Here is a 72,089-nt window from a genome sequence, read left to right on the forward strand (position 1 = left end):
TGGTCATGGAAGGCTTACTAGAGGAGGTTGTGTTTGAGCAAGGCCTTTATGAAGTATCCAAGGAAAAACGGGACATTATATACAGGCAGTCACTAATGAGGATAGTATCTTAAAAAAGGGTCTGACTGAAACACGTTGGAAAGTTCTTTATCAAGTTGAGATAATTTCCTTCTATTCTTAATTTTTTGAGAGTTTTTATCCTGAATGGGAGAACATGCTTTTTGTGTGTCAATTGATAAGATGATATGACTTTCCTTCTTTAGCTTGTTGATATGGTTAATCACATTAATTGATGGTCAAATGTTGAAGACTTGTACACTTGAAAAAGAAATTCCACTTGGTCATGAGTTTTTTTTTTTTTTTTTTTAATATATTGGTGAATTCATTTGCTAAATTTTGTTAAGGATTTCTGTGACTAAGTTCATGAGAGATAGTGGCTGACAGTTTCCTTTCACGTAATGTCATTTTAGGCTTTTGGTGTCAGGATAATACTGGCTTTATGAAATGAACTGGGAACTGTTTAGTTTTATATTTTCTGGAAGTTACCATGTGTAATTTGCCTTTAAATGTTTGGTAAAATTTTCTAGTAAATTTTTGCGTGTTTGGAGATTATTTTCTAGGGCTTTTAATTTATAAATATTTATTTCTTTGTTGGCTATAGGCCTCTTCAGATTACATATTTTATCTTAGTTAAGTTTCTCAAGGAATTCATTCATTTATCCTAAGTTGTAAAATTTATGAGCATAAATTTGTGTCTACCATTCTCTCATTGTCAGTACTGCTAGAGGATTTGTAGCGCTGTCCTCTGTTTCTTTCCTGATATTGGTGACCCATGCCTTCTCATTTTGTTTTTGTCAGCCTTTTTAGTGGTTTGTTAATTTTCTTAATTTTTTTTGAGAGAATCAGTTTTTTGATTCATTTATTTTCTCAGTTGTTTTCCATATTTCTATTTCACTGATCTGTGCTCTTATCTTCAAATAAGTTGTCTTATTTCACATAAAAAGATATCTTTCAAAAATTAAGAAACATCTTCTTTTTGATTGATCAGCTTTACTATTCTTCTCCTAATTTTCTTTCAGGTAAGAACTGAGATAATTGATTTGTGACCACACTGGCTCACTTTAAAAATATTGGACCAACCTTGCATGCCTTTGATAAATCTCATTTGCTCACATTGCATTATCCTTATACTTTTTGTTGCTGAATTCTATTTGCTAAGGATTTTTATGTATATAATAATAATTGTATTGGTCTGTATATTTTATTTATTTTACTGTCTTTGTCTGATATTGTCACTAGTATGATGCTGGCTTCATAAATGAAATTAAGATGACTTTCTTCTAATTCTACTTTCTTCAAAATAATTTTTATAATTGTATATAATTTTCTGCTTAAACATTGGTAGATTTCAACATTTGGTAGATTTTTCTGCTCAAACGTTTGGTAGATTTGTTCTTATATATTCCTGGATTTTTTTCTTTGTGAAAAGACTGTTGAAAAAATTCAGTATCTTGTATAGATATAGGACTGTTCATTATATGTACTTCTTGAGTTTTGATAGTTTGCTGATTTCAAGTAATTTGTCCATTTCACCTATGCTATCAAATCAAATTCACTGATATAAAATTACTATTGATATTACCTTATTATCTTTCTTATAGTCCATAAGGTTTCTTATATTTCTTGGTAAATTGTGTCAGTTCTGGTTTTTCATCATCCATTTGGCTAGAAGGACGTCAATTTTATATATCTTTTAATGAACTAGCAATTTATTTTGTTTACTTTCTCTATATTTTCTTCTATTCTTGTTTCATTGATTTTCATCTTTAATTTTAATTATTTCCCTCTTTTCACTTCACATTTAATTTGCTCTTCCTTTCATAGTTCATTAAGGTTGAAGATTAAATTATTAATTTGAGACTTGTCATTTTGAATATAACAATTTTACACTATACATTTTCTTCTAAGCCCTGCTTTAGTTGTGCCCCACATGGTTTGATATGTTGCATTTTCATTTTAATCAATATAAAAATTATGTAATACCCATTGTGATTTCCACTTTCGTCCTTGGAGTTTTTGAGAAGTATGGTGTTTAACTTCTAAATATTTGACTGTTTTCTGAATAACATTTTGTTATCAATTTTTAGTTTTAATTTCATTTTGATTCAAGATCACACTTTGTATGATATGAATCCTTTTAAGTTTAGTACATTTTGTTTTATGATTAGGAATGTGGTCTGTCATAGCGAATGTTCCATGTGTACTTAGAATGTGTATTCTGATGTTTTTGGTTGAAGTGTTCACACATGTCAATTAAAACATGTTGATTGATAGTGTTATTCAGGTATTAAATATTCTTAACGATTTTCAGTCTAGTTGTTTTCAATTGCTTAGAGAAGGTTGTAGTGTTTCTAAATGTCATTGTGAATTTTCTGTTTCTCCTTTTAGTTTGATATGTCTGATAGGTTTCTACCTTATGTATTTTGAAACGTCTTCTTGAATAATTTACCACTTTATCATTATGCAACATCTCTGGTCATTCCTTATATTATTTCTTGTCCTGCTTTCTACTTTGTCTGATACTAATATAGTCACTCCAGATTTCCTTTTATTATAATTAATTTGGTATATCCTTTTCCATCCTTTCATCTATTTTGAACTTTGTGTGTGATATTTCGGATTACATTCATTAATTTTAAAATGTTGAGCTAGCCTTGCATACTTAGAATAAATACCACTTGGACATTGAGTATAATTGATTACTTGTATACATTCATACATTTGTTTGCTAATAATTTTTAAAAATTTTTTCTTTGCTGCTTGAATCAGCAAGTCTGCTAATACTTTAATGAGAAATTGTGTGTCTATGTTCACGAGACAGGATACTTTGTAGTTTTGTTTTTGTACTGTCTTTTTGGGGCTTTGGTATATGAATAATACTGGCCTCATAAAGTAAACTGGGAAACGTGCTGGCCCACCTACCCTGGAGGTGGAAGCCGTCTTAGGCCCGTGGAATAAGAAGCTTTCTGGACAGGCTGATTGCTGTGGCTGAATCTCTCTTACCATTTCCACCTGCCTACCTTTGTACTTTTGGAGGGTAACGGAAGTCTCAAGCTTGGCAGGAAAAGGGAGTCACTTCCTCCTCTGACTTCTTAGTAAGAAACAGCAGGGAGAAATGGGTTTACATCATCTTGTCCTGCCACTCTCTTTTGCACATTTTTATTGACACACGTCTTCCCCATTTCACTGTGCTCTCCTTAAGGACTGCAGGGATTTTGTTTATCTGTATATCTCCAGGGCTTAGTGCTATACCTGGCATGTAGTAGGCTCTCATTTAATGTTAAATTATAAAATTGACAATTTAATATTTGGAGAGGTAAAAGGGAAAAGAGAATATTTCGTTCATTAGATAATGCTAGTAGGTCACTCTTTGGACTTTTTTTTTTTTTTTTAAGATCTGTTTGGAATAAGATAAGGGGACTATTGATTGCATATCTTTCCATGACTGAGTTCAAATAGCTTGTAATATTGACATTCTAGACCTCACCAAAGCTAACAGTCACAAATGAAAAACCTGACATTAACTCACCAGGCAATATGCCCAAACCTTTTTCAGGCAACCTTGGTGGGCCCAGGCTTCATGAATGACCTCATGTGTCTTTCTTTATCTATAAAATTTACACTCATTCCATCAAGCAACTATCAGAGATGGAAAAATCTAAGTCTGGAGGAAGACATGGAAGACAGGTAACTTCCAGAGAGAGGAAACACAGTGTTGCACATTTAACCAGACAGTAAAGTCAACAATGGTGCATGATGAAACCAAGATCTGGAGGAGATGGCATGTGCCTCATAGAAATGATTAAGATGGAGAGCTATTGAAAACCAGAATGTTGACTGGGCACGGTGGCTCACACCTATAATCCCAGCACTTTGGGAGGCCAAGGCGGGTGGATCACGAGGTCAGGAGATCGAGACCATCCTGGCTAACACGGTGAAACCTCGTCTCTACTAAAAATACAAAACAGTAGCCGGGCGTGGTGGCGGGCGCCTGTAGTCCCAGCTACTCGGGAGGCTGAGGCAGGAGAATGGCGTGAACCCGGGAGGTGGAGCTTGCTGTGAGCTGAGATCGCCCCACTGCACCCCAGCCTGGGCGACAGAGCAAGGCTCTGTCTCAGAAAAAAAAAAGAAAACCAGAATGTCATGCTTCAGCTCCAGCATAATGCTTAGAGTGGTATTTATTTCGTGTCTCTTTTTCTACATATCCCTGATTATCCCGAATGAAAAGGTAAGTGCTAATGTTCACATAAACATTATGTGGATCAGTGTTTCACCTAGAGAAAACACCCACAGATTGTATGTCCATGTTTTCCTGGGACTATGTTGATGCTGAAGTTCTAACCATGACTGTAGCAAAAGGGAAATCACACTTCTGGGGGGTGTGGCCAAGAACTCACATTTTTCCGATGTGATTTGCAGGGTACCACCTGTCTCACCCCATCACACAGCTCTACTCCAAAAATGTCTCAACAGCCTGTGACTGGTTTAAGATTCCACGGCTGAGGCATTCATTTTGGGTTAAATTACTGTTCTCTTAAGTATAATTTTTCTAAATAACCCTGGAAGCAACTGACCTTAGATAAATTATCAATTAGATGCTAATTTTTTATGAGCTGGGGATGCATCTCAAACTCTACTGCGCCCTTTTGCCTCCACAGTGTCCTTGTCTATGAAGCACCTCTCTGAGCTCTGAGGATACAGCACTGTGAGAGGTCACATATTTTTTATAGTGGTGGTAGGTGGAAGAGTTAGGGGTGTGAGACGGTGCCAAAGGAAGGCAAACCTGAGTGTGAGGGTCTGCATGGCCTGGACTGAAGGATCTGTGAAGCCAGACGATAGATGCAATGAGGGTGATAGGAGCCCATACGTGCTGGGAGTGGATACCATAGTAGGATGAGAGGAAGAAATTGGTGGGCAAGATCAAGGAAGGATGACACAATTATTTCTCAGCTTGCCCAGTATACTGGACTCACGGACAGTTAACGCTGAATATGTGCATGCTTGCTGGTTTGGTTCTTTAGCCCATCCCTCCCCATGGCTTGTCCAAGGCAGCACACTTCATTTAAAAAAGCCATTATTGACTGGGCTCGGTGGTTCATGCTTGTAATCCCAGCACTTTGGGAAGGTGAGGCAGGCAGATCATTTGAGGTCAGAAGTTCAAAACCAGCCTGGCCAACACGGTGAAATACCGTCTCTATTAAAATAAAAAATATTCTCTGGGCGTGGTGGCACACATCTGTAATCCCAGCTACTGGGGGAGGCTGAGGCAAGAGAATCCTTTGAACCCAGGAGACGGAGGTTGCAGTGAGCCAAGATTGCAACACTACGCTCAAGCCTGTGCAACAGAGTGAGGCTCCATCTCAAAAAAAAAAAAAAAAAAAAGCCATTCTTGGTTCAAATGTGGCTTAATTGCCTCTCATTTTGTGCCTAAAATGTCTTCCTCTCTGCCATGTGTTTTATTCCTTTATTCATTCAATATTCTTGGACATTTCCTCTGTTCATATACTCTTTTAAGAACATAGAATAAATAATGTAAATAATATCTCTGCCAAAGAGGGTAAATATAAAGTAAACAAATAACTAGACTTGATAATATGTTAGTATGTTTTATATGAAGAAGCCCCTTTCTGCTCTAACTTGGGTTCTGTGCTGCGCGCTGGTAACCTGCTTCCCTCCTTATTTGCATGGGACTCCAGGACAGGTTCTGCTACACCAGGCACCGTGGCCCCCAGAAAAAAGACACCCACCATTCCTCACATGCCAACTTCTCACCCAAACTTTTAGGTCTGTGTACCGACTAGAGACCCCGTTTATCTGGCAAAGCAAATTCGATATGCAGTGCTTTTGCTACGCTGCGTATGTGGTGGTGGTGAGGGGGGATGAGTCCAACCAGGGTAGCAGTGAAGATGGTCCCAGTGCAGGCACTGAGAGCCAATGAAAGAGGAATTGCGGCTGTAGGAAGAGGTTTCTCTTGTTTGTTTACCTTTTAATGAGGAAAAATGTATTAATAACAGACTTCCAAGGAGAAAGATGATGGGCTGCATTCCATACTCGTGAGTCTCAAACTCTGTTAACTTGCCCAGAATTCCTGTTCTTATTCCGTGTCGTTTCCCAGTCTCCAACCCCAAAGTCTCAGCCTTTCATTCCCAGATCCATGTCCCCAAATACCTTGCTTAAACCTGACTCTATGCTGAATGCAGGAGCTTTGCCATCCTACTCTGCTTTCTCTCTTTCTGTGTTTCTTGTTCAATATGCTCCGATACCAATTTGTGCGCTAGGCACTTTCTAGGTGGTGAGTACGAGACTGAATAAGAGACAAAACGTCTCTATGGAATTTGTAAACTAGTTGGACAGGCCAATCATTGTGGTTGGACCTCTCTTACTTTATACACTAGTGGAGTTCTTCTCAGACATTAGAATGCATAAGAACTCCTGAAAGACATGTTCAAATGCAGAATCTCAGGTCCTACCCAGAGGTCTTGAGCTGAGTGGATCTATGGATGGGCCTGGGAATTGGATGTCTAGCAAATTCTCAGGCAAGGCCGATGCTGCTATCCTGCCGAGCAATGCTGAGAGACACACAGATGAGTAATCGGGTATATTCGTCAGAACTCTCTATTATGCGTGATAAAGAGCCATTCCTTAACACAAGCAAAAGCAGAAATTCCTATGTATAGGACTTGGGAAGGATCAAAGGAAGAATTGCCTGAAGTAGAAGCCCAGAGATTGGAACCAAGTACTCACAGACTTCTGGAAACCTCCTTACTTCTTCCACTTCCGTGTGGTTCTGCTCAGCCGTGTTCTGCAGAGAGGCCCTTTTTCTTGACCAGTGAATGTGGCTAACGATAACCCGGATTTTTATCTTCTCATTTAAAGATGCCAACAGGAAGATACCCTTGTACATCAGTCCCAGGGAAAGGCTCCGATTGATGCCACTGAGACCCAGGCCTTAGTCTCTACTGTTCCCAGGGACGTGGGCCATGCCTAGGATCAGAGAGGAGGGGTCTGATATTAGAAGTGGAAAGAGAAATGCTGCCAGGCAAATGTAAAGCAATGGGCCCCTGTCCCCTGGAATACTTACATATCATTGATGAATGCTCTCATGGGGCAAGCACAGGGAGTTTATTGAGCACTTACTTAGGATTGCCACAGACCAGACAAAGGAAATCTTAAAGCTGAGACCATGTATGAATGTGTTAGATATGTGAAGACAGGTACAGTAATCCTGACAGACAAAGGGATAGTATGTCTGGAGTCCATCTACCAGAGGAGGGAGGAGGAGAGGAAGGAGAAAAAGGGAGAGAAACAGGGAGAAAGAGAGAGAAGTCACCTGTGTGGTTCAGGCTGGAATTTAGTGACTCATCTGGCTGGCCACTACTGTACTGAATGGGACATTTCGATTGCAGCTATACTGGAACTAATAGGAATCATCTGGGTTTATGGAGGGAACAGATTCATTGAAGATATAAAAATGATAATGGAACAGAGGTGGATATTCCTGCTGTGATGGAAAACTTGTTGGTTTGTCATTATGTCTCTATGACATTATGCCTATTATTTTTATTGCAATTTTTATCTGGACACTAGTGAAATAGCATAGACTTGATTATGCCAAAATCTTGTACCCTGACTGAGAAGTTGCTCAAGGCTGGTGTATGATTATTTTCTGTATTATTGCATTTCAATTATGGCTATCATAAAAATAATTCAGGCTGAAGGAAACATCTTTCTATGTGTTGTAAGTTGCTGTAGAACAGTTTTCAACTAGAGCCCAAAGCTGAAAGGACATCACGGGGAGAAATATAAAGGCACAGCAGATCCTTAAAAAAGAGACTTGACTAGGAAGTTCCTACTGTTGGTGGCAGAGGAAAACCCGAATAAGATCTCACTTGATACCACATACAAAGTTGTACACCAGGTGGATTAGAGACTTAATTATAAAAAATACATATGAGTTTGCATTGGTATAGGGGTGTGTGTGTGTGGTGTGTGTGCGCGTGTGCGTATGTGTGTATGTTTAATAGAATAAAATACAGGAGAATATCATTTTGAACGAAAATTTACGAAGGACTTTTTAGAGAACTTGAGAAACACAAAGTGTAAGTCATAAAATAATAAACTCAAGTACATTGAAATGAAAGATTTTGGTTAAGAAATGTACAAACTGAAGGGGTACACATATATACCTATACATACATACACTTTGGACCTCAGATATAAAGGTTTAAGTAAGTAATACTTCTCACCTAAGTGTATGTTTTCATATTGGTCAATACAAAGCCCCTCTATTAATTTGTTTATTTTTTGTTTGCTTTATTTGGTGTGAGTCTGCCCTTTATCTTTATTCCATACTCCTATTCCCCTTTCTACTAACATCAGAGGTAACTATTCTTAAGTGTTGGTTTTGTACATCTTTACTTGCAACTATTCATGATTTTATATTGTTTTGGGTGGTAAATTCTTACATATTTTAGGATTTTTTTTCTTAACTTGTTTTTCAATTTTCATTTATGTTGCTCTGTATATAATGAAATCTCTTTCATTTTGCAATGTTCTATTGTGCCCTATATCTCATTTTATTTATTCCACTAAACTCAACTTCAGGTAGCCCAATAAATTCCAAACAGAAAAAGGAAAATTAAAAAAATCTACTCCTAGCCACATCATAGTATCATAGTTATCTACTCATAGCCACATCATCAACCACAAGAGAACATTATTTAGAGTGATCCGATATCTCAGAAACACCTATTAATGCCAGAGAAGAAGGAAATATTATCTCGAATGTGCTGGAATTAAATAAGTTCTATCCCAGAATTCCATGTATTGCATGATTTTTTAGAATAAAAATGAAAATAATACTTTTGGGGAAGAAAAAACTTTACTATCAACAGATTTTTATAAGAAAAATTAAAAAGACATATATTTGGCAGAAATAAAATAATCTCAAAAGGTTTAAAATAGAATTTGAAAGACATTATGGGTATAGACATCAATATATTATATAAGGCATTAATATATTATATGTAGTTAAATATATTAACATATACAGAATATAATCTAAGCATTCATTAATGTATTAAAAACGGTAATTCCTAATGTGTATGTATGTGACAGAATAAACATTAAAAATAAAAAAACATGGAAAATAATGTAATTTGAAGTAAAAAAAGTAATGAAAATGAAAATATTTTAAGGCTCTATTGAAAAGAAAATATTTTGATTAATTTAATACTGTATTATATATCTTTTTAAAAATTAGGCTATGAACATGTAACTTCCAAAGAAGCAGAGAAAATAAAATATAATGATAATAAGGATAAAGAAAAAGAAGGTTGTAACAATCCAAAAATGAAAATCAAAGGTAAAGAAAACTTTAGAGCTAGGTTGACAAGAAGCACTTAATGTTAGAGATAGATACAAATATACTAATAATAATTTTAAAAAGTAAAACCAAATTTTCAGTTAAAATACAACTACATTTCAGGATGTACAAAAATCAAAGCAACACAAGGTATTTATTGTTCTCAAGACAAAACAAAAACAATGATGTAAAGAGTTAAAAGATAGGAAAGCATACCAGGAAAATATCAATCAGAAGAAAAGTTGTATCGCTAGATAAGATAGATATTTTAAAAATATATAATTAAAGTAAATAAGTCTATAAATATATACATTCAATTTAGCAGGAAGATATAACAATTCAGACCTTGATATGTCTAAAAGCAAGGCTTGGGATATATAACATATTAATTATATGTTAGGCTACAAAAAATAATTGAAAATTTTACATAATGATTTTTAAACAAATATCCGTCAGTAAGTTATTCCTCAGGGTGACTAAAAGAAAAAAAAAGCAGGAAAGAAAAAGAAAAGACAAAAAAAAGAAGGAAGTTTAAGGTTTTGAGTAGGAAAATAACCTTTAGCAAACGTATATAAAATGTTTTACACAATAACTTGAAAATGTATTTTTATAAACATTATTTTTCCAAAGTTTCCATGTGTTTTCTCAATACATTTTGAAGATTTGCATTATAAAAACCACATTTTCTCACTACAATGTAATTAAGTTAAAACTACATAATTAAAAGAGAATACAAATAAAAAATACATATATTTAAAATTGAAATTAAAAAGTAAGCTTCTAAAAAGCTCATGAATCAAAGGCAAATTAGAAACTATCTTGCACTACTTGAAAATGAAAATACCACAAAGAAAATTTGTGAAACATGAGCAGCTCTCTTTAGACGGCAATAACTTTAGCTTTGCATAGCAACCAAAAATACCCAAAACAAAAAAAGCCCACAGAATATCAGGAGACAGCTAGGCCAAGCTGCATTTAATCAGAGAAGCAGGAATTATTGATACGGAGTGCTGGCAAGGGAAGAGCGTGGTGCCTTCAAATGATGCCTAAGTGTGGAAGGGAAGTGCTGGGGAGAGGAGGGCGTGGTCCCCGGCTAGGGCTCCACCCCCACGGACCTGGGTGAGGAGAGGCATTTCCTGTCCAAATACTGCATTTCCCAAGATCGCCCTGGCCTGCCACGCCCCCATCCTGTGCCTATAAACCGCCCCCAGACTCTAGCAGGCGAGCACACAAGCTGCTGGACCTCTAGAGGAGCAGATCTACCACAGAAGAAACACAGACGTCTGGACGTGGAGAGGAGCACATCAGTGGAGGAACACACAGGTGGCTGGATGTCAAGAGGAGCACATCAGCAGGGCCTGGGATGCGGACAGGCCACGGACCAGCAGAAGGAGACCAGCAGAAGGAGTCTGGCTGGGGCAGTCAGAGGACAGCCCGGGCCAAGGAGCAGCCTGACTCCAGGGAAAAAACCGTCTCCCTTCGGGCTCCCCCATATGCTGAGAGCTACGTCCACTCAATAAAACTTTGCACTCCTTCTCCAAGACCACGTGTGATCCGATTCTTCCAGTACCCCAAGGTAAGAACCCCGGGATACAGAAAGCCCTCTGTCCTTGCCATAAGGCGGGGGTCTACTGAAGCTGACAGAGGCTAAGCTAAAAGAGCACACTGTAACACATGCCCACTGGGGCTTCGGCTGTGAACATTTACCCCTAGACACTGCCATGGGGTCGGAGCCCCACAGCCTGCCCGTCTGTAAGCTCCCCTAGAGATGTGAGCAGCAGAGCACTGAAGAAGTGGGCCACACCCCCATCTCATGTCCTGCGAGGGGGATAAGAGAACTTTTCCTGCTTCATTATTATTAACAAAATGATTATAATTTACTGTATTAACCGATTAAAGGAGAAAACTGTATGTTTATTTCAACATATTTTAAAAAGTGCTTCATAAAATATAATACCGGTTTATGATTTTCCAAAAACGATTCTTTTAATGAACCAGGAATTTAAAAAATAACCCTTCTTAATAATTAGATAAATACTACTAATTAATTAGATAAATAATAATTACTCAGATTAATATCTAAACAAACAAAAACTTATAGCAAGTAGTGTACTTAATGGCAAAAACTTATAGCAGGTAGTGTACTTAATAGTTGGAACCATTTTCCTAATGATCAAGGACAAGTTAAAGACCCTCACTATTATTTTTCTTTTGAAAATACAATTCTTACACAATACAGTGAGTCAAGGAACAGCAAAGTTTCGAAACTTGAAAAAGAGGGAAAAAATTATTATTTGTAGGTGATAGCATGTTTTATTTAGCATCTATTAATCATTAGAATTTGAAGGGAATTGAGCAAGTTTCCTGCATTTGAAATCGATATGCAGAAGTCACTTGCATTTCTGAATACCACAAAAAATGTAATTTTAAACAATGCTGCTGGTGTGGGTTGAATTGTGCTCTTCAGAATGACCTATTGAAGTCCTATTCCCTGTTATGAATGAATGTGACCATGTTTGGCAACAGGGTCTTTACAGATGATAATCCAGTTAAGATGCTGTCTTTAGGGTGGGCTTTCTTCCAATATTTCTGGTGTCCTTATGGGAAGAGGAGATGAGACAGAGACATATGCGGAGGGAAAACACGTGATGACCAGTGTGGCTGCAGTCTTGGAATAATGAAGGTGCAGGCCAGAAAGAAATACAAAGTTTCTATAGCTACTACCACATGCTAAGAATAGGCAAGGAAGGATTCTCCTCAAAGTTATAGAGGAAGCATGGTTCTGCTGACAGCTTGAAATTTGACTTCTGTTCTCCAGAACTATGAGAAAATACCTTGTACACTGTTGATGAGAATATACATGACGTCACCATTATGGAAAACAGTACTGAGGTTCCTCAAACGATTAAAAATAAAATCACCATATGTAATTATGGAACTTGTGGCATTATATATAAATTATTTTATATATAAAATAATTTAAAGCAGGATCTGGAAGCAATGTTTGCACACCTGTGTTCTTCAAAACATTAGTCATAACAGACAAGAAATGGAAGCCACCTAAATGTTCATCGAGAGATGAATGGATAAAGGAAATGTACATACACACGAAAGAGTTTCCTGCAACCTTAAAAGGAAGGAGACTCTGTCGCATGCTAGAACATGCATCAGCCTCGAGGACGTTAAGCTAAGCAAAACAAGCCAGTCACAAAAGGACAGACATTGTACGATTCTACACATACGAAGTATCTTAAGTAGTCAAAAATCATAGAGACAGAAAATAGGTGGTTACCAAGGGCTGAGTTGGGGAGGGTAGAGGGGATTAGGGCTTAGGCCATATAGAGATTCAGCATTGCTAGAGGAAATATTTCTAGAGATCAGTTGCACAATAATGTGAGTATAGGTAACACTCCTGAATTGCATCCTTAATGGTTAAGATGATAAATTTAATGTAATTTTTTAAAAATCACCACTAACAAGGCAAACAAAACTTTAGGACTGATATTTAAGTCTTGGCCTCGTTACTAAACTTGAAATCACATTACCCTTGAATAACCAAAAAAATAACTAAAAAAAAAAAAAAAAAAAAGCCAGCACGGTGGTTCACACCTGTAATCCTAGCAGATTTGGGAGGCCAAGGCGGGCAGATCACGAGGTCAGGAGTTTGAGACCAGCCTGACCAACATGGCGAAACCGTGTCTCTACTAAAAGCACAAAAGTTAGCTGGGTGTGGTGGCGCATGCCTGTAATCCCAGCTACTCGGGAGGCTGAGGCAGGAGAATCGCTTGTAGCCAGGAGGCAGAGGTTGCAGTGAGCTGAGATCGCACCACTGCATTCCAGCCTGGGCGACAGGGTGAGACTCCATCTCAAAAAAAAAAAAAAAAAAAAAAAAATTCTGTGTTTGTTAAAAAGGTACCATGCATGAAAAGTGAAAAGACAAGCTACAAAGGGTATTTGCAATATATATAACTGACACAGTATTACTGACAAAGTTTTAGTATCCAAAATATATTTACAGATTTCTAGAAATCAATGAGAAATAGACAACCTAGTATAAACATGGGGGAAAGATGTAAACAGATACTGTGTAGACGAAAAAAATACAAACGGCCCATAAATGAACGAAAAGATGCTCAATCTCTTCAGTTTTCTCAGATTCTAATTAAAACCAACTAAAGCCAAAATTAGATATAATTTTACATCCACCAAATTTATCCAAATGTTTTTAAATCCATAAAATACTAAGCATTTTGGATATCAGGGTGCAGTGGAATCTCTTGTTCATAAGAGTGAAAATGGGTATAAACCAGCTTGGTATAAACCAGCATTATGCAGTAAAGCTCAGTGTATCCTGAGAATCAGAAACTCTGCTCTTGGATGTATTCGTTCACACTCTTGCCTGTGCAATCTAAGAGATGTGCAGAAAGAGGCTTATGGTAGCTTTTAAACAATAATAGAAAGAACTAACACAAAACCTGAAAAGGTCTCTCAGCAGTGGAAAGAAAACATGAATTGTGGTTTATTCAAATAATGGACTATTACAAAACAGTTACTGTGAATGAGCCAGTGACTTGCATAATGTTAATGAGTAGCAGGTGCTAAGTAACAGGTTCAAACCATTTTCTTAATAAGGTTTATTTCCAGCGGCATCCGAGTGAATACCAGTAATTTGGTTCCTCATGGAAGTGGGTCGTATCCAGCTCCAAAAGTATGTGATACATAAAAAGGACCATACAGAGTATACACATACATTTTGCAGATAATAAGACTGAACATCCACTTACCCTCCACCAACTTAAGAAATAGAATATTCTTGTGTCTCAAAGAATCCACACCCCTCACTCTTGGATGTAACCACAACTCTGATATTTGTGATAATATTGTCTTTTATATTTCAAATAAAAGTAGAAAGTCACAAAAGACTAATATTGATATCACTTATGAACTCAAATTACATTTTTATTTAAATTTAAAAACCCCAACATAAAGCAATATATTATTCATGAATATATCTACAAGTGATAAAATATAATGAAAAGACAATATTATCACAAAAATCAGAGTTGTGGTTACATCCAAGAGTGGGGGGTGTGGATTCTTTGAGACACAAGAATATTCTGTTTCTTAAGTTGGTGGAGGGTAAGTGGATGTTCAGTCTTATTATCTGCAAAATGTATGTGTACACTCTGTATGGTCCTTTTTATGTATCACATACTTTTGGAGCTGGATACGACCCACTTCCATGAGGAACCAAATTACTGGTATTCACTTGGATGCCGCTGGAAATAAACCTTATTAAGAAAATGGTTTGAACCTGTTACTTAGCAGCTGCTACTCATTGTCTATGAAGCTCCAGGTAAAGTTTTAAGTTTCCAAGGCTGCTTCTTGATCAATAACTCCCCAAACCCCACTGGCTCTGAGGCTGCCAATTTGTCATTTACTTTAAAGCCTGGCCCCAATGTAATGATTGCTGATTAAAGGAGGCCGCCTCACTCATAACTTCATTATCACCCGGTTTGCAGGGGGAGCGTTTGGTCCTGCAATGAACTGAAAGCCAGCCAAAGCAAATTTATGACCTTGCATACTGTATCGATTTTGATGGGAACAAAAGCAGAGAAGGTCAATAGGATGGCATCCAAAGTCATTACTGGGCAGGAGAGAAGACTAAATCAAAATGAGCGATTAATTTTTTTAGCCATTTTTTTAGCCATAAAATGGCCTCATAAATGATCCCATATCTTGGTGTCAGAACTTTATAATAAAATGGCAATGGGACTCTGATGGAAACTTCAGATCTGGAGACAAGAGCAAAGGAATAAATTCTTTAAAAAGTTTTCTGTGTGAGAATGAGAAGAAGAGTTTTTCGATGTTGGTGAATAGTTGGTTTGGAATGTGTTTTGTTTTCTGGTCTAAATCTGGCTTTTCTTGCTTTGATGCCCTGACTTGTCTACCTTACCCCCAGTTTTCTCACCATTGAAAGGAGAGAGGGAGAGAAAGGAGAGAGAAAGACGTGGAGACTCCTAGTATAATAGAATGAAATCTGCTATATGGCAATCTTGAATTCTGGTGTTTCATACTCTTGTTCCAAACAACAAATAGATGACTATTTTAAGAAACACTTCCTAAATACATAGAAGACAAAGACAAATGTGGACAACAGAAAAGCAATGCTAGTTTTAATTCTAATGATATTATAAGTGACCATTATGCTAAAACTACTCACAGGTTGTCATTCATTGAACATTCAGTAGTTGGATGACATTCTGCCCTTGTTACACCCATCTTCTTTAATCCTTTTAACAACCCTGAGATGTAGGTGTTATTATCTCCATTTAAAAAAGAAGAAAATTGGGGCTCAGGAAGGAAGTAACAGTTAGCTCATATAGCTACTATGTAACAGGTTTTCAAATAGCGGTGCTGGACTTAAAACTGTGTGTCTTAAAACTCTTATAGTGAGTCGCTAAGATGTTGATGCCTCCAAACTATAGCTTAAGGACATTTTTTCCAGGCTGATTTTGAGTTAATAAAAGCCCTGCTGTTCCCTAGAGGAGACTCCCGAGCTGCTGTCTCAGTCACATGGCTGAGTCCCTTAATACGAAGTGCCTATGATTTTTCTTTCTGGTCATGAAGTTACCCCTGGATTCCCCCATCCCTATTCTTTGCCCCTTGGAGTTTTATCTTTCTCTCAACATCCTCCATCTCTAATTAATCTCCTTTCTAGCTGATCTCTTCCTCTTTGCTTTCTTTTTCTTCACATTTAGAGATGTGTGACTTTCTTAAAACAGCTTCCCCAAATTATTGTCCCTTGGGCCCTGCCCCTTGAAACATGGCTTCATAGCACAGGTCTCTTCTTTCTTCATCAGGGGATGCTGAGCAGGTCAACATTCTTTCCTGCATTCCTTTCTCAGCTGTTACCCTGTGGGAGTGATGGAGAGATACTAGCAAGACACACTTCTGAGCAGGAAGTCTGGGTCATCTCTTGGTTTTTAAGACCCCAGCTTTTTTCTGCTCCTACAGCCTGAGCCACTGCCTTTCCTTCCGTTATGCCCCTGAAAGCACTCAAACATGGGCCACCTTTCTTAGGCCTTACCTCCAATTTTGCCTCCTCTGAGAAGCCCTCCTGCTCACCCCAATTTCCAGCATCCCCTTTCTCTCGGAATATTTAAAGATCATTTTTTCCTCCTTTCTGATTAAAAAATTAACATTGAACAAACTTTTTGCTTGATGGGTACCAAAACTATTGCACCGGAACAGGTGCAGACCAGAGCAGAGCTTTCAATGAAAATTTTAAGCAAGATCAAGATCCTGAAGCATTTCTTCAAAAAGAAATGCTTTGTAGGAGCCAGATGCCACACAAGGCAGCTTACACACCTGGCACTATTCCTTTAAATACTTCTCTAAGGAATTTCCTTCATCTCTCATTCTACAGACAAAGAAACTAAAGATTCAAAGACCCCACGGATCCTAATGGTGAGTTGAACAGGAATGATGACTTCAAAGGCAGGGAAGCAGGGATCTGTCTCCTCTCAGGGGGTTTATAAACCGAGAAGTCCTTCAGAAGAATCATGGCATATTCAAAGAGCACTGATTTCTGGGCATTAGTCAGCAGAGTGACCACGTCAGCATTCTTCAGGGCAGGGCCAGCCTCTTCAGGAGACCAGAATCCAGATGTTTTCCGTGTCCCCACCCTGTACTCAGGACCATTTCTGGCTCCATGATAGCCTGTTCCTCACTCACCTACTCACTGTATCATTTAAAAAAATTTATTGTTTGACACTTCAGAGTGGCAGAGCAGAGTAAGACAGCCTGAATTTAATTTACACACACACATATACAGAAACAGGAACTTTGACAACTTACACTGTGTGTGTGTGTGTGTGTGTGTGTGTGTATATAAGTTTATACATATTTATATAAAGGGATTTCAAAAAGTTTGGGAAAAATAAAATATAAAATTACAAACTTTATTTCTCCACATAAGATCTATCAAGTTCAAGATACTTGTGTAAGCCATGGTATCAGCCATTTAGTTCATCCTTAAGAGCTGAGAGTCCTAGGAATTTAACCATGTCAGTGCAGTCACTTTTATATTAAAATAACTGAAAAATAAAACGGGTGTCCTTATAGCTTTTTCAGATTAGGAAACAAAAGTAAGTCAGAAGCAGCCAAATCAGGACAGTAGGATGGATGCCTCATGATTTTCTATTAAGACTTCGACAAATGTGCCCTTGCTTCATGAGAAGGAGGAGCAGACGTGTTTTCGTGGTGAAGGACTCTCTGGTGAAGCTTTCTTGGGAGTTTTCCTGCTAAAGGTTTGGTTAACTTTCTTACAACATGCATAATAAGCAGATGTTATCATTCTTTGGCCCTCCAGAAAGTCAACAAGCAAAATGCCTTGAGCATCTTGAGGAATTACTGCCAATGTCTTTGCTTTTGACGAATCCACTTCCACCACTTGGTAGCCATTGCTTTAATTGTGCCTTGTCTTAAGATCACACTGGCACCATCCTGGCTAACACGGTGAAACCCCGTCTCTACTGAAAATACAAAAAAAACTAACCGGGCGTGGTGGCGGGCGCCTATTGTCCCAGCTACTCGGGAGGCTGAGGCAGGAGAATGGCGTGAACCTGGGGGCTGAGTTTGCAGTGAGCGGAGACTGCACTCCAGCATGGGCAACAGAGCGAGATTCTGTCTCAAAAAAAAAAAAAAAGATAATACTGGCAAAGCCAAGTTTCATCTCCTGTTAAAATTTTTTGAAGAAATGCTTCAGTGTCTTGATCTTACTTGTTTAAAATTTTCATTGAAAGTTCTGCTCTGGTCTGCACCTGATCCGGTGCAATAGTTTTGGTACCCATCAAGTGAAAAGTTTGTTCAATGATGATTTTTTAATCAGAATTGTGTAATACCAAACCAATTAACATATGTATAGTGTTGTCTGTTTATGCTGTTTATTGTCAGCCTTCCTCAGTTAGGGCATTTTGATGGTTAATATTAAGTGTCAACTTGATTGGATTGAAGGATACGAACTATTATTCCTGGGTGTGTCTGGAGGTTGTTGCCAAAGGAAATTAACATTCGAGTCAGTGGACTGGGAAAGGCAGGCAGACCCTCAGTCTGGGTGGGCACCATCTAATCAGTGGCCAGTGCAGCCAGAATAAAAGCAGGCACAAGAATGTGCAAAGACTAGACTGGCTTAGTCTTCCAGCCTGTATCTTTCTCCCATGCTGGATGCTTCCTGCCCTCAAACATTGGACTCCCAGTTCTTCAGCTTTGGGACTCTTGGACCTTTGACCACAGACTGAAGGGTACACTGTACCTTCCCTACTTTCGAGGTTTTGGGGCTCAGACTGGCTTCCTTCTCAGCTTGCAGACGGTCTATTGTGAGACCGCACCTTGTGATTGTGTGGGTCAATACTCCTTAATAAACTCCCCTTTATATACACATCTATCCTATTAGTTCTGTTCCTCTAGAGAATCCTAATACAGGCATGAACAAAATTAATTTTTTCTTGCATACTGATGTGGATGATGTGTTGCTGTGCGTCTCATCTTCAACATTCTTTTGTCCCTTCTTAAAATGAATTACTCATTTGTAAAATGCGTTATTGTTCCTACAAACTTTTCATAAAGCATCAGTGATTTCATCATTCTTCCACTCAGGCTTCATCATAAATTTGATATCTGCCCTTGCTTCAATTTTAGCAGGATTTTTATTGCTCTGACAGGGACGCTTTTCAATCTGATATCTTATCCTTCTTAGTACCTCAAATTAGATTCTGCTCAGACATGTTATTACAAGTTGGCATGAATTTATTTTTGTTTATTTCAAAAACAAAATCATGTACCATTTTCCCATAGTAGGCATTTTTCATGAACTTTTTGAACTTTCTTAGCATATAATCTTATTTAGCCATATACGTGTGTATGTATTTTATACATATATATAATAGGCATTCTTATGTATGTGTAATATATAATGACATATATACATACACAGATTCACATGCATGTATGGTTATATAACCTTATTTAATTGGTTGAGGTTCCATAACCTCTCAAAGTCACAGTTTTATTATCTGAAAATTGGGAAAAAGAATGTCATGGTAGTTTATTTAATTTAAATACTTCAACTACATATAGTACAAGGGTTACTAAAAAGTTTGCATTTAAATAAACATTTGGTTTATCTTCACAAGTCAATGGCTTTATTCACAATAGCATCAGTTCTTTTTAATATTGAGGGGGAAATCTGGTTTGTCAGATGCTTCGAGAAAGAGTGAACAGAAAACCATATATACTCTGCATTGTTGGTGAAATCTACCTCATTTTGACTCTATGATCTGACTTTAGAAATAACTCACTAGGTGATATGTAATATGACTTGATTCTGGAAATTACCTCATGGTAATATAATGAGAAATGATGATGACAATGATGGTGATAGTGATGATGAAGCAGTGAATTTTCTCTCTCTAAGATCAAATTCTTAAAAGGTCATACCCAGATATTTGATGTGCAATGCTAAATATAGATGGGTAACATGTACATTTAAGAAATGCCTAATGATTTATGTCCAAGTGCTATGGTTTGAATATATGTCCCATCCAAACCATGTTGAAATTTGATCCCCCAGGTTGGAGGTGAAGTATGATTGGGGGTCCTTGGCTTATGAAGGTAGAGCCCTTATGAACAGATTAATGCCCTCCCTATGAAGAGGGGCAAGTGAGTTCTCACTGTGTTGGTTCCTGGGAGAGCTGGTTGCTTAAGAAAAAGCATGGCACCTCTCATCTCACTTCCTCTGTCACTGTGTGATCTCTGCACATATGGGCTCGCCTTTGCCTTTCACCATGAGTGGAAGTAGCTTTCATCAGATTCTTGGTCTTCCAGCCAGCACAATGATAAGTAAAACAAACATTTTTTATTTATAAATTACCAAGTCTCAGATGTTCCTTTATATTAATAGCAGCACAAAGAGATTAAGACATCAAGGTAATTTAATGCTTCAGAAAAAGAATGTTTCCATACATGGACATACATGGACATGCATATACATGTACCTCTTAGGTACATTTAGAGAAACACACAAACAAACAAAACATTAACTAAACATTATTGCAGTATACTGGTGCAATGAAACTCCTTGACTCCTATTTTGCTTTTTTCTTCCCTGTCAAGAAGAATAAGCTTTGGACTATAAAGAGTACAATGAACATTACTGAAGGCAAAGTAAATACACTCATGATGGGTAAAAAGATTGTAAGAGTACCCATATTTGCTTTGCATGAGTTCAGACCTTCTGACCAATATCAAGTACACACCAGGGTCTCAAGAGAATGTCTAAATTAGATAACTGCTGTTGATCTTTCATTCATGTAAAGACAAAGAGGTTCTGAGAGACTAGAAAAGGGAACATTCCATAAATAATTGAAAGGAGGAGTAAGGTTTATTCCACAAACCACTCACTGGTAAACTTATATCGTGTCTGCTAAAAACATTAAAATCCCTTTAGACTAAATTTTCACGGTCTAAGATGTAAGTCTTTTGCCATGGTAAGATTGCTCTTCCCCCTTCCTCCTTCCATCCCTCCCTTTCGTCTTTCCTTTCTTCCATCTTTTTTCTTTTTCCTTCCCTTCCTTCCCTTCCTTCCACTGCTTTCTTTCCTTTTCCCTTTCTCCCTTCCTCTCTTCTCTCTCTTTCCTTCGAATAAATATTTTATTTTTAAATATTTCTTATGAAGATAGTACAAAAATTGCAAAAAAAGTACAGATAGTTTTCATATACCTCGCAACTGGTTTCCCCTTTTACTAACATCTTACATTAATATGGTGTATTTATTATAGCTAATGAACCTATATTGGCACATTTATAAGGAATGTAGCCAATTATTATTAACTGAAGTCCATGCTATATTCAGAATTCCTTATTTTACCTAATGTCCCATTTCTGTTCTAGGATCCTCTAAAAAATACCACCACATCGCGTTTAGTAGTTTTGGCTTTGACTTTTTAGGCTCCATAGGCTGTGACAGTTTCTCAGACTTTTCTTGTATTTGATGACCTTGACAATTTTGAGGAATTATAATAAGATTAGATAGTTGATAGAATCTTGCCCAACTAAGATTTGTCTGATTAGATTGGGCTTACAGGGTTTTAGGATGGAGACCAGAAAGGTAAAGCGCTGTTTTCATGACATCATATCAGGAGTTCATACTATCTATATGACTTATCAGTGTTAATTTTGACCTTGATTATTTGGCTGAGGTAGTGTTCACTACATTTCTTCAATGTAAAGTTATTCTTTTCTTCTTTTTCAAAACTGTACTTTTAGAAAGAAGTCATTGTGTTCAGTCCACAGTTAAGGAGTGGGGAGTTATGCTCCTCCTCCTTGAAGATAAAGTACTACAGAAGTTATCTGAAATTTCTCTTCACTTGAAAATTTTCTCTTCTTTCCTGTTTATGCTTTATCCCACATTTATTTCTATCCGCATGAACTCATAGATATTTATTTTATACTTCAGGTTATCATTCAACAATATTTTGTTGCTCAAATTATTTCAGATTGGCTGAGTGCTTTTTCAGTTAGCTTCTCTGTCCCTTTGACGTGTTTTCTGTGTCTGCTGTTTCTTTACTTTCTGGCACATTAAGATGCTGAAGGCTCATCTTGCATATTTCCTGCCTGCTATAGTTTAAATATTTTTGTTCTCTCCAAAATTCTTGCATTGGAAACTTAATGCCTAATTTCAACAGTATTGGGAGGTGGGGCCTAATGAGAGGTGCTTAGGTTATGAGGCTTCTCCCTCATGAATGGATTAATTGTGCTATTAAAAAGAGTGGGAGTGGGTGCTCCCTCTTTCTCTCTCTTCCATTCTTCTCCCAGGTGAGGACACAGGTAGAAGGCCTATGCGAGATGCTGGTGCCTTGGTCTTGAACATCACAGCCTCTAAAACCCTGAGCATATTTTCTCTTTTTGTAAATTACCCAGTCTCAGATGTTCTATCACACATCTGACTAAAACAGATATCACCACAAAACAGACGAAGACACTGCCCCAGTCCTAGTATCAGCCGTTTTTCTAAGGAAACTGGTTCCCTTTACGGGTAGTGGGATTAGAAACCGAGATCTTGACACTATCTATACTCCTTAATATTGCATGTCTTTTTATTTCTAGGTCCTTTCAGTCAACAGAGCAAGGAAATATGTGCACGTATACTAACACATGTGTGGGTTGTATATTTATAGACATTTATATACAGATTATATAGATCCATATATACACAATGGGTTGCATATAGGAATATGGAAGATCCATACCGATGTATATACTATGGATATATTAAGCTAAAAATAAAGTTATACTGATATCTCCAACTATAATCCATCACACATATATCATTCTAGCTTTATTACCTTGCTTATTTGTAACCTCCCACTTCAACAGTGAGAAACCCAGCTTCTGCCATCCACCATTCAGTCATTTAATTGTTCGATTTCAACACACATGTGTATATTGGTATGAAAACTATTATCCCTTATCTCCATAATAAACAACTTTTCCAACTAGAGTATAGAATTTTTTGTACAATTTCTTTTACTTTTCGACTTCTAGACTCCACTCATTTCAGAAATTACTTATGTCAGCGCCTTTCCCTCTCACTTGCTTTAGTGAGTTTGTTTTATACATTAGTAATATTTTGTTAGATTCTTTTGTCATATTCTACATTCCTTTCTGGAATCCTCTGAACTACTCAATGAATTTTTAAAAATTCAAGTGTACTGTTTCTGCTATAATCTTCTATTGGTTTTGACAAATGCAATATGCCATTTATCCGCCTTTATAGTAGTATACAGAATAGGTTAATCATCTTAAAATTCCTATGCTTCACCTATTCAGCCCTCCCTCCCTAAACCCAATCCCTTAGTAACCACTGACCATTTTACCCTCTTTATATCTGTATAATTTACCTTTCCCAGAATATCATGTAACTGGAATCATATAAATACTTTTACTGGTTTCCCTCCTTTGCTCAGCAATATACATTTAATATAAATTTAAAACTCATCCACATATTTTGTGAGTTAATCATTCACTTAATGTTATGACCAAAAATATTCCATTCCATGGATGTGCCACCTACTGAAGCTGCTTCCAGGTTTGGTGATTATAAATACTGGTGCTATAAATATTCGTGTTAAGGTTTTTGTGTGGACGTGACTTTACTCATTAGATAGGTAAATACCTAGGAACCTGATTGCTGGACTAAATGGTAAGACGATGTTTAGTTTTGTAAACTAACAAACTCCATTCCACAATGGTTGTGTCATTTTGCATTCCCAAGAGCAATAAATTAACATTCCAGTTGCTTTGATTCCTCACCAGTGTTTAATCCTGTCGGCTTTTGGGTTTTAGCCAAATAGGTATGGAGTGGTACTGTATGGTTATTTTAATTTTCATTTTTAATACAAGTAATATTGAACATGTTTTCAGACACTATTTGCATCTGCCTGTCTTCTTTGTTGAGATGTATTTTGAAATATTTGGCCATTTTAAAAGTGAGTTGTTTGCTTTCTTCCACTTGACTTGTAAGAGTTATTTGTATATTTTGGAATGAGTTTTTAATTAGGCGTGTATTTTGCAAATATTTTCTCCTAGTCTGTGGCTTGTCATTTCCGTCTCTTAACAGTGACTCTTGAGAAGAAGTTTTTAGTTTTAAGTGTGTAATTGTTTTTTCTTTCATAAATTGTAATTTTGTTGCTGCATGAAAATCTCATTACCAAATGCAGGGCTACATAGATTTTCCTCTATTTTTTTCCTACATATTTTTAGTTTTACATTTTGCATTTAATCCTGTTATTCATTTTTAGTTAATTTTTATTAAAGTTGTAATTTGTAAGGTCTGTGTCTAGGTTCGTTTGTTTTCTTTTTCTTTTCCTTTTTTTTTTTTTAAATTGGATGTCCAACTGTTCTAGTACTATTTGTTTAAAAGGCTATCTATTGAATTGCTTTTGGTCATTTGTCAAAGATGAATTGACTACATTTGTGTGTATCTACTTCTGGGTTCTCAGTCTCTTTCCATTGATCTACGTGTCTAATACTTTTACCAATACCATGCTGGCTGAACACTGTAGCTTTATAGAAAGTCTTAAATTTGGATAGTGAGTCCTATAACCTGGTTCTCCTTCTTCAGCGATATATTGGCTACTGTAGGTTCTTTGAGTTCTATTACAATTCCAGAGTAATTTCATCAATATCTACAACATGGCCAGCTGGAATTTTTATTGATATTTCATTGACTCTATAGATCAATTTGGGAAGATTAAAATTGAAATAGTATTGAGTATTCTGATCCATGAACATAAAAGTATCTTTATTTCAGCTGGGCACGGTGGCTCACGCCTGTAATCCCAGCACTTCAGGAAGCCAAGGTGAGTGGATAACCTAAGGTCAGGAGTTCAAGCCTGGACAACACGGTGAAACCCTGTCTCTGTTAAAAATACAAAAAAATTAGACAGGCGTGGTGGTGGGCACCTGTAATCCCAGCTACTTGGTTGGCTGAGGCAGAATTGCTTGAACCCAGGAGGTGGAGATTGCAGTGAGCCAAGATGGCACCATTGCACTCCAACTTGGGTGACAAAGTGATTCCTCAAGGATCTAGAACCAGAAATACCATTTGACCCAGCAAACCAATTACTGGGCATATACCCAAAGGATTATAAATCATTCTACTGTAAAGACACATGCACACATATGTTTATTGTGCACTGCTCACAATAGCAAAGACTTAGAACCAACCCAAATGCCCAAAAATGATAGACTGGATAAAGAAAATGTGGCACATATACACTATGGAATACTATGCAGCCATAAAAAGGATAAGTTCATGTCCTTTGCAGGGACATGGATGAAGCTGGAAACCATCATTCTCAGCAAACTAACACAAGAACAGAAAACCAAACTCCGCTATGTTCTCACTCATAAGTGGAAGTTGAGCAATGAGAACACATGGACACAGGGAGGGGAACATCATACACTGGGGCCTGTTGGGGGATCAGGGGAGGGAGAGCATTAGGAGAAATATCTAATATAGATGACGGGTTGATGGGTGCGGCAAAGCACCATGGCACATGTATACCTATGTAACAAACCTGCACATTCTGCACGTGTCCCAGAACTTAAAGTATAATAAAAAAATTTTTTAAAAAAGATATCTCCATTTCTTCAGATCTTTGATTTCTGTCATCAGAGTTTTGTAATTTGCTACTAATAGATCCTATTCATATATTGTTATATTTACATCTATTTTATTATTATAATGTTATTGTGACTAATTTTATTATTATTATTATTATTATTATTATTATTGAGATGGAGTCTCACTGTGTCACCCAGGCTGGAGTGCAGTGGCACAATCTCAGCTCACTGCAACCTCTGCCTCCTGGGTTCAAGCGATTCTTCTGCCTCAGCCTCCCAAATAGCTGGGGCTACAGGCGTGCGCTACCACGCCTGGCTAATTTTTGTATTTTTAGTAGAGATGATGTTTCACCATATTGGCCAGGCTGGTCTCAAACTTTACACTTCGTGATCCACCCGCCTTGGCCTCCCAAAGTGTTGGGATTACAGGCATGAACCAACACACCTGGCCAGTAATATTTTTTAAATGTCAAATTTTAACTTTTCAGCAGTGAAATATAAAAAAATTGAATATGTATATTAATCTTGTATCTTGTGACCTTGTTATACATATTATTACTTCCAAAGTTTTTATATATACAATTATGTAATCTAAGAATAAAGATGGTTGTATTTCTTCCTGTTCAATCTGCATAATTTTTATTTTATTTTCTTGTATTCTTGCCCTATCAAAGATTCGAGTGCAACTTTGAATAGGAATAGTGAGCAAAGAGATTCTTGCTTTATTCCAGTATTATAGGAAAAGCCTTTTATTTCATTAGGTATGATGTTATCTGAAGGCTCTTTGCAGATGTCCTTCATCAAGTTGAAGAAGTTCTCCTCTATTTTTACCTTACTGAGAGATTTTTATTATGAATGGGTGTTAGATTTTTTGAAATGCTTTTTCTCTCGCATGTATGGATGCAATTATATGATATTTCCTCTTTAGCTTATTGATGTGAGGGATTATATTGATTTTTAAAAGTTTAACCAGCCTTGCATACCCAGAATAAATCCTGCTTGGTCATGGTGTATAATACCATTTATTTATTCATTGTTAGATTAAACTTGTTACTCTTTTGTTGTGGATTTTGACATGAATGTTTATGAGAGCTATATCTCTGCAGTTTTATTTGTCTTTATCTAGTTTTGACATGATTATAATGATGGACTCATAGAGTTCATATTCTGTAATACACTGTAGTAAATTGGTATCATTACTTCCTGAAATATAAGTAATAAAAATAAGATTTGCACTGGTTTTAAATTAGGTTCTGAATATTTTTGATGCTGTTGTCAATGAAATTATTCTGTTAATTTTATTTTCATATTCCTCATCACTAATGCATAGAAATAGTTGATTTTTATTTATTATTTTTTCATATCTTACAACCTTTTAACTCTTTATAATCACTTTTTAGTAGACTCTTTAAGACTGTTATATACAATATCACATCATCTGCAAGTAGAAATAATTTTCTTTCTTTCTAATTTGAACGCCCATTGTTTTCTTATCTAATTACCCTGGCTAGAATCTCTATTACAGTATTGAATGGACACAATGAAATTGTACATCTTGTTTCTCATCTTACGGAGAAAGCATCCAGTCATTTAGCATTAAGTATCATGTGAGCAATGGTTTTTTTTTTTGGTGGGGGGGGGTTTATATTTTTTAATCCAGTTGTGAAAGTTCACATCTATTTCTAATTTGTTGAGGGATTTTATTATAAAAGGATGTTGGATTTTGTGAATGCTTTTTCTGTGTTCTCTGGGATGATTATGTGACTTTCAATTTTTATTCCATTGATATGTTGTATAAAATTAATTGATGTTTGGTTATTAAAGCCACTTTGAATTTCTGAGATAAATTCCACAAGGTTTGTCTAACTTGCAAAATTATATTTGCTAATATTTTGTTTAGGATTTTTATGTCTATATGCAAAAGGAATATCATTTGCAGTCTTTTATGTTGTGATACATTGGTTTGGTTTTGGTATCAAGGTACTATTAGCTTCGTAGAATAAACTGAATAGTGGTCACACCCTTTCTATTTTTAAATGATTATTTTGAAAAAACTATGTATATTAATTTTTTTAAAAATGTTTTGTAGAATTCACCAGTGAGGCTTTCTGGCCCTGGGCTTTTCTCTCTGGATCATCATTATTATTATTAGATATTTGTGTTTTTCTAGGAAATTGTCCATTTTATCAAATTAGTCATTAACATACAAATTTTCAAGCATTTCTTGAAATGCTTTTCATTTCTGTAAGGTTATATTAATGTTCTCTCATTTCCGATTCTATTTATTTGAGTCTTTTTTACGGTCAGTCTAGCTAAAATATTTTTTGATATTCTGTCCATTTTGTTGAGATTTTCAACGAAACATGTTTGCTTGCATTAACTTTCTCTACTGCTTTTCTATTCTGCTTCATAGTTCTGTTCCCTAACCTTTATTCTTTCTTTATTTCCACTTGCTTTGGGTTCAGTTATGTTTTGTTTGTTTGTTTGTTTTTTTCTCAGTTCCTTGAAGTAGAAGGTTAAGTTATTGATTTGATTTTTCTTTTATTTTTTACTGTCAGCATTTATAGCTATAAATTTTTCTCAAAGCACTGCTTCAGCTGCCTTTCATAAATATTCTGAGGTGTGTCTTTATTTTAAGTAATTTCAAAGTATTTTCTAACTTTCTTTTGGATGTCTTCTTTGATCCATTTGTTACTTAGCAGTGTACTGTTCAATTCCACATATTTGTGAGTGTCCCAGATGTCTTTCTGTTACTGATTTTTCATTTTGTTCCATTATTGTCAGAGAACATACTTTATATTGTTTCCATTTTAAATTATTGATATTTGTGCTATGTGCTAGCATATGGCATTTCCTAGAGAATGTTCCATGTGTACTTGAGAAGATTGTATATTCTGTAGTTGTTAGATGAGGGTTTATTGATGTTTGTCAAGCCTACTTGGCTAATATTATTAAAATCTTTTATTTTCATGTTGATTTTCTGCCTACCTGTGTTTTCATATCTAAGAAAATGTGATTTGTCATTATTAAAAACAGATTATTGACTCCAACTTTCATTGTTAAACTGTTTTTTATTCTGTCAGTTACATTACATACATTTTGGTGCTCTGTTTTTAGGTGCGTATATACTCATAATTAATATGTTTTTCTAACTCATTTAGCCTTTTATCATTATAAAATGCCCTGCTTATTTCTATTGATACTTCTTTTTTACTTTAACATTTATTTCTTACTGTCATTATTACAGTATATATACTATAGCCATTTCTGCCTTCTTGTGGTTGCTATTTATGTGACATATATTTCTTTACCCTCTTACTTTTTGTCTATTTATCTTCGAGTCCAAAGTATGTTTCTTGTATACAATATATAGTTGTATCTTGATTTTTATTTGGCCTAACGATTACTGACTTTCAGTTAGGTTGCTTAATCTATTTACTTTCAATGTTAATATTAATATAGTTGGATTTACTTTTGCCATCTTACATTTCGTTCTATGTGTGTCTTGTGTCTTTCCATCTCTCTGTTTACATTGCCCATATGCTCTTGCATATTGTCTACTTTATTCATTAGACCCTTTAGCATATTAATCACAGTGTTTTACAATTCTGGTCTGTTAATTCCAATGCTGCTGTCATATCTGGGTCTGGTTTTGATGCATTGCTTTGTCTCTTCAAACTGTGTGTTTCTTGCCTTTTAGTGTGACTCTTTTCTCTTGATATCCAGACATGATGTGCTGGGTGAGAGGAAGTGCTGTAAATAAGCTAGTACTAGTGTGAGTACTAGTGTGGGGGGCAGGGAAACATTCTATAGTCCTGTGATCTCAGTCTTTTAGTAGCCTGTACCACTAAAATGTGAACTTCATATGTGCTCCTTAGTCACCATCCCTCCCTCATTAGGTGGGATAGGGTGGTTAGAGTGGGCTGGAGTGGGTATTTCCCTTTTTCCATGTAAAAGGCTTAGAGGGGGTTGAAGTTGGTCTTCTTTTCCCAGGTCAGTTAGGCCCTGGTAAAGTCCAGAAATTTAGGCTCTGGTGAAATAGTTCTTTTCTGAGGGGATACTTTAAGAAAACAGAATGCTCTGGTATATTTCAGAATCATTCCTTTTCCCCTCCTCTCTTCCAGAGGGATGAGAAGAGTTTTCTCTGATATTCCCTGTGCAGACCTGGTAGAGCTCCTGGAGGTAAAACTCACAAAAGTGTAGGGGCCTCCCTATGACTGGGGACCTCTGGAGGTTTTAACTCTCTAAGTTGCCCTCACTGAGCCTCCAGAAATTCATAAATCCTAGCATGCTGGTTGTATTCCTGCCAAACTTTAAAATAGTTTACTCTATTTTATTCCCACCTTCATGAATTCTGATGAGTTCACATCAATACTTGTCCCTTTTCCTCTCTAGGTAACGTGTTTAATTCCCCGCCCCCCCTTCTCTTAAGGTTTTGTGTTGACTCTGTAGTTTGAATATGGCATTTCTAGGTATAACTTTTTTGTGTTCTTTCTCCTGCTTCTTGTTCATTGAGTTTCCTGGATCTATGATTTAGTGTCTGCCATTAATTTTGGACAATTATCAGCCTAGATTACCACAAACATTTTCTCTACTCCGTTTATTTCTTCTTTTCCTTCTGATAGTCTCATAACATTTATGTTAAGCCTTTTGAAATTAGTGCCCCACTTTTGGATGTATTATATTTTTTTAAAATTATATTTTTCTGTTTGTATTTCAAGTTGGGAAGATTCTACTGACTTATCTTCAAGTTCATTGACTTTTTCATTTGTTTGTCCTCAGCTGTGTCCAGTCTATTGATGAGCTCATTCTTCAAAGCTATACTTCACTTTTTACAGTGCTTTTAATTTCTAGTATTTCCTTTCTTAAAATTTCCGTGTCTCTCCTTACATTATTCATCTGTTGTTGATTGTTGCTGCTTTTTTCACTGGAGCCCTTACTATATTGACTACAGTTGTTTTACATTTATTTTCTGATAATTTCATTGTCTGTGGCATCTCTGAGCCTGGCTCTGCTGCTTACTTCAGTTCATCACAATTTTTTTTTCTTATATTTTGACATTCTTATTAATTTTTTTTGTTGAAGACCAGGTATGGTTCATCAGGTAATAGCAACTGGAGAAAAATGTGAGAATTTATTTTAATCCGATTAGGAGTTGTGCTGGGTTTGATGTTTGTTGTAGCTATGAGTGTCGAAGGCTTCAAGTTTCTCTAGAGTCTTTTTTTTCTCCAGTTTTGACTGTGGGCTTCCCTGAGCACTCACCTGCATCAGAGAGAGTGTGTCTCTTGCAGCTCTTTTGCTTGTGATTCACTGCTATTATACTGAATCCCTGTTGGTGTGGTAGTAAGGTGTGGGGAGGGAAGTTGTGGTACATGGCCTAAAATTAACACCATGTACTACCTAACACCTGAAACTGGATATGTTGTGAATGTTTTAATCACAGTCCCCTTACCATTTGTGCTCCTATGGGTAAAGTCCACTAGTCAAATAACCCTCCTCACCAGAGTGACACAGCATGACACTTGCAGTATGACGAGTCCCCCACCAGGTTACTTAAGGGTGTATTTTGGCTACTTTAAGTCTGAAGGCTGGGTAATGAGCCAAGGCTATGGTGCTCAGCCAAAAAGCAGGTGTCCCTGAGAACCCAAACATCCCAGAGAGTTTCTGAGAACCTACCAAGAAAAACAACGTCATCACTTAAACACAGTAGGCAAAGAGCTAGTAAATTAGCTTAAAAGCAGTTTCTAGTCAGAAGATGGTGTGGACCTCTTGACTGTCCTACTGCTGTCCAGGAATGCCCTGTATATAAGTTCTAATAAGTTCCTCTACTCTTCATTGGGGAGTTCTCTGGGTCATTCTTTGGTCTCTCAGTTTCTTCCCAATTTTGGGGAGGATGTAACAGTTTGACGTTTTTCTTGTAACAATGCTTGCCTATCCCTGCCTGGGCTTCAGTTCCCTGCCAGCCTGCAGAATAATTTGAACAAGCCAATCACATTTTCCACGGGAACGAGAGGGCACCTAACCGCCTTGATAGTACAAAACCTGGTACCCACAGACCCTGCTTATTCAATATATTACTGAGTACAAACTCCACATGACCTTGCATGTCTTACAATGTCCTGCTCCTTAGGCTGAGGGTATATGTGACTAGTAAATTGCTTTTGATTTCATTTGTCCCATGTTGGATATTGCATGTTCCAACATTCTCCTAACTCTAAGGTGTAAACTTTCTTTTACCAAGAGGGTGAAAGGAAATAATCAAAGCAGAAATGTTCTACAATATTAAAAAGTAAATCTCCATCTTTTAGTAAGCCTGTGTCTCTGGGTTGTGAACCTCGCAAGTTTGTTTCCTCCCACCAGTGGTACCTTATCTCCATCATGGATGAGGCAAGAAGGCTAGAGGAGGGTGGAGTGGGAGAAATGACCTTTTCCCAGATGGGATAAAGCTCTGGTAAAAGTATTTTCCTCTGGCATGCAGGCTTTGGTTATGTACACCACTCTGAGCATTTCACAGTGGTTTCTCTTTCCCTTCCCCTGAGAAAGCTATAAGGAAATATTTTTCTGATCCTCATTGTGAGAACCTGGTAGGATTCCTAGAGGTAAAAACCCAAAAGTTTAGGGGATACTCTAGGGCAGAGGCCCTCAGTATTTCCTGTCTCTCACATTAGTTTACAGTTGTGATAATTTTGATATAAGAAGAACATATTTGATCTTCACCCCTAGTGTCTAGCACAGAGCTCCTAAAACCCTTGGAATTTCCTAAATAATAGAGTGAGAGGAATGTCTTTCATTATTTATTATAATCCCTTTTCAACAATACCTGAATTTATGCTAATATGTGACTCTTGGTGGATGGTGGATGGTGACCAGAGGAATCAATTAGGCCCACCTCCAGAATTCCATGGAAGGGAGAGGGGCAGGAGATTAGGTCCAATCACCAATGACCAATGATGTAATCAACCATGTTTAAATAATGAGGTCTTCATTAAAACGATGTAATGTGATTCAGAGGGTGTCTGTGTTGGCAAATACACCCATTCAGATGCTAGGTGTCATGCTTAGAGACAGCACGGAAGCTCCATGCCCCTCCCACCTACGGTGTCCCATGCATCTCTTCAGTTTGCCTATTCCCGAGTAGTGGTTTCTCTTATAATAAATTGGTAATAGTGAGTAGAGTGCCATGCTCAGATATTTGAGCTATTCTAGTAAATTACCAAAACTGGGAAGAGTAACTCCCAGTTTATAGCTGGTTGGTCAGAAGCACAGGTCACAACCTAGGACTTGCACCTGGCATCTGAAGCAGGGGCAATATTGTGGGATTAAACCCTTAAACTGTGGAGTCTGTGCTAACTCTGGGTGTTTAGTGTCATAATTGAATTATAAGACACCCGTTGGTTCCCTGAAAGTTGGGGAATTGCTTAATGTGAGGGAAACTCTCACCAATTTCCTGTCAGATGTGTTTTGTGCAAATAAAGAAAATAGCTGTTTTCCCTTTTGACACTCCACCTCCAGAAATTTGTAAAAGTTAGCATTTAAGTGTTCTTCCCAGATAATGTATTCAGCGGCTTCTGCTCTAGGTAAAAAGAACTCAGCTGTGGCTCTCTAGAGTCACCTGTTTCTCAAGATTTCAGGGCAACACTTTGTATTAAAATTTCAGTTCTCTAATCAGTCCAAGAAGTTATTGACATTCAGTTTATTCTGCTTTTTCTTGTTGTAAGAATGAGTATGATTTTTTTTTTTTTTTTTTTTGAGATGGAGTCTCACTCTGTCGCACAGGCTGGAGTACAGTGTCACGATCTCAGCTCACTATAATCTCTGTCTCCCGGATTCAAGCGATTCTCCTGCCTCAGCCTCCTGAGTAAGTGGGATTGCAGGGGTGTGCCACCAGGCCTTGCTAAGTTTTGTATTTTTAGTAGAGATGGAATTTCACCGTGTTGGTCAGGCTGGTCTTGAACTCCTGGCCTCGTGATCTGCCTGCCTCGGCCTCCCAAAGTGCTGGGATTGAGTATGATGATTTTTAAGCATTTTGTGTGTCAGAGCTGAAACCAGAAGTAGTGTTTTTTTTTTTTTTTTAAGTTGCTGACTTAAAATACTATTTAATTACTGAAGTAAAATGTGCATGTTATCAGCATTATTTAAGTAAGAGCAGATATGTTTGTATCTTTATGAAACTCTATGTTTTTTATTTTCTTTGAGCAAGCTGTGGAGTCTTCATTTCAGTTACTATTACCTTCATGCATAATTCAGCCATTGCTGATATAGAGATGGCAACTAATTGAAAGGATTCATCTAGCTTCTAAAACATTCTCTATGAGACTCACTTACGTGGTAGTAGCGTGAGTTGTATCTCCTGTTTGTTTTATATAAATGAAAATCCTAACGTTCAAGCCCACTTATTTGTTATATTACTAACTCTTCAACTATCCCGATAATTTTGCTGTCCTGCTAGTCTTTCCAGGAAAGCATATATGATAGTTTTTAACAAATGTTCTCAACATTATTTCCCCATGGAATCTGTGACTTGAGATGTTCCAAACTTCTCCATTCTCAAATTTTCACTTTTGATGTATCAGATATATAGACAAGTGCACAAAACATCGATGTTCCACTCAGTGAATCAACAGGAAGCTAAACATTTTTGAATTTTTAGTTTATTTATTTTTAAATTAAATTTAATTATTTTTGAGACCAGGTCTCACTATGTTGCCCAGGCTGGCTTTTAACTCCTGGACTCAGGTGATCCTCCCGCTCCAGCCTCCAGAATCCCTAGGACTGCAGATATTTGCCACTGTGCCTAGCTAAACACTTTTTAATTATCACCAAGGTTAAGAAATCTAATTACATCACCACTCATATTCCAAATTGGTATTATACCTGAACTATTTTGTGTTGCTGTAAAAGAATATATGAAGCTAGTGATTTACTGAAAAAAAAGATTTGGCTCACAATTCTGATGGATAAAAGTTTAAGATTGGGCATCTGCATCTGGTGAGGGTCTCAGGCTGCATCTGTTCATGGTGGAAGGTGAAGGGAGCAGGTGTGTGTAGAGATCACATGGGGAGAGAGGAAGCAGGAGGAGTGGGAGGGGGAGGTGCTTGGCTATGTTTAACAACCATCTCTTGAGGGAACTAAGAGTGACAGCTAACTCACCCTGGAGAAAAGGCATTAATCTATTTATGAAGTGTCTCCCCCAGTGACCCAAACACTTCTCACTAGGCCCCACCTTTAACAGTAGGGATCAGATTTTAACATGAGGTTTGGAGAGGACAAACATCCAAACCATCGCTGGTTTGATATTGTTCCCTTTAACAATTTAATGAGGCTCTCAAGACTCAAATCAAGATTTATTTCCTCCATGAACTTTCTACCAAAAAGTAAATCTAAGGAAGAGGTGTTCTGAATTAAAATGGAGGGATGGATGCTTGTCAAAGACTCACACTATCTTCCTCTGAGTGGTTCCAAAGGTTAGTTCTTATAACAAGGATTCTGCCCTTAAATTAATTTATAGAACCATAGAGAAACTCTGTTCAGGCTGACTTCATAGTCCACTCTACAAAGAGGCATGCTCAAGGTGATCGGAGGTGCTAAAAGAAAATGGTAAAATTTCTACTCATGTGTTTCTTTATGACTTTCTATTTTTATATATGTTTTATGATGGACATAAAACATGCCCAAAATTATATTGTGTATTAGCAGTAGTATGTATAAGATTTATGAATTACAAAATCAATATACAGAGGGCACATGCACAGAATATTTACTGATAGGTATGTGATATTAAAAATCTGGAGAATAATGATATTCATTACTTGTGCTTGTTCTCAACTGAGCTTCATAGAGCTTAAGATTCCTATTCTTTAAAAAAAGTGAAATTCTACTGTATTGTATCTTCTCATTTCTGTTCATGATGAAATCTTTGAAATTTCCTGTGAGGGTTTTGCTACTTATATCCGTTCCTTGGTTTATGTTTCTCTCTCTGTGTAGAGTCCTCATTCATGTTCCTGTATGTAAAAACAGCACATCATGTTTTTAATTTTTATAAATTGATGTATCAAATATATAGGAAAGTACACAAAATAGGTATTTCATTTCAAAAATAAATTAACATAATTTTATTTTATTTAATAAATTCACAGAAAGCTAAACCCTTTTTAATTATCACCAATCTAATAAAATTACATCATCGCTCACATGTCCCCTCATATTTTTACCACTCAATATTCCCACATTCCCCTGTAAAGTTGTGATGGATTATTCAGAATTCCAACACACACATTCATGGCTCTGCCTGACTACAGCTTACTCATGGTCCACACTTTCCAACTTCTCTATGTGTGTTCTTTAGCTTTTACTTTTTCCCTAATCAGCTAAAGAGGCTAACATCTTTGGTTCAAATTCCTCAGAGTAATAATTAAGTTAATTACTTTCTCCCCTATGTGGGATCAGCTTTCAAAAAAAATAAGCACCTTATATGCCATTGATCAGTTTATATGAATTAATTATTCCTGAACTTGATGCTGCTTATCAACCAACCATCTGTAGCCCCAGAGGTAAGAACAGGGCAGGCTTGGGTTGCTTCATTAGAGCAGCATTTGTGGAAGTGGTCTTTTCCCTCAGCAAAATGCAATGATCAAGGCACACGGCTTGAATAGCCTACTCTGTGCGTGCTGTCTCTTGACTAATGAACCCAAATGAGGCATTCGTTATACAGTTACACAGTTTTTAATTTTCTCTCTTTAAAGGTGTCTTTTGCTAAACTGAAGTCTCTCTGTTTATGAGATGGGATAAAAGCAACCCATCACAGAAAACTCAGGAATAGATTAAATTATAGGCATAACTTGAGGATATTGTGAGTTTGGTTCCAGACCACTACAATAAACAAATATTGCGAAAATGCAAGTTACACAATTTTGTTGTTTCAGTGCATCTAAAAGTTATGTTTACATTATACTGTAGACTATTAAGTGTGCAATAGCATTATATCTATAAAAACAATGTACATTCCTCAACTAAAAATACTAAAAATTGGTAAAAAATGCTAATGATCATTAGAGTCTTTAAGAAGTCTTAATCCTTTTGCTAATGGAGGGTCTTGTCTAGATGTTGATGGCTGCTAAGTAATTAAGGTGGGGTGGCTGAAGGTTGGGGTGGCTTTGGCAATTTCTTAATACAATAAAGTTTGTTGCATCAATTGACTCTTCCTATTATCAAAGATTTCTCTGTAGCATGTGATGCACTTTGATAGCATTTTATCCACAGTAAAACCTCTTTTGAAATTAAACTCAATCTTTTAAAACCCTGTCATTGCCTTATAAACTAAGTTTATGGGATATTCTAAATGCTTTTTTGCCATTTCAACAGTGTTCATGGCATCTTCACCAGGTGTACATTCCATCTCAATAAATCACTTTATTTGCTTCAAGAAACAACTCTTCTTCCATTAATATTTCATCACAAGGTTGCAACAATCCAGTCACATGTTCAGGCTCCACTTCTAATTCTAGTTCTCTTGCTATTCCTACCACATCTGGAGCTATTTCTGTCATTGAAGTCTTGAATCACCCAAAGTCATTCATGAGGTTTGGAACCAACTTCTTCTAACCCCTGTTAAGTTTGATATTTTGACTTCTTCCCATGGATCACAAATATATATATATATATATATATATATATTTTTTTTTTTTTTTTTGAGGCGGAGTCTCGCTCTGTCGCCCAGGCTGGAGTGCAGTGGCGCGATCTCGGCTCACTGCAAGCTCCGCCTCCCGGGTTCCCGCCATTCTCCTGCCTCAGCCTCCCGAGTAGCTGGGACTACAGGCGCCGCCACCACGCCCGGCTAATTTTTTTGTATTTTTAGTGGAGACGGGGTTTCATTGTGTTAGCCAGGATGGTCTCGATCTCCTGACCTCGGAATCACAAATATTCTATATGACATCAAGAATATTGAATTTTTTCCAGAAGGTTTTCAATTTACTTTGCTCAGATCCACAGAGAAATCACTATCTATGATAGCTAGGGCATTAGAAGATTTATTTTTTAAATAATAAGACTTGAAAGTCAAAGTTACTCCTTGATCCATAGTCTGCAAAATGAATGTTGTGCTGGCAGGCATTAAAGCAAGACTAATCTCTTTGTACATCTTCATCAGAACTCTTGAGTGACCAGAGACATTGTCAATGAGCAGTAATCTTTGAAAGGAATCACTTTTTTCTGAGTAGAAGGTCTTAATAAAGAGCTTATAATATTACAGTAAACAGTCCTATAAACAGATGTGCTGTGACTCTGGCTCTGTTGTTTCATTTCTAGAGCACAGATGGAGTAGCTTTAACATAATTCTTAAGGGATGTAGGATTTTCAGAATGATAAATGACTAAGTTGCCTTAGTCTCTAACAAAAGAGTCAGCCTGTCCTTTGAAGGTGTGAAGCCAGACATTGACTTTTCCTCTCTGGCTATGAAAGTACAAGATGACATCATCTTCTAAGATAAGCCTCTTTTGTCTACATTGAAAATCTGTTGTTACTGTAGCCATTTTCATCAATGATCTTATATAACTTGCTACAGCTTCTGAACCAGTACTTGCTGCTTCGGTTGCACTTTTGTGTTTTGAAGACAGCTTCTTCCCTTAAACCTCATGAACCAACCTGTACTAGGTTCAAACTTTTCTTCTGCAGCTTCCTCACCTCTCTCAACCTTCATGGAATAGAAAAGAGTTAAGGCCTTGTTTTACATTAGGTTTTGGTTTAAGGGACTGTAGCTGTTTTGATCTCTCCAGACTATTAAAACTTTCTCCATATCACCAGTGAGGTTGTTTTGCTTTCTTATTTTTACGTTCACTAGAGTAGCATTTTTACATTTCTTCAATAACTTTTCCTTTGCATTCACAGCTTATCAAACTGTTTGGCACAAGAGACTTAGATTTCAGCCTATCTCAGATTTTGACAGGCCTCCCTGACTAAGCTTAATCATTTCTAGCTTTTGATTTTAAGTGAGAGACATGTGACTCTTCCTTTCATTTGAACACTTAGAGGCCATTGTGTTGTTATTTATTGGCCTAATTTCAACACTATTGTGTCTCAGGGAATAGGGAGGCCTCAGGGAATAGGTAGAGAAGAGCCTGTTGGTGGAGCACTCAGAACACACACAACTGTTATTGATTAGGTTTGCCATCTCATATGGATGTGGTTTGCGGTCCCCGAAAACAAGTACAATAGTAACATTAAAGATCACCGATCACAGATCACCCTAACAGATATAATTATAATGAAAATGTTTGAAATAGTGTGATAACTACCAAAATGTGACACAGAGACAGGAAATGAGCACATGCTGTTGGAAAAATGGTGCCAGTAGACTTGCTCAATGCCGGGTTGCCACAAACCCTCAATTTGTAAAAATAAAATGCAATATCTTTGAAGTGAAATAAAGGAAGTGCAATAAAATGAAGTGTGCCTTGTTCTCCAGAGATGCATCAACTCTTCCTTCTTTGTATGTGAATGCTTGTGTGACACATAAAGAAATAGAATCTATTCCTCATTGTCCCGTGTAACTATCTTTGCCTTATCACATACTTTGATGAATATAATAAGAGGAATCCTGGAATCTTCTGCTTCTGCTCTTGTTGCAATCTGCCAAGTAAAAGGTCTAAGTACTCAGTAACCACCATAACGTGAGAAAGCCCAAGAGAGTGAGGGAGAAGAGGACATATGGAGAAGTACTGAGATACTGGATGTGTGAGACAAAACTGCTTAGACCTCACAACCTAGGGTAGCCGAATGCAGCCAAGTCAATGCTGCATGGCGCAGAAGAACCACGCATCACAGCCAAGATACCCCTCTCCCCAAATCATAAAACAAAATCATAAATGATTGTTTTATGTCAGTGGGTTTTAGGGTTCTTACACACTAATAAATAATGATGGGCAATGAGTAGAGAAGACATGATTAAACAGAAGCCAAAATTACCAAAAATATGGCCTGAGTGACTGATTGTTCATTGGTAGAGCCAGAAACTATCCAAGCTGAGTCAAGATGAGCTGAGGCATGTTAAGTGACAGAGCCCTTGTTGGGACACACAGCCTATTTCTGTCTAGAATAGTTGTAATTATATGCATATAATACATGATCAGGACTGTTCAGATTAATCTCTATACATCTCTACAGCAGGTTTGTTCAGCACTTCTTTTTTACCTCACCACAGTTCATGTATACTTGAAGAGAAAGTTCCCCTATTTCCCACTGACACTCTTACTACAGGACTAGTGGCTCTGTTCGTCTTGCTGACTGCAACAGGGGCCATCAGGGACAAGTGACCATCAGGGACAACAGCAATGAATACTTCTGCATCCCACATCCTGATTGCTGAGGGAATTCGATGTGGCCAGTGGCCCCTGCTTGTGGGCACTTTGTTTTGATGTGTGTCCTCTACATAGTCTCCTTGAAAGGCGGTTAATAGTTAACCTGTGTCTGGAAGGGATGTGGAGTCGAAAAGTGCGTATGTCTGATCATCTTTCAAATGTAATCATGCATAAAGTGAGAACTATTTTCTGCACATGTCTTATACATGAGCAGACCATGGAAGAAGCTGGAAGTACCAACTGGAGGTCTGACAAATGCATCCTGACCTATTTTAGTGTAACTTTAGCAATATGACTCGGTTATGGTTCCACTTACATCAAGTTCAAAATCAGGCAAAACTAATCTATCGTGTTTGAGGCAGAATGTTGACTTCCTGTTGGGGGACCATCAACTGGAAGAGGCTCAAGGAGTTTTTAATGCGGCTGGGACAGTTTTCTATGCCATTACTTGGGCAGCAGTTACACAAATGTGTGTATATGTACAAGCATATTCAGCTGCACATTTAAGAATTTTGAGCTTTCTGTATGTAAGTTATATCTGAGTTTAAAAATATAATGAAAGGATTGAAGAGTTAGTAGAATAGTGCTAAACCAGATGGAGAACCAGGGCAAGGGACACAAAGTTTTGTTGCTAAAATCCAGATGGTTTTAAGTGAAGACTTATCCAGGAATTATACCCATCTTTCCTGTTTATCAAGAAGAGTCACAGAGCTCCAAAAAAGTTTTATGTTTTTTCTTAACGATTCATTCCAATTTTTCAGTACCCTACCCAACACAAAAAGGAATTTCTGTCATCTCACATGCAAAAAGAAATGAAAGTCTTTTCTTGTAAATTTGTTTGAGTTCTTTGTAGGTTCTGGATATTAGCCCTTTGTCAGATGAGTAGATTGCAAAAATTTTCTCCCATTCTGTAGGTTGCCTGTTCACTCTCAACCCCATCAAAAAGTGGGCAAAGGACATGAACAGACATTTCTCAAAAGAAGACATTCATACAGCCAACAGACACATGAAAAAATGCTCATCATCACTGGCCATCAGAGAAATGCAAATCAAAACCACAATGAGATACCATCTCACACCAGTTAGAATGGCAATCATTAAAAAGTCAGGAAACAACAGGTGCTGGAGAGGATGTGGAGAAATAGGAACACTTTTACACTGTTGGTGGGATTGTAAACTAGTTCAACCATTATGGAAAACAGTATGGCGATTCATCAAGGATCTAGAACTAGATGTACCATATGACCCAGCCATCCCATTACTGGGTATATACCCAAAGGATTACAAATTATGCTGCTATAAAGACACATGCACACGTATGTTTATTGCGGCACTATTCACAATAGCAAAGACTTGGAATCAACCCAAATGTCCATCAGTGACAGATTGGATTAAGAAAATGTGGCACATATACACCATGGAATACTATGCAGCCATAAAAAAGGATGAGTTTGAGTCCTTTGTAGGGACTTGGATGCAGCTGGAATCCATCATTCTTAGCAAACTATCACAAGAACAGAAAACCAAACACCGCATGTTCTCACTCATAGGTGGGAACTGAACAATGAGATCACTCGGACTCAGGAAGGGGAACATCACACACCGGGGCCTATCATGGGGAGGGGGGAGGGGGGAGGGATTGCATTGGGAGTTATACCTGATGTAAATGACGAGTTGATGGGTGCAGCACAGCAACATGGCACAAGTATACATATGTAACAAACCTGCACGTTATGCACATGTACCCTACAACTTAAAGTATAATAATAATAAATAAATAAATAAATAAATAAATAAAAAGAAATCAAAGTCATTATAACAAAACACAATAAATAAACTTTATATAGACGGATGTCTGTCATATTATGGAACCTAGAAATACCAAAAATAAAATTACAAATTTATAAGACAAAAATGTCAGGGCTAATTGGGGACTTACCTTTAGTACTACATGGTCATAGGAATTCGCTGCCAAGATTATTAGTCTTTAAAACAGTATCTAATAATTTAGTATTAAAATTATATGTTAAATTTTCATTATATTAAATGCCTAAAGTAAGATGTATTTGCATGTCAAATTCCAGGCACTACTTATGATTCCAAAGACTCATATATTCTAATCCTATAGTTGAACAAAATAAAAAAGAAGGTAATATGGTACTGTGGCCACACTCTGTCATATTGCCTCTGAAAGATGTGGCGTGGTGGTAGAGTGTGGAAGAGCAACTAGCAAAGTTAGGAGTTAGTGTTTCATTTACATTGCTGTTTTGACAAAAAAATATATTTCCTAATAAAAGTACAGCTTCATCTACCATGAACTTCACCGAAGGAAATCATTATTGATTGATTTTGGATGAGCACATGAAAGTGATGAGTCACATTAGATGGAGATCTAAAATCACATGAAAATTAACAAAACAATTTATTACTGAATAATACTTCATACTGATCAGGCTGTTTATACTCTTCAGAGTATCTGCATTACACACGCTCTCATTGATCCACAAAATAATTGTATGTGAGAGACAGGCAGCACTTTGATTTTCACATTTGATGAAAGCAGCTCAAAGGACATTAAGTGAAGTAACCTCACATCCAGGTGTCTTCTGTCTTGTCAATTATCCTGTGTTTTGTGGCTTTTATTGCTATTACTTTTGTTAATGCCATAAATTTAAAAAGAATATCTTAAATGAAACAGAAACATCTTCAATCTGACAGCAAAAATACAAATATGCTTTTGTGCTAATGTATGTTCATTCCCATGTTTGGCACCCAAGTTAAGTTTAAAGTTGCAAACTGTATTTCGGCTTTAAAATAGAAATTTTCTAATTTCTCAAATGACAAGAAGATGATCATGTGCAAGTCTTACCCGCACTGTTTAATCTAATTCCTGATTAATTATTTCACTGGCATCCCTGTCATCTTGAGAATCTACTCCCACTAAATGTACTAAAGATGATCTATCTACTAATTGCCCAAACTCCGGAAACAGAGAATTCTGGACCTTGAATAATGTCTCGAAATCTACGGGAATCAATGCTGCTTCCTTCTTCAAATCCTATCACAGACCAGCGTATAAGAAGCTGAGTACAGAGGTAATATCCCTGAAGAAACTTGTCCAATTAGTGGTGCAATAAATAATTGAATGAGATTGTTTGAGGATGGAGGCCAGAGCCCAGGGGTTGAAGTGTAAATTCTGACACCACCTTGGAAGACCCCATGAGTCACCCCATGAGAGAGGAGGTGTCCTCTCTCAGCCATCTGTAAAGTATAGGAATATTAATAATTACTTGCAAGATTACTGAAAAGATTAAGTGAAGAAAATGTATGCAAAATGCCTAGAATACTCTAGAAATGATACCAGGTGGAATAGAAACATTAACTGTAGTAGGTATAAAATAAAACATACTTCAGGTAATAAAAGGTGGAAACTATTGGTTCAAGGACAAAAGGAAGATCAACCATTTCCCAGGCCTTTCTCTTGCTACCCTGAAAGGACTGAATAATCTCTGTTTCTAGAATGTAGTGTTTGCATAGCCATCTGATTGCAAGCATCACGTAATTACAAAATGACTATGTTAATGGAAGACTTTGTTCATTTTTTAAAAAGGAAGGTTTTCACATTTTGCATCTAAATTCATTGATTATGCATAAAGAGGTCAGGAAAGCCTTGTGGCTTTATTAAATTGATCGGCATCTAATAACTTAATTATCTGCAGAAACAGATGTTACTTCAACTGAAAACAAATTATCTTGTACACAGGGAAGAAAATTAAAACATCGAACACTGTGGAGATTTATAAAATGATCGTATTGAGGCTAAAAGGGGAAAGAATCAAAAAACATCAGGGGTCTTGATTCAGGCTCAACTCTATTTAATGTTTTCTAAATTATTTCATCTTAAAAAAAAATATATATATATAGAGAGAGACAGAGACAGAGAGACAGAGAGAAAGTATGTGACAGACAGGTAGCACTGCATGGCAGATGAAGCTGTACTTTTATTAGTAAATAATATATATATATATAAATACATAGAGTTATATCTCCTTTGACTCCGCTTAAGAGTTTGTGCCTGTGCCCTGCTCCCATCCCAACACACACATGCACCAGGACCTGGATACTGTGAAACCCGGAAGGAGATTTTGTCTTTCAGTACCTTTGTCTTTCAGATTTCTAACTGAATTGTGATTTTTCTTATCCTGGGAATGAAACCAGCACTTCCTAACTCTGTTCATCTCTTTGAAAATAAAGTCTTTGCCTATGAATAACCACTGACTCAAAGGGGTACTCAGGTGTGTTTTTCTTATTTCTTTTCTTTTATTTTCCTTCTTCCTTCCTTTTCTCCTTCCTTCCTCCATCCCTCCTTCCCTCCATCTCTCCTTTCTTCCCTCCGTCCCTCCTTTCTTCCCTCCCTCCTTCCCTCTGTCCCACCTTCCTCCCTTCCCCTCCCCTGCCCTCCCCTCCCCTCCCCTCCTTTCCCCTCCTCTCCCCTCCTTTCCTCTCCTCTCATTTTCCTTTTTTTCCCCTAGTGTTCCCTGGTTTTTTTCTTAGAGCACTTGCTCACAGGTTGCCTCTTGTGTTGCTTACTGTCTAAGCATCTGACTCATTGTTAACCTACATTTTCTTGGCCAAGTCAAGACCACCTGGCCAGGCCACTTTTTTTCAGCCTTGGCTTTCCTTTGACCCTGAGTTGGGCTCACCCCATCGTAGTGAAGCCTTGATTTGCCATGGAGAAACACCTCTTTCATCATGACCTGGGTCCAGAGCTCTTTAGCTTGATAATATCAAACCTCACTTCCATGTTCAGGGAATGTCTACTGTGTTTATCTTAGATTCATTAGGTGAAACTGTAATTTTTCTGTGATTCACAGATTATAGTCATAAAACACAAGAAATTAAAGTTGAAAATGATCTGAGATATAATTTTTTTCTAGATCCTCTATTATTGATAAAGAATGGAGGTCATATTATGTTAAGTGATATATCTGAGGTCCTAGAAAAGAAGACAGAGGCCATCAGAATTAGAGCCTGGAAATATCACACCTGAGTAGACTGAGAGGAAGGAGCTGAGTTTGGGAGGACAACTGCAGGACCAGGTGTTGAGGAGGATGGTGATGCAGGATGTGGAGACAGCTACACCAGCACACAGAATTCAAGGCCACCAATGAAGGCAAACATAGGCAGAGGGGCACCAAATGGCACATCAGGGGAGGAGAGGAGGGATGGTCCATGGGCAAGTCAGTATCTGGAGCTCAGTGGAGGTTAGAGGAAGCAGAAGGACTGTGGCTATCTTTCTCTTCATTGATTTTTGTAACAGCTATGACTTCCTGAGAAGTTATGAAACATTGCTCTAAGCCCCTAATTTGTATGAATTCATTTATCCTTGCAACAAACCTGTGGGCGGCACTTTTCTTATCTTCATTTTACAGATGAGGAATTTGAGGCATAGAGTAGAAGTGGGTTGCCCAACCCGTACAGCATGCCTATGGGCAAGACAGGGCTCTTTCCAGGCAAACTGGCTTCAGAGTCTCAGCCTTTAACCAAACCATGGTGCTGCCTCTCTGCATCCCAATGCCAGAACTGGTATCTGGCATTTCGCAAATATTCAGGGTCAGTTGTTGCATCTGACGTTAGAGGGATCCACGGTTTAGGTTCTGTGAAGCTGGAAGTTTTGTTAACTGCTCAAGCCCATGTCAAATCTCTCTGCACAACTCTCCCTCCCCATTCGATGCTGTAAATATGGAATGGAGATATAATCAACTGCCATCTAGATTGCCAGCCTGCAAGCAATTGACAGAGGCAGAGCAGACAGGTGACTCTGCAGCTTGCAGGTTATCTGAGTTGACTGTCATCGTTCTCACTGGTGGATATGGGCTGAAAAGGAGAATCAAGTGCTAGATGAGATACTTTTTATTCCTTTACTCTATTTTTATTTTTATGTATTTATTATTTATTTATTTTGGTCTTCTGATTGCTTCCTGGTAACTGGGCCATGAGAGGGCGAACTTGTCTCTCTTCCATTTGTGTTTCTTACAGATATGCTGAAAAGATTTTCTACACTTTACACATGGCCCATGGGGGCTACAGAGCCCAGATCTCTTATCCCTTGGGGCTCAGTAGTGAAGAATAAGCCTTAACTCTCTGGAAGCTTAGAGATCAGTGCTGGACTTCTGAGCTGTTTCTGGAATCCTCTTCACACCCACAGATAAACACTCAGAGGGAAATCTCAAAGATTCAAGACAAGTCAGTCAGTCTGCTTTCAAGGAGAGAACACCATTTGTTTTTTTTTTTTTTTTTTTTTTTTTTGAGACGGAGTCTTGCTCTGTCACCCAGGCTGGAGTGCAGTGGCCGGATCTCAGCTCACTGCAAGCTCCGCCTCCCGGGTTTACGCCATTCTCCTGCCTCAGCCTCCCGAGTAGCTGGGACTACAGGCGCCCGCCACCTCGCCCGGCTAGTTTTTTTTGTATTTTTTAGTAGAGACGGGGTTTCACCATGTTAGCCGGGATGGTCTCTCGATCTCCTGACCTCGTGATCCGCCCGTCTCGGCCTCCCAAAGTGCTGGGATTACAGGCTTGAGCCACCGCGCCCGGCCGAGAACACCATTTCTTAAGTGTGAGTGACCAGTTGGAGAAAGTCCTCCACAAATCTCCTGCCCATTTTGTAGGAAGAAGTACGATCTTGTTGGCAATACCTGCCTCGCAAGGCTTTCAACTTCTCAAGGTCAGAAACACTGGACCAAACATGGTGGTCACATAGCAGAACTGTTCCTGAGCTGAATTGGGAAGTTAAGTGGTTCTTGATTATCTTGTCATCAGACAGATAGAAAGCATTCAATAACTGTCATATTGCTTGCACTAATAATTTCAAACATATTTTCAATTCTGCCACACAGATTAAAGAATCCTCATCAGCTTGCTGTGAATTAGGTATCATTATTCCCATTTTCAGATGAGCCTCAGAGGGACTAATTTGTCCAGTGTTATACAGCGAGTCATTACCAGACTTTTTATTCTGCTTCTGTTCCTGCTTTGCCATCTCGACCCCATGGCATTGATGCTGCTCTGCTGTTTTGCATTTTAATTCACTTCTGAGCATGTGCGCACCCTCTGAACCTACCAAAGACCTCATCTCCTGGGTGTTGCTCCCAGCGTGCTCTAAATCCCAACAACATCTTAATGCTGAGCTTGTATAAGATGTAGGGGTTGAATTATTTGTTAAATGAGCTAATTTCATAATCAAGCCAGGAAGAAGGTCACACAGACACATCAGCACCGGAAGTGTGTCTATGAGGACATATATTTTTAACACTCTGCAGGCTAAGCTATCACATGGTCACTGCTTTCCTCGCATCTTTTTTGCATGGAGTTTCTTGCTTGACTTTTAGACAGACAGATGTAAAGAAACATAGTTTCTTTCCTCTTCAGATGATGTTGAAGGGTTTTTAATTCTAAAATACTATCTAATGGTAGCAGTAAGTAAAGAAAATCTAGGAAGATGAACAGCCTGACAGTCTGAAAAAGGATCATTTGTTCATTAATTCACTTGCTCATTCATCTAGTCTTTCCACAAATGATTCTGAATGCTTAACACACCAAAGGCTCTGAGCAAGGAACTGAGGCTACAGGGATGAGTGTGCTTTTCATCCTTCCCATCCCCAAAATGAGTCTACAGACAAATGGGAGAGGGAAACACAAAAATGAGTGTCACAGCTCCATGGTTACATGAGGAGGGAAGCCCAGAGTGTCATGGAAGACCAAACACAAAGTAAGGGGCCCAAGAATTTTTTTCAGAAGACATGAAGGTAGAATTAAATTTGTAAGGAAGTAAAACATATATATTATCGCATCTTAAGAGAAGACAACACACTACACAGGGCAAAGGAATCTGAGAGGATTTGGGGGCATGCTAAGCCGTTCCATGCATGTGTTATTGGGGGTGACAGATGTGAGTGTTCACGGAAGGCAGAACTATCAGGTTTGGGCATTTTGCAGAGATGTTACCTTGAAGGATCTCATCAGAGGAGAAACAGGATAATGCAGAGATCGATGGGGCTGGATGGATATTTGGATTTCTATGAACAAATGTTTCCAAAACTACTACTGCTATGTAATGGGACAAGGGTTGTACAGTCACTCACTTGTGATCTGTATCAAAGTTTTGTTATCATTCCCAGCATTAGACATTCCAAAACTCCAAAGAATCCTGATCAAAGAAAGTTTCAACTCATTGTTTAAAAAATAGCAATAAAAAATTCAAAGTATGATTCCATTTTGCTCTGACTGGTTAGAACTGCAGTGAAATGTAGTCTACAAGGACATTTTTAGCTTACAGTTTCCACAGTTATTTTGCATTACATTTATCTCCACATTCTTTCAGCTAACTTATATGTTACATCATAGCAGACAGGGTCAAATGGATCATAGATTTACATGTAAGAAAAGCAGGAACCTCCAGAGAGCATAATGATTTGTTCCAGTAAGTTGGAGTGGGAAAGGGAGAGGAAAGAGGTTGTTACGGAGTATTAGCTAACGCTGCTCAATAATTTACCAATCAATTAAAATGGCATTATTATTCTCCTTTGCCACTTAGCTTCTGTGATATTTAAAGGTCACATGGGCGCTACTGGGGAGGACAGCTATTAGCAGATATATGAAAAGAGCATTTCCAACCTCTGGAACAGGGTGTCAAGGTAATTTGTGTCCTAGCTCGAGTTACTCTCGTCAGCACACAAGGGCAGATGTTTGACTAATCTAGTATACCAAAAGAACTGAGAAGGGAAAATGTGTTCAAAGCCCTGATGAGGGTATGGATAATCAGGCGGGCAAAGTGACATATGCAATAACACAAACTTTTGGATTCTTTCAATTGAGGCCAGAAGATTTTAGGATGCTCTGTCTAGATTGATTTTTACATTTATATTAACCAGATTCTAACCAAGGATGAGCGACTTATTTGAGATCACAAACATTTTAGCTGTAATTACAAATAATTTCTCAATTGCTAAATAATGATTAGCTTTTATCGAGCATTTAATATTTATCAAAAGCTGTGTGAGATGCTTTGTATACATTATAGCATTTATAGTAATAAAAAAATAAGCAATTGAGTGTATCATCCCCATTTTGTAGACAGGAAAACTGAGTTAGAGACGCTAAGTAGCATGTTTGAAGTCTCACAAGCCATAAATAGTGGAACCTTGGTCCACCATTCTTAACACTTCCCGACTTCTTTAATTGTTCACTTGTATTGGTCTGTTACTTCTTTTTGTCCCCCTCATATGTTCTGAATTTTACTAACTGGCTATAGTGCAGGTGAACTGGGCCTTTTATGTTTTATTTATTTAACAGAACACTAATTCACTGCTGGGTATGCAGCCTTTAGGAAAGTCTCATAGAGCGTACTCATGAATATTTTAATTTCTACTTTGAAAGACTGATCAGTGACATAAATGGTGTCTTATCCTCACATACAGATACTTCTTTCCTGTCCCTCCGTTTTGGTTTAAAAAATCTTGACATATACTAAACTATAACTAAGAGATGGTTTAATTTGAAAGTTTGGGGCTGTCTCTGTGTGAACATCTATTTCAACTCTGGTCGACAAGACAGTCTGATCGTTCATCAAATAGCAAGTCAGTCATGGCGTAGTCATCCATCATTGCATTGAATTATCTTTTAGCCAAAGAGTTCACCGGCTGAGGTGTCCATCTATTCAGAAACACAACCTGAAATACCCCTTTAGTTCAGCAGGTTCCCATAAGGATGGGATCTGTGAGCCCAGGAAAGCAGCATCAGCCACGAAGCTATGAGGAAAGAGTGAGACACAGATCCTTCATCCAATCTGGTGTTCCTTGTTTTTCAATCCTCTGTTCATTTTACAACGCCCTCTGCTCAGGACCTTTTCCTCACAGCAATGACATTGCGAGGAAGCCATGGTAGAGACAAAGACTCTCCTTTATGGCACAGAAGACATGGAATGATGAGAATGAGTTCGAGACTCAGCTCTACTCATTCAGGGCTTTGTGAGTTGGTGCAAGCCATCTCTCAGGTTGAGCCATGTATAATGTATAATGTGCATGTATAATGTCAAGCTTACAATTAAAGGGTTAAATGAGATAAATAATAAGGTACATGGTGCTTTTTAAATATAACTTGGATCCCAATTATACTGAATAAATCTGAATTCTCCGGAGTTGTTTTCATCCTTGTGCTCAGTCCCCTTACATATATTGTTCCTGCAGCCTCAAAGTCCTTTCCCTGCTTAACCTGCTAATAACAGGACCAAGCAGATTGTGAATGAACTGTCAGTTTTTGGTGGACAGAGGGAGATTACCAAAAGTTCTAAAATAGTCTTAAAAATGTCTCCTCTATTCTGTTTCTTTCACACATTAGTGAAATACTAAAAGCAGCTGGTAGAGATTTTTGTCAAGAAATAATTGGATATTTATCATCTTATCGTTAATAAGTTTGGTTCTCTTATCACAATGTTTTAATTAACATTTAAAAATCCTCATTACACAATACTTTAAATTGTAACTGAAATCATCTATGTGGAGTGCCTCTGCCATTTAAGGGTGAATGTGAGAACTTGAAAAATCATTTGAGTTTCTAATTGAAAAATAATCGGGTTTAAAATGAGCAAATTATAATAATCATTAGTGTGATAAAACAGAGATTTATGCTGAATTTGCAATTACAGATAAAAAAGTATAATATCAAGATTGTGCTTAAGAACAACTTTCACGTTCAATGCTTGTGTTTTGCAGGCCCCCCAACAATAACTTAGGAAAGAATGTGAGAGATCAGACAGCAAAAGAGGACCATGTGGATTACTGTAAAATGTTATCATCCAGAAAAACCTAAAGGGTAAAGGTAAGACATGTATCACGGAAAATCTATTTCTGAGTTGATAAGGATCATTCTTGCCTAATGTCAGACAGATTTGAGGTAAAGCTTCTGAAGGAAACTCCCATCACCAGCCCGTTTCCATGTCACTCTGTTGTAACAAGGATTGCAGTGTCTCTCTTCTGTTCCTTGATCCAGAGAGTGCCCATCGCACTATCTTTTTTTCCTCAATAACAGTTTTATTGAAATATAAATCACATACCCTGAAGTTCACCCCTTTAAAATATGTGATTCAATGGTTTTTGGTATATTCACAGAAGTGGACAACCATCACCACTATCAAATTTCAGAACATTCTCATCATTCCAGAAAGAAACCTGTATACGTTGGCAGTCACTCCTAACTTACCCCTTCCTCCATCTCCTGGAAACCAGTGATCTACATTCTGTATCTAGAGACTTGCCTATTCTGGTCATTTAATATAAATGGGATCATACATTTAATGTCCAATACGTGGCTTCTGTCCTTTAGCATAATATTTTCAATGTTGGCTCATGTTGTAGCATGTATCAGGTGCTTCATTCCTTTTTATTACTAAATAACATTCTATGGTATGGATAGATCATATTTTATTTAAGTACTTATTAGTTGATAGACATTTGGGTTTTTCTATTTTTAACTGTTAAGAATAATGCTGTTAGGAATATTCGTGTACAGGGTTTGTATAAACATATACTTTCAATTCTCTTAGGTGTAAGTCTAGGAGTGAAATTGGTAGGTCATATGATAACACCCTGTTCTAGACATTTTCAGAAATTACTAATCTGCTTTCTAAAATGGCTGCACAGTTTTACAATTCCAACAGGAATATTTGAGGCTTCCAATCTCTCCACATCTTTCATGTCATATAATGTCATCTTTTTTGTTTTAGTTACTGTGGTGATTGTGAAGAGATAGCTCACTGTGACTTTGATTTGCATTTCCCTACTGACTAATAAAATGATATTGACAATGTATTTTTATAATCACTGATCACTTGTATATCTTCTTTGAAGAGCTTGTCTGTTCAAATTCTTTACTCATTACTTAACTGGGTTACTTGCAATTATCTTTTGGCTAAAGAGTTCATCAGCTGGGAGTATCCATCTAGATAGAAATGCAACCTGTTTTTTTCTTGATACTTTTTCCTTACTAAGTGTATGATTTGCATATATTTCCACTCCTTTTGTAGGTTGTTTTTTACTTTCCTGATTGTGCAGCACAGTTTTTAAAAACATTTTCATAAAGCCTAATTGATCTACTTCTTTTGGGTCACTTGGACATTTGGTATCTATCATTCATTAAGAAATTATTGCCCAATCCAAGGTCATAACGATTTACAGCTATGTTTTTGTTTTTTCTAAGATTGAACTTTAAATTTGCATTGACATTTATGTCTATGAGCCATTTTGAGTTATTTCTGCATATGACTTAAGTGGGGGTTCAGCTTCATTCATTTCTAAGTAAATATCTACTTGTCTCAACACTATTTCTTAAAAAGACTATTTTTCCCCATTTAATTGCCTTGATATCCTTGTTTAAAATCCATTGACCATTATATAATAGTTTATTTCTGGCTTCCAAATTATATTTGACTATATTTATACAGCCTTATACAAGCACCACACTTTCTCGGTTACTGTAGCTTTTCAGCTTTTTAACTTTTAAAATCAGGTTGTGTGGGTTGTCTAAATATATTCTTCTTTTTCAAGATTGTTCTGGCTATTTTGGATCCATTGCATTTTCATATTTTTTTTCTATATAGATATGTTACTCTGTACAAGAAGATCAGCTGAGATTTTGATAAGGATCGTGTTGACTCTGTAGATTTGTTTTGGATAATTGACATCTTAACAATATTCTAATGATCCATAAATACGGGATGTCTCCAGTTATTTAGGTCTTATTTATTTCAACACTATTTTGTAGTCTTCATTGTACAAGTCTTGTACTTGTGAAATGTATTATCAACTGTTTCATCCTTTTAGATATATTGCAAATGTAACTATTTTTAAAAATTCATTTTTGGTTGTTTATTGCTTGTGTATAGAAATACAATTGTTTTTTGTATATTGATCTTTTATCCTGCAACCTTACTGAACTTATTTATTAAGTTCTAACAAGTTGTTTTGTGCTCAGTAACATTTTCTGTATATATAAGATCATGTCTTATATATGGACCTCTGCAAGTAAACACAGTTTTGATTCTCATTTCCAACATGTATTTATTTTATTGTCTTTTGTTGAATAGAAATGATGAGAGTGGATAATCTTGTCTTGCTCCTGATATCAATATTAGTGTTTAAAGCAGCATTTCCTGTTTCTTGCCTGTCTCATGATTTTTGTTGGAAAATAGACATTTAAATAATATAATTTGGCAAGCCTGGAAATCAGATTTCCTCCTTATCTCCAGGCTTTGTTATTGTTGGCTTTTTCAAAAAGTGACCTTTGAGTCAATTCTGTGAAGCCTATATTCTTTTTCATGGGTGGCCACTCTAGTCTCTACTCAGTTAACTTAGGGGACAGCAAATTACCGGACAGAGATTTTGTTAGAAGTCTCGCTTGACTCAATAAATCTCTCATCGTTTGCTTAGAGCCTTTTGCACCTATTGGGGCAAACTGCAACACCCTGGTGGTTTAGAACCCTGCCTTAGAATTCACTTCCTACTTGCAAAGAACTTTAAAGTCATTCTGGTGAAACTTAGGGCCTTCTCCCAGGCACACAAACAACCTATGCATGTGCCTGGCCTCCTAGATCTTCAGAAATATGTTGGAGCTTTCCAAAGTTTCCTATGAATATCTCATTCTCTGGCTCGCCTTTTAAGTTTTTAGTCATGCTTTTGTTTGATCCAATTTTTGTCATCAACTCAGGCAGCTCTCATGTCAAATAACTGCCTCTTATTGCATATATATATATATATATACACACACACACACACACATATATATACACACACACACACACAGTGGAGAAATAGCTGTTGTCACTGAGCAACAGTCAGTTCTAAGTAAAATGAAATAAACACGACCTTGTGCATGTGTGTGTGTTGGGTGTTTCCAAGGAGCTGCCAGATAGGTCAAATAATGACAATTTTCCAATAATACAACTTTTTTGGAGCTCCACCTCCCTCTGTCCATGACAGTGGCCACCAGGTTGCTAGTTTTCACCATAATTGAGAGGCTGTTGGTTTTCAAGGTGACTGGGGAGCTGAGGAGAGGAGGATGGGAATGAGATGAGTTTAAAGATGATAAAGCTCACTGAGACTCAGCCACTTGTTTTGAATAAACACGCTTTAGGTTTTTTCAAGTCTTTTGTTAATTTGCAGAGTTCTGAAAAGTTAATTTTGACAACTCAAAAGTAGGAAAACAAATAACCCAGTTTAAAAAAGTGGACAAAAGATCTGTGTAGACATTTCTCTAAAACAGGCACACCAATGGCCAAAAGGTATGTGAAAAAAATGTTGTTTTTTTTTTTTTTTGAGACGGAGTCTCGCTGTGTCACCCAGGCTGGAGTGCAGTGGCCGGATCTCAGCTCACTGCAAGCTCCGCCTCCCGGGTTTACGCCATTCTCCTGCCTCAGCCTCCCGAGTAGCTGGGACTACAGGCGCCACCACCTCGCCCGGCTAGTTTTTTGTATTTTCAGTAGAGACGGGGTTTCACCATGTTAGCCAGGATAGTCTCGATCTCCTGACCTCGTGATCCGCCCGTCTCGGCCTCCCAAAGTGCTGGGATTACAGGCTTGAGCCACCGTGCCCGGCCTAAAAAAATGTTTCTTACTAATAACTAGGGAAATGAAAATTAACATTATAATGAGATAATGAGATTTCATCTTACTTGTCTTAGAATGGCTGTTACAAATAAAACAAAAGATAACAAATGTTTGAGAGGTGAAGAAAAAAGGGAAGATTTGTACACCGTTGGTTGGAAGGCAAACAAGCACAGACATTCTGGAAAGCAGTATGGAGGTTCCTCAAAGAATTAAAAATAGGACTATTATATGATTCAGCAATCTCACTACGGGATTTATTTTGAAAAGATATGAAATCAGTATTTTAAAGAGATATCTGCACTCCCATATTCATTGCAGCAGCATTCAAAATAATCAAGGTATGGAACCAACCTGAGTGTCAACGGATGAATGGATAAAGAAAATGTGGTAAATGTACACAATGGAATGCAATTCAGCCTTTTAAAAGAAGGAAATCCTGACATTTTCTACAGCATGGATGAAACGGGAGGACATTACACTAAGTGAAATAGGCCAAGCACAGAAAGACAAATACTGCACCATCTCATTTATATATGGAGTGTCAAAAACTCAAACTTGAGGAGCAAGACGGCCGAATAGGAACAGCTCCAGTCTCCAACTCCCAGCGCGAGTGACACAGAAGACCGGTGATTTCTGCATTTTCAACTGAGGTACGGGGTTCATCTCACTAGGGAGTGCCAGACAATCAGTGCTGGTCAGCTGCTGCAGCCCGACTAGCCAGAGCTGAAGCAGGGCGAGGCATCGCCTCACCAGGGAAGCGCAAGGGGGAAGGGAATCCCTTTTCCTAGCCAGGATAACTGAGACACACAACACCTGGAAAATCGGGTAACTCCCACCCCAATACTGCACTTTAAGCAAACAGGCACACCAGGAGATTATATCCCACACCTGGCCTGGAGGGTCCCACGCCCACGGAGCCTCCCTCATTGCTAGCACAGCAGTCTGCGATCTCGTGGCAAGGCAGCAGCGAGGCCGGGGGAGGGGCGCCCGCCATTGCTGAGGCTTAAGTAGGTAAACAAAGCTGCTGGGAAGCTCGAACTGGGTGGAGCTCACAGCAGCTCAAGGAAACCTGCCTGTCTCTGTAGACTCCACCTCTGGGGACAGGGCACAGTAAACAACAACAGAAGCAGCAGAAACCTCTGCAGATGCAAACAACTCTGTCTGACAGCTTTGAAGAGAGCAGTAGATCTCCCAACATGGAGGTTGAGATCTGAGAAGGGACAGACTCCCTGCTCAAGTGGGTCCCTGACCCCTGAGTAGCCTAACTGGGAGACATCCCCCACTAGGGGCAGTCTGACACCCCACACCTCACAGGGTGGAGTACACCCCTGAGAGGAAGCCTCCAAAGCAAGAATCAGACAGGTACACTTGCTGTTCAGCAATATTCTATCTTCTGCAGCCTCTGCTGCTGACACCCAGGCCAACAGGGTCTGGAGTGGACCTCAAGCAATGTCCAACAGACCTACAGCTGAGGGTCCTGACTGTTAGAAGGAAAACTATCAAACAGGAAGGACACCTACACCAAAACCCCATCAATACGTCACCATCATCATCAAAGACTAGAGGCAGATAAAACCACAAAGATGGGGAAAAAGCAGGGCAGAAAGGCTGGAAAATCAAAAAATAAGAGCGCATCTCCCCCGGCAAAGGAGAGCAGCTCATCGCCAGCAACGGATCAAAGCTTGACGGAGAATGACTTTGACGAGATGAGAGAAGAAGGCTTCAGTCCATCAAACTTCTCAGAGTTAAAGGAGGAATTACGTACCCAGCGCAAAGAAACTAAAAATCTTGAAAAAAAAGTGGAAGAATTGATGGCTAGAGTAATTAATGCAGAGAAGGTCATAAATGAAATGAAAGAGATGAAAACCATGACACGAGAAATACGTGACAAATGCACAAGCTTCAGTAACCGACTCGATCAACTGGAAGAAAGAGTATCAGCGATTGAGGATCAAATGAACGAAATGAAGTGAGAAGAGAAACCAAAAGAAAAAAGAAGAAAAAGAAATGAACAAAGCCTGCAAGAAGTATGGGATTATATAAAAAGACCAAATCTATGTCTGATTGGGGTGCCTGAAAGTGAGGGGGAAAATGGAACCAAGTCGGAAAACACTCTTCAGGATATCATCCAGGAGAACTTCCCCAACCTAGTAGGGCAGGCCAACATTCAAATCCAGGAAATACAGAGAACGCCACAAAGATACTCCTCGAGAAGAGCAACTCCAAGACACATAATTGCCAGATTCACCAAAGTTGAAATGAAGGAAAAAATCTTAAGGGCAGCCAGAGAGAAAGGTGGGGTTACCCACAAAGGGAAGCCCATCAGACTAACAGCAGATCTCTCGGCAGAAACTCTCCAAGCCAGAAGGGAGTGGGGGCCAATATTCCACATTCTTAAAGAAAAGAATTTTAAACCCAGAATTTCATATCCAGCCAAACTAAGTTTCATAAGTGAAGGAGAAATAAAATCCTTTACAGATAAGCAAATGCATAGAGATTTTGTCACCACTAGGCCTGCCTTACAAGAGACCCTGAAGGAAGCACTAAACATGGAAAGGAACAACCGGTACCAGCCATTGCAAAAACATGCCAAAATGTAAAGACCATCGAGGCTAGGAAGAAACTGCATCAACTAACGAGCAAAATAACCAGTTAATATCATAATGGCAGGATCAAGTTCACACATAACAATCTTAACCTTAAATGTAAATGGACTAAATGCTCCAATTAAAAGACACAGACTGGCAAACTGGATAAAGAGTCAAGACCCATCAGTCTGCTGTATTCAGGAGACCCATCTCACACGCAGAGGCATACATAGGCTCAAAATAAAGGGATGGAGGAAGATTTACCAAGCAAATGGAGAACAAAAAAAAGCGGGGGTTGCAATACTAGTCTCTGATAAAACAGACTTTAAACCATCAAAGATCAAAAGAGACAAAGAAGGCCATTACATAATGGTAAAGGGATCAATTCAACAGGAAGAGCTAACTATCCTAAATATATATGCACCCAATACAGGAGCACCCAGATTCATCAAGCAAGTCCTTAGAGACTTACAAAGAGACTTAGACTCCCATACAATAATAATGGGAGACTTCAACACTCCACTGTCAACATTAGACAGATCAACGAGACAGAAAGTTAACAAGGATATCCAGGAATTGAACTCATCTCTGCAGCAAGCAGACCTAATAGATATCTATAAAACTCTCCACCCCAAATCAACAGAATATACATTCTTCTCAGCACCACATCGTACTTACTCCAAAATTGACCACATAATTGGAAGTAAAGCACTCCTCAGCAAATGTACAAGAACAGAAATTATAACAAACTGTCTCTCAGACCACAGTGCAATCAAACTAGAACTCAGGACTAAGAAACTCAATCAAAACCGCTCAACTACATGGAAACTGAACAACCTGCTCCTGAATGACTACTGGGTACATAAAGAAATGAAGGCAGAAATAAAGATGTTCTTTGAAACCAATGAGAACAAAGATACAACATACCAGAATCTCTGGGACACATTTAAAGCAGTGTATAGAGGGAAATTTATAGCACTAAATGCCCACAAGAGAAAGCAGGAAAGATCTAAAATTGACACTCTAACATCGCAATTAAAAGAACTAGAGAAGCAAGAGCAAACACATTTGAAAGCTAGCAGAAGGCAAGAAATAACTAAGATCAGAGCAGAACTGAAGGAGATAGAGACACAAAAAACCCTCCAAAAAATCAATGAATCCAGGAGTTGGTTTTTTGAAAAGATTAACAAAATTGACAGACCGCTAGCAAGACTAATAAAGAAGAAAAGAGAGAAGAATCAAATAGATGCAATAAAAAATGATAAAGGGGATATCACCAACGACCCCACAGAAATACAAACTACCATCAGAGAATACTATAAACACGTCTACGCAAATAAACTAGAAAATCTAGAAAAAATGGATAATTTCCTGGACACTTACACTCTTCCAAGACTAAACCAGGAAGAAGTTGAATCCCTGAATAGACCAATAGCAGGCTCTGAAATTGAGGCAATAATTAATAGCCTACCAACCAAAAAAAGTCCAGGACCAGATGGATTCACAGCTAAATTCTACCAGAGGTACAAGGAGGAGCTGGTACCATTCCTTCTGAAACTATTCCAATCAACAGAAAAAGAGGGAATCCTCCCTAGCTCATTTTATGAGGCCAACATCATCCTGATACCAAAGCCTGGCAGAGACACACACAAGAAAGAGAATTTTAGACCAATATCCCTGATGAACATCGATGCAAAAATCCTCAATAAAATACTGGCAAACCGGATTCAGCAGCACATCCAAAAGCTTATCCACTATGATCAAGTGGGCTTCATCCCTGGGATGCAAGGCTGGTTCAACATTCGCAAATCAATAAACATAATCCAGCATATAAACAGAACCAAAGACAAGAACCACATGATTATCTCAATAGATGCAGAAAAGGCTTTTGACAATATTCAACAGCCCTTCATGCTAAAAACGCTTAATAAATTCGGTATTGATGGAACGTACCTCAAAATAATAAAAGCTATTTATGAAAAACCCACAGCCAATATCATACTGAATGGGCAAAAACTGGAAAAATTCCCTTTGAAAACTGGCACAAGACAGGGACGCCCTCTCTCACCACTCCTATTCAACACAGTGTTGGAAGTTCTGGCTAGGGCAATCAGGCAAGAGAAAGAAATCAAGGGTATTCAGTTAGGAAAAGAAGAAGTCGAATTGTCCCTCTTTGCAGATGACATGATTGTATATTTAGAAAATCCCATTGTCTCAGCCCAAAATCTCCTTAAGCTGATAAGCAACTTCAGGAAAGTCTCAGGATACAAAATTAATGTGCAAAAATCACAAGCATTCTTATACACCAGTAACAGACAAACAGAGAGCCAAATCATGAATGAACTTCCATTCACCATTGCTTCAAAGAGAATAAAATACCTAGGAATCCAACTTACAAGGGATGTAAAGGACCTCTTCAAGGAGAACTACAAACCACTGCTCAGTGAAATAAAAGTGGACACAAACAAATGGAAGAACATACCATGCTCATGGATAGGAAGAATCAATATCGTGAAAATGGCCATACTGCCCAAGGTAATTTATAGATTCAATGCCATCCCCATCAAGCTACCAGTGAGTTTCTTCACAGAATTGGAAAAAACTGCTTTAAAGTTCATATGGAACTAAAAAAGAGCCCGCATCTCCAAGACAATCCTAAGTCAAAAGAACAAAGCTGGAGGCTTCACACTACCTGACTTCAAACTATACTACAAGGCTACAGTAACCAAAACAGCATGGTACTGGTACCAAAACAGAGATATAGACCAATGGAACAGAACAGAGTCCTCAGAAATAATACCACACATCTACAGCCATCTGATCTTTGACAAACCTGAGAGAAACAAGAAATGGGGAAAGGATTCCCTATTTAATAAATGGTGCTGAGAAAATTGGCTAGCCGTAAGTAGAAAGCTGAAACTTGATCCTTTCCTTACTCCTTATACGAAAATGAATTCAAGATGGATTAGAGACTTAAATGTTAGACCTAATACCATAAAAACCCTAGAAGAAAACCTAGGTAGTACCATTCAGGACATAGGCATGGGCAAAGACTTCATGTCTAAAACACCAAAAGCAACGGCAGCAAAAGCCAAAATTGACAAATGGGATCTCATTAAACTCAAGAGCTTCTGCATAGCAAAAGAAACTACCATCAGAGTGAACAGGCAACCTACAGAATGGGAGAAAATGTTTGCAATCTACTCATCTGACAAAGGGCTAATATCCAGAACCTACAAAGAACTCAAACAAATTTACAAGAAAAAACCAAACAACCCCATCAAAAAGTGGGCAAAGGATATGAACAGACATCTCTCAAAAGAAGACATTCATACAGCCAACAGACACATGAAAAAATGCTCATCATCACTGGCCATCAGAGAAATGCAAATCAAAACCACAATGAGATACCATCTCACACCAGTTAGAATGGCGATCATTCAAAAGTCAGGAAACAACAGGTGCTGGAGAGGATGTGGAGAAATAGGAACACTTTTACACTGTTGGTGGGATTGTAAACTAGTCCAACCATTATGGAAAACAGTATGGTGATTCCTCAAGGATCTAGAACTAGATGTACCATATGACCCAGCCATCCCATTACTGGGTATATACCCAAAGGATTATAAATCATGCTGTTATAAAGACACATGCACACGTATGTTTATTGCGGCACTATTCACAATAGCAAAGACTTGGAATCAACCCAAATGTCCATCAGTGACAGACTGGATTAAGAAAATGTGGCACATATATACCATGGAATACTATGCAGCCATAAAAAAGGATGAGTTTGTGTCCTTTATAGGGACATGGATGCAGCTGGAAACCATCATTCTTAGCAAACTATCACAAGAACAGAAAACCAAACACCGCATGTTCTCACTCATAGGTGGGAACTGAACAATGAGATCACCTGGACTCGGGAAGGGGAACATCACACACTGGGGCCTATCATGGGGAGTGGGGAGGGGGGAGCGATTGCATTGGGAGTTATACCTGATGTAAATGACGAGTTGATGGGTGCTGACGAGTTGATGGGTGCAGCACAGCAACATGGCACAAGTATACGTATGTAACAAACCTGCACGTTATGCACATGCACCCTAGAACTTAAAGTATAATAATAATAAAAAATAAAAAAAAACTCAAACTCAGGCACAGAGTAAAGTAGTAGTTACCATAGGCTGGGGTAGTGGAACTAGGTAGATGTTGGTCAAAGGGTACAAAATTTCACTTAGATAGTGGGAATAACTTCAAGAGATCTATTGTACATCATGGTGACCGCAGTTCATAACAAAATAGAGTATATCTGAAAATTTCTAAGACAGTAGATTTTAAGTGTTGTTACTATACACAAAAAATGAGAAGTATGTGAAGGATGTATTTATAAAATAGCTTGGTATTGCCGTTCTACAATGTATACATATGTCAAGAAAGCATATTGTATACCATATATATAGCTATACAATATATAGTTATATATAGTTATATACTATATATAACTATATATATAATATATATAATTTTTTACTTGCAAGTTAAAAACATAAATCAATAATTTTTTAAGTTGATTTTTTAATTGACAATTGTTGCCACTGTCTTTATTGCTTTCATGGATGATCAGATGTTTGGCGGTCCTTACTCTAACATTCTGAAAGTGCTTCTCACTCACAAAGTCTGTTTTAAAAATATGTTTTAGGTAAAAATCATCTTATTGTTTCTGTAAACATGGCATATACTTTTCTAAACAATTCAAACTATACCAAAAAATACCGTGAAAAAACTAAAAATTGCCTCAAATTGTATTATGCAGTGCTCATCAAAGTTCACATTTTCATGAGATTCTATTTAGAAACATCTTGAGCTACATATATACATATGTATATAATTTTACAAAATAATATTAGTTCTACATGAGCTTTACAATTTGCATTTTAAAAACTTAACAAGATATAGGTATTTTTAATGGTTTCTTTGTATTCCAGTGTGTATGCTTGTGTGTATGTGAGAGATGTGAGTATATGCACACTGGTATGTGTGTGGCTTAATTTATGCAATCAGTCTGTTATTAAAAGACATTTAAATTATCTCCAGAGTTTTGTCATGATCAGTAAAGTTTCGGTAAATTTTTCTTTTTTCTTTCCTTTTCTTTTTTGTTTTTTGATAGTTTTGCTCTTGTTGCCCAGGCTGGAGTGCTATGGTGTGATCTTGGCTCATTGCAACCTCCACCTCCCAGGTTTAAGCGATTCTCCTGCCTCAGCCTCCTGAGTAGCTGGGGTTACACGTATGAGCCACCTCGCCCAGCTAATTGTATTTTTTTAGTGGAGATGGATTTCTCCATGTTGGTCAGGCTGATCTCGAACTCCCAACCTCAGGTGATCCACCCGCCTTGGCCTCCCAAAGTGCTGGGATTACAGCCGGCAACCATCCCACCCGGCCAATTTTTCTTTTTTTTATATTTTTATTTTAAGTGCAGGGGTACATGTGAAGGTTAGTTACATAGATAAACGTGTGTCATGGATGTTTGTTGTACAGATTATGCCATCTGCATCCTGCATTTGCTTTCCTTTGTCTTCCGTATCCCTGCTGTAGGATTTTATGTGAAATCCAGTCTTTTTGTGTAAAATGTTAGATGTGAGAGAAGTAGCAGCGTGGAACTAATACCACTCTGGACATTTAAAACTCTAAGAGGGGCTGAAGAACTGGTGGTTGAGATCGTCTTGAAAAGGCAGATCTCTTAATGAAGATGTTAAGTTTCTAACAGATCCCTTGAAATGCAGTTATGGAAATCTTCATTCCCTGACTTTTATGCTAATAATATCAGCTATTTACAGCAGGAGAGGAGTTGCAGTGGTGATAAGGATTTGTCAATGTGGAGAATATTCTTAGAAAGACATTGTAATGATATTCACGAAATCTCACTGGAAGGTTTTCTCTTTATTTATGGCTTGATTCTGTGTCAAGTCAACTTCCAAGTACCAACATAGTCAAGAGGACAGTGAAATCTGCTGAGAGTGGAAAGGCAATTGGCTGTCTCCAGGGCTCCATGTGGTTACTAGAATGGCCATGTCACTGAGGGGGAAGGGGGAATGTGCTGCTCATTGGAGTTCCATGACAGAGCCAAGTTGAGGCCTCTGCTAGTTACTTGTCATGTGATCCTGGAGACACTCCTTACATGTTTTTATGCCTCAATTTCTTGATTTGCACAATAACTATCTGTCCCATATATCCAAAATTAAAAAAAATAATAAAAATGCCCATCAGAGCTTCTCATATCATGGGACAACTTACACTACCCACCGTACTGGTGCTTGGGACACCCAGAGCAAAGAAACTTGATCTTCTCTGCATCGTTGGACTTCTCCCTCTCACCGATCCACAAACACTACTCTTAGAAGTGTATATTTTTCTTTTATTTTTAAGAGACACATAATAATTACATATATTTATGAGATACAGAGTGATATGTCAATCTATATACACAATGTGTAATGATCAAATCAGGGTATTTAGCATAGCCATTACCTTGAACATTTGCCATTTCTTTGTGATATGAACATTCAAAGTCCTCTCTTCTAGCTTTTAAAAACTATTCACTAAATTATTGTTAACCATATTTACCTTACATTGCTACTGACACTAGACCTTGCCCAATAAATATGTTGCATCATTTATTTCACTGAACCTGTCTTCTCCCTGAACTACTGTTTTTCCCTTGATCTTGATCTTTCTGGGAAATCCATTAATCTAACAGCTTTGGCAACATGCCCTCTGGAGGTCTCAGCCTATATCCCACAGTCCCTTTTCTCTGTTTACCTCTGTTATTTATGGATTCTCTACTCTCTATTCATGCCTGTCTTAATGTTCATCTTTTTTTTTTTTTCTAGTCAAGTGCAAAAGCTCTCACAATTTAGACTACCAATTAATTGTGTTGATGACTTTTACATGTCTATACCTGATCTTTACATCCATTTGGCTAATTTTCAGAGACCTCAGACTTATCCTACTTTAGACAGAACTGTCATTTCCCTGTTTCTATACATCCTCGTCTGCATTTCTTCTTGTCTGAGCACCTCACCATTTACCCAGTCGCCCAGCCAGAAAACCACAGGTTGCCTCACACTTCTTGTCCTTTTTGGCCATTTCAAGTCCAACACCAAATCTTAATCCCCAAGTTTACTCTAGTGTTTCTTAAATAAATCTCATACTATTTATTGCTGCCAAAGTGATTCCTCTGAAAGATAAATCTGATCATGCCGTATCTCTGTTGAAAATCACCAATGGCAAATAAAGTTTATTCATTTAAGTCCCTCCTGGTTAGCTCCAGCCATTCTATTTTCACCCTGGCCTCAAATTTTCACCCTGATGCAGACTATGTGCAATTGTGACAAGTGCTATTTATGGAGAAGACTTAGCGATGTGGTTATGGACACAAGAGAAAGATTTCCTGAGAAAATCACATGTGAACTTAAATCTATAGCTGAGTAGAAATTAATTAAGTGTAGAAGGTGGTTTGTAGGAATAGGGTAGGCATTCTGAGTAAAAGAAACAACATTTGCATAGGGTTTTTCTATGGCCAGAGTAATTTGACTTTTGCAAAGAACTAAGAGAAGGCTGGTGAGGCTGGCATCAAAGTGAAAGGAAAAGAAAGCCATCAGATGAAGCTGCTTAAAAAATCAGAAGGTTGTTATTATTGCTATACATTTCAGTCCTTAAATTACACAACCCAAAAACCGAAATTCAATTCAGATCCTTTGGTTCAAAATGAAGACGATGTAGTAACATCCCAATTACAGTATCATAAAGCAATACTTACATAGTCCCATATTCTCTTATTTATGTAGAGTATGTCAAATGCAGTACTTTTAAGGGCAATTATTAGACCAATTACACATCAAGGAAGAGAAAAATGATTGTAATTCAAGTCTTTAGCAAAATAGTGGGTTTTGGCAAAACTATATGTACAAAATTCATTAACAAATATAATATATCTGAATAGCCAACTGAGTCAGATCCTCACCATACAGTCACACTAGAGGATTTTATATCATGCTTCCATCTAGGATGATTTTCAAAAAGTGGGTAACACATCAGTGACAAACACTCCAGTAAGGTCTCCAGTCAAGGCTGAACAAAGTGGGGCAAAATCTCCCAAACTCCATTCATTGTCATAAAAATGTCAACAGAAAAGAAGCAGCAGTGATAAATGTGGGTTCATATCCTATTACAGGAGGAAAACAACCAGTTTTACATCTTGTACAAACACTTTCAATCACCTTTTATGGCCATGTAGCTGCCGCATTTGGCAATTAAAAAATTAAAACATGCAGATTTCAATAACAATCCCTAAGTGCTGGAACCGAGATTGCTTGTGGTGCCATATTTCATTCAGAGCCGAGCAGAGGAAGGTGGCTGTGGTTTACAGGTCACAGAAAACTACATCTCCTCAAGCTGCACTTTAAAGACATAACTGAGAATGCATTCTATTTAAATAGCGATTTGGATAATTAGATATGTCCAGTCGGTGGGAGAAACCCACACAAACAATCATTAGATGAGAAAATGCTCACATTTAAAATGCACTGGTGTCAGAAAGAAAGAAAATGGTTTTTGTTTTCAAAGCAACTGGAGTTTGGGGAAAAGTACTGAAAAATCAATTTATTTTCAAAAGAATGGGCTAGACTGATTATGCATTTGTTAGTTCCATCGGCACTGTTTGAATACAATATGGATGCATTGATTTCCATGCATATGCGATATGTCTTTTTCTTACACAGAAAATATGGTGTTCACAAAAAAAGAGATGAGATTTTTTTTGTTGTTAAAATAATAAATTCAACTTTACACCTTCATCTCCTTAAGTTATTTTCCTTCTGGGCTTAATAAATTATTTGTGATTTATTGGGGAATATTTGCCCAGAAAAATTAATTCCAGCAGAGGGTCAGACCTCAAACCCCTAATTTTACAGCTTTGCCTTTAGAGGTAGTTTTGGAAAAGAAAGCAAAGAAAGGCAGAAATCACTGCACAGGGTCCTCCTCTAATGCATGGTCAGACCAGGTGAGCGTTTTGAATATTATGATTCTATAAAATAGGGAAAGACTTTTTTGGTTCCTTCAATATTCTGTTTTGAGGCCCTTCACTAAGATCCTGGTGTCCTCCTTCTACTCACCCCAGATCTCCATGCGCCCTGAATTTCATCCCTACCCGCGACAAAGATTTTTTGGCCAGTTTGACTCAGGCTCTTGAATCTTCTATGCCCATCTGTGCACTTCCTTGTAAAACAGCAAAGAACTGTGTTATGTTAGTTTAGCAAGGACTTCCCATCCTTGATATTTGATCAATTTCCTAATATTCACCATCCCCCAGGTGATGTATGACCACTCAGGCCTGTTTTCAACAAGAATGCTCTCAGGTCTGTCTAGCCAAAATCCCCTTTACCTCTTTTAGTAATCTTCTATCCACTGACCTCCAATCTGACTCCTGTCTATCTACACATAGACAAGTGGTTGTAAATTTCCACTTGTCTGTGTTGTATTTGGAATTGAACCTGACCTTTCCCTCTCATTGCAAGATCCCGTTGCAGTGGCCCCCATATATATCCCAATGGTCCTGAATAAAGTCTTCCTTACTGTGCTTCAACAACGATCACTGAAAAAGTTTTTCTTTCTTCTTCTTCTTTTTTTTTTCAGATGGAGTTTCACTCTAGTCACCCAGGCTGGAGTGCAATGGTGCAATCTCGGCTCACTGCAACCTCTGCCTTCCAGGTTCAAGCAATTCTCCTGTCTTAGCCTCCTGAATAGCTGGGACTACAGGCACCTGCCACTACGCCCAGCTAATTTTTGTAATTTTTAGTAGAGACAGAGTTTCACCATGTTGGCCAGGCTGGTCCTGAACTGCTGACCTCAGGTAATTCACCCACCTTGGCCTCCCCAAATGCTGGAATTACAGGTGTGAGCCACCGCGCCCAGTCTGAATAAGCTTTTCTTTAATACCCGTAAGAACACTTGACATGTAAGATTCCCACCTTTGAGAATCTGAAATTGACCTTGTTAGTCACTCCTAAGTATGCCTGTGTAGTAGAGTTACCTGGGAATTCATTGAAAATGAAGATCCCATGACAATATTCCTATTTAACAAGTCAGAATGGAATGGAAGAAGGTGGCAGGTAGGGTCGCAGAAACTGCTTTTAAAAAAATTTCCAGTTGACGCTGATATAATTTGTCTTTGAATTTCAGGATTTCAATGGGCAAAAAAAAAAAAAAAAAAAAACCTGAAAGTTATCTTCGCTGAAATCTTCCTGTATAGGCTTTATAGTGTCTTCATTTAGTTTAGTGTCTACTTAGAAAGTTCCTAAGTAGGGGGATAAACTTATTCTACTCTCTTAATGTTACCATATACATATGTAAATTTGAAGAGAACAAAGCCTTCTCAGGAGATTCTTATATATTAAGAAATACTTTTGGCTTGCCCAGTGGCTCACTCCTATAGTCCTAGCACTTTGGGAGGCTGAGGCCAGAGGACTGCTTGAGCCCAGGAGTTTGAGACTATGCTGGACTGAGACCTCTGCTCTACAAATATTAAAATTTAGCCTGGCATGCTGGCCCATGCCTGTGGTCTCATCTATTCAGTACTCAGAAGACTGAGTTAGGAGGATAGCTTGAGCCTGAGCTATCATTGTGCCACTGCTCTCCAGCCTGGGAGACATAATGAGACCCTGTCTCAAAAGAAAAAAACAAAAAAAAAAAAAAAGGAAGACTTTTGTTTGGCTAGCATTTAGAGAGTCTCTAAGACTCTGGCATCTCTAATCATGTAAGACATATTCCCACTGCCCTGTGACCTGCAGTTGAGAATGTAAGGGATGAAGGTATTCTGGGCTGGCCATAATTGATAACAGCTGTTGAACAACTTATAATGTTCAAAAAGCTACCTCATATGATTTTTGTCATTTAGTATTTACAGTAGATCAACAAAGTGGACTTCCTTTGTATTTCTACTTTAAAAATATTAGAATTCTTTTTAATGCAGCTTAAAAGAATCCAGGAAAGAAAGCACAAATTAGTTTGGAGCATGCAAAATTAGACCTGCAAGTGAGAAAGGATTAAAAATAGTATTTTTCTTAGCTAGAAGAAAATCAATAAAAGGTAAGAAGGGTCTTGAGGAAATGATGTGGGCTGTGGATTGCAGAGATGAGGAAGGAGGCTCCACCTGGGTGACCGGCTCTCATTCTCCAGGGCGGAGATGGGCAGAGCTGTCTTCTCTTTCCTCCAGACCCCATGTCCTTGGCTGAACGCACATTCTTCCAGGACCCACAGGCATATGTGAAGCACATTATATGTTCTGGGACCCACAGGCATATTATGAAGCACATTATATGTTCCTCAAGAAGCTTTTAGGATGATTAAGGAGATAAAGTGTAGGCATTAGAAGCAGTATGTAAAGTGCAATGGAGGCCTCCCATGAGTTTGTTAGAATTTTTCACTAGTTTGCTTGGGATGCCATGAAAAAGTGCCAGAAAGTGAGTGTATTAAAACAACAGAAATGTATTGCTTCCCAGTTCTGGAGGCCAGAAGCCCAAAACAAAGGTTTCCATGACACCATTCTCCCTGTGATGCCTAGAGCGGGGACTCGCTGTGCGCCTCCTCTTGGCTCTGGCAGTTTGTGGGCAATCCTTGCATCCCTTGGCTTGCAGCTGCAGCACTTCAGCTTTTGCCTCCAGTGCCACATGACATTGTCCCCAGTGAGTCTGTGTCTCTGTGTTTCTTCTTATAAGGACATCAATCATATTGGTTTAAGTGCTCACCCTACCCCAGTAAGACTTCATCTTTACTTAGTAAATTTGCAATGACCGTATTTCCAAATAAAGGTCATATTTTGAGGTACTGGAGACTGAGACTTTAACATATCATTTTAAGGAACACAATTGAACTCATAGCAATTTACTTTTCTCATAATTATAACATTTTCCTGATTTTTTCAATATTTTCAGAGTATATTGGGCATCCTCCCATGTTAACCAGGGAAGAGAACAACTGTGAAGATTTAATACAATTTCCTGGAGTCCTTAAAAGAGATTCTGTTTATGATCTAAGTACAAGATCCAATAGACTCAGCTTTTCCTTTTAGTAATCTGAAAGCTGTGGTATATGGAGGGAAAAACCTTAAACATTTACTATGTACAAATTTCAGTGGAACAGCAGGAGAGTGGGTACAGCTGAATTTTACCAAGTCAGTATCCTGGATTAGCTAGGGCATTGCTTCGGGTCCATTCAAAATGAAGAAGGAGCACCAAGCTTTACATGGGAAAAATGAATGCTTTCTCCATCAAAGGATGACAGTTCTCATCACTCTTCTTTTTTTTTTTTTTTTTAAGTTACAACTTTTGTTGACATTTACATTTTAATAGAAAATGTTTAAATTTTAGAAGAAAAATATCTGGTTTAAAATCATATGCAAAATAATTTTTGTATCTTAATATTTACCTTATTTTTCTTTTCTAATGAAACATTTAAATTTTATACATTCTATTTTTTATTCTTTTTTTTTTTATTATTATACTATAAAAAGCAACAGCATCAAAAGCCAAAATTGACAAATGGGATCTCATTAAACTAAAGAGCTTCTGCACAGCAAAAGAAACTACCATCAGAGTGAACAGGCAACCTACAGAATGGGAGAAAATTTTTGCAATCTACTCATCTGACAAAGGGCTAATGTCCAGAACCTACAAACAACACAAACAAATTTACAAGAAAAAAACAAACAACCCCATCAAAAAGTGGGCAAAGGATATGAACAGACATTTCTCAAAAGGAGACATTCATACAGCCAACAGACACATGAAAAAATGCTCATCGAAGATGGCCGAATAGGAGCAGCTCCAGTCTCCAACTCCCAGCGCGAGCGACACAGAAGACCGGTGATTTCTGCATTTTCAACTGAGGTACTGGGTTCATCTCACTGGGGAGTGCTGGACAATCGGTGCTGGTCAGCTGCTGCAGCCCGACCAGCCAGAGCTGAAGCAGGGCGAGGCATTGCCTCACCTGGGAAGCGCAAGGGGGAAGGGAGTCCCTTTTCCTAGCCAGGGGAACTAAGACACACAACATCTGGAAAATCGGGTAACTCCCACCCCAATACTGTGCTTTAAGCAAACAGGCACACCAGGAGATCATATCCCACACCTGGCCGGGAGGGTCCCACACCCACGGAGCCTCCCTCATTGCTAGCACAGCAGTCTGTGATCTACCGGCAAGGCAGAGGCGAGGCTGGGGGAGGGGCACCCGCCATTGCTGAGGCTTAAGTAGGTAAACAAAGCTGCTGGGAAGCTCGAACTGGGTGGAGCTCACAGCAGCTCAAGGAAACCTGCCTGTCTCTGTAGACTCCACCTCTGGGGACAGGGCACAGTAAACTAAACAAACGCAGCAGACACCTCTGCAGACACAAACGACTCTGTCTGACAGCTTTGAAGAGAGCAGTGGATCTCCCAACACGGAGGTTGAGATCTGAGAAGGGACAGACTCCCTGCTCAAGTGGGTCCCTGACCCCTGAGTAGCCTAACTGGGAGACATCCCCCACTAGGGGCAGTCTGACACCCCACACCTCACAGGGAGGAGTACACCCCTGAGAGGAAGCTTCCAAAGCAAGAATCAGACAGGTACACTCGCTGTTCAGAAATATTCTATCTTCTGCAGCCTCTGCTGCTGATACCCAGGCAAACAGGGTCTGGAGTGGACCTCAAGCAATCTCCAACAGACCTACAGCTGAGGGTCCTGACTGTTAGAAGGAAAACTATCAAACAGGAAGGACACCTACACCAAAACCCCATCAGTACATCACCATCATCAAAGACCAGAGGCAGATAAAACCACAAAGATGGGGGAAAAGCAGGGCAGAAAAGCTGGAAATTCAAAAGATAAGAGCGCATCTCCTCCGGCAAAGGAGCGCAGCTCATCGCCAGCAATGGATCAAAGCTGGACGGAGAATGACTTTGACGAGATGAGAGAAGAAGGCTTCAGTCCATCAAATTTCTCAGAGCTAAAGGAGGAATTACGTACCCAGCACAAAGAAACTAAAAATCTTGAAAAAAAAGTGGAAGAATTGATGGCTAGAGTAATTAATGCAGAGAAGGTCATAAACGAAATGAAAGAGATGAAAACCATGACACGAGAAATACGTGACAAATGCACAAGCTTCAGTAACCAACTCGATCAACTGGAAGAAAGAGTATCAGCGATTGAGGATCAAATGAATGAAATGAAGCGAGAAGAGAAACCAAAAGAAAAAAGAAGAAAAAGAAATGAACAAAGCCTGCAAGAAGTATGGGATTATGGAAAAAGACCAAATCTACGTCTGATTGGGGTGCCTGAAAGTGAGGGGGAAAATGGAACCAAATTGGAAAACACTCTTCAGGATATCATCCAGGAGAACATCCCCAACCTAGTAGGGCAGGCCAACATTCAAATCCAGGAAATACAGAGAACGCCACAAAGATACTCCTCGAGAAGAGCAACTCCAAGACACATAATTGCCAGATTCACCAAAGTATTTCTGAAATGAAGGAAAAAATCTTAAGGGCAGCCAGAGAGAAAGGTCGGGTTACCCACAAAGGGAAGCCCATCAAACTAACAGCAGATCTCTCAGCAGAAACTCTACAAGCCAGAAGAGAGTGGGGGCCAATATTCAACATTCTTAAAGAAAAGAATTTTAAACCCAGAATTTCATATCCAGCCAAACTAAGTTTCATAAGTGAAGGAGAAATAAAATCCTTTACAGATATGCAAATGCTTAGAGATTTTGTCACCACTAGGCCTGCCTTACAAGAGACCCTGAAGGAAGCACTCAACATGGAAAGGAAAAACCGGTACCAGCCATTGCAAAAACAT

The 72,089-nt window shown here is 38.1% G+C and overlaps 1 long non-coding RNA gene across 2 annotated transcripts; it reads left to right on the forward strand.

The window, feature by feature from the left end:
• The first annotated feature begins 10,647 nt into the window (after positions 1-10,647).
• On the forward strand, positions 10,648-53,065 carry LOC135966414 (uncharacterized). 2 transcript variants are annotated; one of them, XR_010579736.1, is made up of 4 exons: positions 10,648-11,000; positions 33,365-33,470; positions 50,732-50,837; positions 51,128-52,872. It is a non-coding gene; the product is annotated as an uncharacterized lncRNA (long non-coding RNA). The 2 variants fall into 2 exon arrangements; XR_012420928.1 differs by having other exon boundaries at positions 50,732-53,065.
• The last annotated feature ends 19,024 nt before the right edge of the window (positions 53,066-72,089 follow it).

The sequence above is a fragment of the Macaca fascicularis genome, chromosome 12 (assembly GCF_037993035.2).
Source record: "Macaca fascicularis isolate 582-1 chromosome 12, T2T-MFA8v1.1".
Taxonomy (NCBI): domain Eukaryota; kingdom Metazoa; phylum Chordata; class Mammalia; order Primates; family Cercopithecidae; genus Macaca; species Macaca fascicularis.